Source organism: Ranitomeya variabilis, chromosome 4, assembly GCF_051348905.1.
Source record: "Ranitomeya variabilis isolate aRanVar5 chromosome 4, aRanVar5.hap1, whole genome shotgun sequence".
NCBI lineage: Eukaryota > Metazoa > Chordata > Amphibia > Anura > Dendrobatidae > Ranitomeya > Ranitomeya variabilis.
The window spans coordinates 723,948,272-724,020,360 of record NC_135235.1 but is presented as its reverse complement, the minus strand read 5'-3'; the positions used below and the strand labels follow the sequence as shown (position 1 = coordinate 724,020,360).

The 72,089-nt window shown below is 45.4% G+C and overlaps 1 protein-coding gene across 1 annotated transcript; it reads right to left on the bottom strand.

Moving 5' to 3' along the window:
* Positions 1-28,138: 28,138 nt before the first annotated feature.
* Positions 28,139-61,824, bottom strand: LOC143766672 (gastrula zinc finger protein XlCGF66.1-like). The gene is made up of 8 exons (XM_077254524.1): positions 61,792-61,824; positions 61,584-61,701; positions 51,361-51,511; positions 51,050-51,229; positions 50,843-50,966; positions 50,666-50,763; positions 50,389-50,479; positions 28,139-33,937 (listed from the first exon to the last, which is right to left on the bottom strand). The coding sequence occupies exons 3-8, from the start codon at positions 51,436-51,438 to the stop codon at positions 33,009-33,011; spliced, it is 1,500 nt and encodes a 499-aa protein (XP_077110639.1). The 5' UTR covers positions 51,439-51,511; positions 61,584-61,701; positions 61,792-61,824; the 3' UTR covers positions 28,139-33,008.
* Between the last annotated feature and the right edge of the window lie 10,265 nt (positions 61,825-72,089).

Here is a 72,089-nt window from a genome sequence, read left to right as displayed (position 1 = left end):
CTTCCTAATCTACTATATAATTGTCTAAGGGGTACTTCCGCCTGTCTGTCTGTCTGTCACGGATATTCATTGGTCACGGCCTCTGTCTGTCATGGAAATCCAAGTTGCTTATTGGTCGCGAGACCGCTACGTCATCATCTCGCGAGACCGCAGCATGGACTGGTTACCGGAGCGTCGCGAGCGGGAAAGGCCTGTTGTGGATCCGAGGGGCCGACGGATTGTGAGTATATAACGATTTTTCATTTTAATTCTTTTTTTTAACAGGGATATGATGCCCACATTGCTATATACTACGTGGGCTGGGCAATATACTACATGGGCTGGGCAATATAATACGTGGCTGGGCAATATAATACGTGTCTGGGTAATATACTACATGGCTCTGTGCTGTATACTACGTGGCTGGGCAATATACTATGTGACTGGGCAATATACTACATGGCTGGGCAATATAGTACGTGGCTGGGCAATATAATACGTGTCTGGGTAATATACTACATGGCTCTGTGCTGTATACTTTGTGGCTGGGCAATATACTATGTGACTGGACAATATACTACGTGGCTGTGCTATATACTACGTGGACATGCATATTCTAGAATACCCGATGCGTTAGAATCGGGCCACCATCTAATGGTTTATAAAGGCCTATATATACTATATATATCTCCTTTTTTTCACCTTTTGCATTCAGTGTATTATTAATATTGTAAAATGTTTTCTCAGACCCTCCTCTGCATGTCTTCCAGGGTGTGTTGCAGTCCCTCCTTCTAATTTTTGCTGAATAGGAGGATTTATGGGTTATGTTCCGCGCTGCCAGCTAATCCCAAACCAGACCAATTGTATAGTTGAAAAGTGGTTTATTCTACGCGTTTTGGAGTACACATGACTCCTTCAGGAAATACCACAAAGACTCAGAAAAGCGTGGAATAAACCTGTAATGTTTAGTACACAGTCTATTTAGAGTCTTGTGCTTGGATGCGAGGAAGACACAGGAGACACAGGTTTAGTTAGGACTTGCTTGTATTACTTCATACAAGTATGCCACAGAGAAACAGGTTTTACATAATTGCAGGTACAGAGGTACAGAGGCAGGAGACACGGTGGGCGACACAGCAGACCAGAGTAAACTTTAAAGAAGTTGTCCACTACTATAACCTTTTTTTTTTATTTTCATAAATCTTGCTATTATGTGCCACTGAAAACATCTACTGTGTTTATTTTAGCAATATTACCTTTTATCTTTAGTGCTGGATCCAGCTCTCATGGGGTTAATCGACAACTTCCTTTCTCCTGACTTACTGTGCTCTAATACTACAAGTTCCATGATGCATTGCACTCGCCTGTAACTCTGCACCTGGCACACCCACTCCAAAACACACCCCATCCCCTCCCTCCTCTCACTCCTCTATCTTCAAAAAGATGTGTGATGTCATTTCTGTCCAACCCACACTCCATTACACATAGATAGATAGATAGATAGATAGATAGATAGATAGATAGATAGATAGATAGATAGATCGATCTGGGATGGATAGATAGATACATACAGATATATCTATATATCTATGTCTATTTCCATATATATGTCCATATCCATGTTTCTAAACCCCTTCACCCCTGGAGCTTTTTTGTTTTCATTTATCGCTCCCCTTCTTTCCAGAGCCATAATTTTTCCATCAATATGGCCATGTGGGGGCTTATTTTTTTGCAGGACAAGTTCTACTTTTGAACGACACCATTGGTTTTACCTTGTCGTGTAACAGAAAATGTGAAAAAAAATCAAAGTGCAATGAAATTGCAAATAAAGTGCAACCCCACACTTTTTTTTTGCTTGGCTTTTTTGCTAGGTTCACTAAATGCTAAGGCTGTGTGCACACGTTGCGGATTTGATTGCAGATCCGCAGCGTTTTTTGCCGCACAGAATTGCATCAAATCCGCAGTGTAGTGCACAACCAATGTAAGTCTATGGGAGCCGCAGACTTGTGCACATGCTGCGGAAAAAGCCGCACCGAAACACAGCTTTTTTTCTCGCAGCATATCACTCCTTTTGTGCGGATCTGCAGCGTTTCTGCACCTTTAGACTTTCATTGATTTGGGCACATCCGCAGCAAAACCGCAGATGTAAAAAAGATCTGCAGTTTTGCTGCGGATGTGGGTCCGAGAAACGCTGCAGTTCGGGAGGAGGGAAGTGTGTGGGCGGAATGTGGGCAGTGACTATGTGCGTGTATGTGTGTGCTGGGTGTGCGGGCTGTTCGGATGTTTGCGAGACTGTTCGTGTGTGTGCAGGGCTGTTCAGGTGTGTGCGGGGCTGTTCAGGTGTGTGCGGGACTGTTCGGGTGTGTGCGGGGCTTTTCGGGTGGGTGCCTGGCTGTTCGGGTGTGTGCGGGACTGTTCGGGTGTGTGTGGGGCTGTGCGCGGAGTCTTTTGGGGTGTGTGTGCAGTCATCATTCGATGGGACTACAAGTACGCAGCATCCAATCTGCAGCTCAGTGGACAGTGGACATGCACCCTACGCTATCCATACATCTATCAATAGATATATCTATCCAGATATATTTATAGATAGATGTATGCATCTATAGATCTATCTATATGTAGATCTGTCAATCCATTTCATCTATCATCTATCTATCTGTGTGTAATGGAATGTGGGTTGGACAAATGTAAAAGAGGAGGTTGGACAATGACATCACAAATCTTTTTTTTTTTGTTCAATAATACATCTTTATTGAGCTTTCAAAAACGCACCAAAAGCATAAAAACCGCACCAAAAGCGAATTAAAAAAATGCATTAAAACCGTGCAAAAAACTGCATAAAAATGCATCAAAACTGCACCAAAAACTACATCAAAACCGCACCAAAATTGCATGAACACTGCACCAAAACCGCACCAAAAACTGCATAAAGACCGCACCAAAAACTGCATCAAAACCGCACCAAAAACTGCATCAAAACCGCACCAAAAACTGCATCAAAACCGCACCAAAAACGCACCAAAAACTGCATCAAAACTGCAAAACTGCACCAGGTTTTGATGCAGTTTTTGGTGCAGTTTTGATGCTGTTTTTGGTGCAGTTTTTGCGTGGTTTTGATGCAGTTTTTGGAAATAAATAAATAAACGGAAAATGTGCATGATTTGAAAGGAAACATGCATGAAAAAACGGATTCGGAGGCCGTATTCATCATTTCACATCTCAGTTTCATATATTTTTTTGCCGTATCCGTCGCTGTGCGTTTTTTCGCCGGACAGAAAAACCGTTCCTCTGTATGTGTTTTCCGTCCAACGGAAACAGCTTTTTTGACCGATCTGGCGAAAAAGGGATGAAACGTGTGGCCATCAGGCGCAATCCGGCGCTAATACAACTCTATGAGAAAAAACGGATCCGGTGGAAAAAAATTGATCCGTTTTTTTCAAAACTCGCAGGAGTGTGCCTGACGGCAAAAACCTGATGTGTGAAAGCAGCCAGATATATGGATAGACACATCTATGTATCTATAGCTATATCTATCTATAAATATATCTATAGATAGATATAACCATAAATATATGATAGAAAGGCCGATGTTTCTAAGGCTACTTTCACACTTGCGTTTTTAGCAATCTGTCTTTTTGGGAAAAAAACGGATCCTGCAAATGTGCTCGCAGGATGCGTTCTTTACCCATAGACTTGTATTACTAACGGATCGCGACGGATGGCCACACGTTGCATCCGTCGTGCAACGGATGCGTCGTGTTTTGGCGGACCGTTGGCACGAAAAAACGTTCAAGTGAACGTTTTTTTGTCCGTCGCGACCGCCATTTTCTACCACGCATGCGCAGCCAAAACTCCGCTCCCTCCTCCCCGGACTTCAGAATGGGCAGTGGATGCATTGAAAAACTGCATCCGCTGTCCACATGCACAAATTTAACAACGTGCGTCAGTACGTCGGCCCGACGCATAGCGACAGACCCGTACTAACGCAAGTATGAAAGAGGCCTTAATGAGCGTTTAATTTAATTAAAAAAACGGCGTGGGCTCCCGCGCAATTTTCTGCGCCAGAGGGGGAAAGCCGACGGCCAGGGGCCAATATTTGTAGCCTGCTATTAATATCAGCCCGCAGCTGTCTGCGTAGCCTTTACTGGCTATTAAAATAGGGGGACCCCCCCAAAAAATGACGTGGGGTCCCCCTATATTTTATAGCCAGAAAGGCTGCGCAGACAGCTGCCGGCTGATATTCATAGCCTAGAGAGGGGCCATGGATATTTGTCCCCCCCGGCTAAAAATACCAGTCAGCAGCTGCCCCGGAAATGGCGCATCTGTAAGATGCGCCAATTCCAGCACTTAGCCCCTCTCTTCCCACTCCCGTGTAGCGGTGGGATATGGGGTAATAAGGGGTTAATGTCAACTTGCTATTGTAAGGTGACATTAAGCCGGGTTAATAAAGGAGAGGCGTCAATAAGACGCCTATTCATTAGTAATCCAATACTAATAGTTAATAAAACACACACACATTAGGAAAAATGTATTTTAATATTCTTCATTTCACCATACTTACCATATTTCAGAGCCTGCAAAAAACGTAAAATAATAAACCGTATACTACCTGTCCGCCGTAGTCCAATTAATAACGAGTTTCCCACGACGATCTCCCCTATAGAACAGTGACATCGGGTGATGTCACTGCTCTATAGGACCCTCAGTGACAAACTGACAGGAGACAATGGCTCCTGCAGTGCTTCACTGAGAGGTTACCTTAGGACAAAGTCTCACTTTATGGCAATTGCTGCCTGGGAAAATTTCTCAACAGCAATGGCATAAAGTGAGACTAGGGACTATTTTCTCACAGGGGCGTAGGAATACATTGTGAGGAATACATTGTGGAAGGATACCTTCCATCATTGTATTCCTGGAGCCCCTGGAGAGCAGTCGCATCAGTAGATGCTCCTGCTCTCCACGGGAGATCGTCGAGGGACACTCGATTTAATTGGATTTCTGCGGATCAGGGAGTATATTGTTGTTTATTATTTTAATATTTTTTTACAGATGACAATGGCTTTGGGGAACAAAGTGATAAGTGATGGTAAGTATATACTCTACATTATATGTACTGTATGTCTGTATGTATGTTGTATGTATGTACTGTATGTATGTTGTATGTATGTACGTACTGTATGTGGCATGGTGCATGTCGCATGTCGTCGCATGGTGCATGTTGCATGTCGTCGCATGGTGCATGTCGTCGCATGGTACATGTCGCATGTCGTCGCATGGTGCATGTCACCGCACGTCGCATGGTGCATGTCGTCGCATGGTGCATGTCGCATGTTGTCGCATGGTACATGTCGCATGTTGTATGTCGTCGCATGTTGCATGTCGTCGCATGGTGCATGTCGCATGCTGTCGCATGTTGCATGTCGTCGCATGGTGCATGTCGCATGTCGTCGCATGGTGCATGTCGTCGCATGGTGCATGTTGTCACATGTCGCATGTTGTTACATGTCACATGGTGTGTGTTGTATGTATGTACTGTATATGTGCATTTTTTTTTTTTTACATTCAACACATTAGCCGGATGATGGGACTACTACTGTCCCATCATTGGCTAATGTGTCACTCACTGTCACTGTAGCAGGCTTGAACGCCTCGCCCTTTACCATGCTGTGATTTTAATTACATCCATACACAGTTGGTTCTGAGCTTCCTATAAAAGCAGGCTTTACCATGTTATTAGCCATACGTAAGTGTTCACACTAGGCAGTCAGCTCAGTTACCCATCCGATCTGAGATCACCTTGACGTTTGGTGGATGGGCTCACAACGTTTGGCCAAATATTGTGCTAAGAATCTCATGTGTTTTTTCATATATTTCCCTAGCCATTATGCTATTCACATTTCATGTATTGCACATTTTCCTTGTCTTAGCACAGTAAATTTTGTGTGCAGCCATTGATCTATTTGCTATATGACTTTTTTTGGCTATGCACCAGTTCATATTATATTGTTGTTCGGTCAGTTTTCTTATATTTAGTATATACTATTTTTCTGGCTTGAACGCCTCGCCCTTCACCATGCTGTGATTTTAATTACATCCATACACAGTTGGTTCTGAGCTTCCTATAAAAGCAGGCTTTACCGTGTTATTAGCCATAGGTAAGTGTTCACACTAGGCAGTCAGCTCAGTTACCCATCCGATCTGAGATCACCTTGACGTTTGGTGGATGGGCTCACAACGTTTGGCCAAATATTGTGCTAAGAATCTCATGTGTTTTTTCATATATTTCCCTAGCCATTATGCTATTCACATTTCATGTATTGCACATTTTCCTTGTCTCAGCACAGTAAATTTTGAGTGCAGCCATTGATCTATTTGCTATATGACTTTTTTTGGCTATGCACCAGTTCATCTTATATTGTTGTTCGGTCACTTTTCTTATATTTAGTATATACTATTTTTCTGGCTTGAACGCCTCGCCCTTCACCATGCTGTGATTTTAATTACATCTACACAGTTGGTTCTGAGCTTCCTATAAAAGCAGGCTTTACCATGTTATTAGCCATAGGTAAGTGTTCACACTAGGCAGTCAGCTCAGTTACCCATCCGATCTGAGATCACCTTGACGTTTGGTGGATGGGCTCACAACGTTTGGCCAAATATTGTGCTAAGAATCTCATGTGTTTTTTCATATATTTCCCTAGCCATTATGCTATTCACATTTCATGTATTGCACATTTTCCTTGTCTCAGCACAGTAAATTTTGAGTGCAGCCATTGATCTATTTGCTATCCTCCAGAACCGAGACAGAGGGACCCGGTTCCGAGTACCCCATTGCCCTGCACGTGTGGGGGCGCAACAACTTTTTGGCGTCACGAACAGGATCTACTTAAGCCTGAGAATCAGGTCATGTGTGCCTTGGAACTGTGTCTGAATTGTGCTTGAACTGTGATTTATTGCAAAGACTGTGTATTGCTATTTGCCGCCAAATATTCCCGCCAAAACCGCCACCACTACAGTGAAGCGATGGCCGGGGGACCACCACAGTGCAGGAAGACTACTGTACACAAGATGAGGTGCAAACAACAAAGGGTAGATTTATTGGGAGGCAAGGAATGAAGGGAATGAGGAAGATGCAAACAGGGGTTAACAATAGCAAAAGTAATCTTGTCCATAAAATAGCACAGTGCTCCAACAATTACAGACTCAGAATTTGTCTCACAAGCAACTTTAAACAGTAAAACCAATAACGAAGCTACTCTACGTATAACCTCCCTGGCCTTTACTAAGCAGGCCACACGGCTCCCGTGTTCTGACTACTGAAGCCTGCACTAGGTCCTAACTGGTGCACCATACAGGAACAGACTCACGGTGATGTTGGGGACTCAGGTCCAGTCCCAAGGGGGCCCCCAGCAGTCTATACGGTGGTGCGCACGGCTTTCTGTCAGCTCTGTGAAGAGTGGTCTTCTCCTTGATTCTGGATCCTAGGGGTGCTCCTGGAAACTGCAAGTCCCTTTCTCAGTATCTTTGTGGCTTCACAAACTAGCACAGAACAGCCACCTTTGCTGCAACCTGGAACAGTCTTGCAAATTTCAGAAGTAAACTCTGTCCCAGACTGGGATCTTTCTTGTAGCAAACAGAATGCAGTTCTCTCTCTCCAGCAGCTTCTGCACACACACGCAGTCCAGGCTCAACTCCTCCCCTAAAGCTAGGGCAGTTCATCTTCACAGCCCAAAGCAGGGGAAAAGCAGAACATTCCATCTCACACCAGACAAGGGGGTGCAGTCTCTTAAAGTGACAGCATGTTCCTTACTGTCCATAACAGCACCACCCTCTTACATGCCTCCCTTCTTACTGATGGTCGTCCTCGGCCATCACAGCATCAGGGTCAAAGTGCAATGGAGGAATGTCTAATACGGAAACAGCACTTATAGGGGAGGCAACAAAGGTGTACAAACAGACAGAGCACACTGTTCTACATATCGGACTGGTGGAACCCCTGCATTAGACCTCTGGGATCTCCGAAGCTCTTGGCTGTCAGGCAAGGCTTGACTATCTTCCAGAGGAACACTTGTTGCAGGGGACATTGTGAGCTCTTGTCTGGTCTCTTCCTCGCATGGCGGTACTGGTACATCCATGGGATTATCGTCTCTGGGCGGCTGAGGACCCCCTACTGTGTCAGGGACGGTCCACCACTCCTCATCGATTTGGCCATCAGGCATGACAGATTCAGGAAGTGGAGTGGCGCCTTCAGGCGACAATGGTGTAGAACAGACCTCAGACCGGCAAGGCCGCAGCATATTTCTGTGAAGTACTCTAGGGGCGGATGCCCCATTCTCAGTCTGTACCTTGTAGACAGGGCCGTTAGCATACACTTGCTCGATAACCTTGTACGGCTGTACTTCCTGTTATGATCCTAGTGGCAAGGATCGCAGGTCGGACTAGCTAAGTAACTGAACAGACTACTACCTCTGGGGAAGTGGTAACTAGATTGACCGCAACCTGATCCTATCCACAAACAACTATAGGCAGCCGTGGAACGTTACCTAAAAAATCCTAGACGTCTCGTCACGGCCTGAGAAACTGACTATTCCTGGAGGGAAAGTAAGTCCTCACTTGCCTCAGTGGAAGACCCCAAAGATATAGAATAGCCCCCCACAAATATTAATGGTGAGTTAAGGGGAAAGCACAAACGCAGAGATGAAATCAGATTTAGCAAATGAGGCCCGCTAATACTAGATAGCAGAAAATAGGAAGGAAACTGTGCGGTCAATAAAAAACCCTATTCAAAATATCCACGCAGAGATTGCTCGAGCCCCCGCACCAACTAACGGTGCGGGGGAAGCAACTCCGTACCCCAGAGCTTACCAGCAAAAAGAAATCACATGTTAGCAAGCTGGACTAGACTCATCATACACAGAAATCATATTGCAGGCAGATGAGCAAAAAATATTCAAACAGAACTTAGCTTATCCTGAAGAGGCAGAAAACGAGATAATCAGGAGTAATCAGAATAGCACTGAATACATTGACAGCCGGCAAAAAGTGGAAGTGAAGCAGAGCTAAATAGGAGCCTCCCTGGTGAATAACGAGGCAGCTGATCCAGCAGACCCGCAGGATAATAAACCAAACCACCAGGGGGAGCCAAAAAACCAAAGTCACACAATACCATCTGTGACCACAAGAGGGAGCCTGAAAACGGAGTTCACAACAGTACCCCCCCCTTGAGGAGGGGTCACCGAATCCTCATCAAAACCCCCAGGGCGATCAGGGTGAGCCACATGGAAGGCACGAACCAAATCGGCCGCATGAACATCAGAGGCGACAACCCAGGAAATATCCTCCTGACCATAGCCTTTCCACTTATCCAAATACTGAAGCCTCCGTCTAGAAATACGAGAATCCAAGATCTTCTCCACCACGTATTCCAATTCTCCCTCAACCAGCACAGGGGCAGGAGGCTCAACCGAAGGAACCACAGGCACCACATACCTCCGCAACAACGACCGATGGAACACATTATGAATAGCAAACGATGCCGGGAGGTCCAAACGAAATGACACAGGGTTAAGGACTTCCAAAATCTTATAAGGACCGATAAACCGAGGCTTAAACTTAGGAGAGGAGACGTTCATAGGAACAAAGCGAGAAGACAACCACACCAAATCCCCAACGCGAAGTCGGGGACCCACACAGCGACGGTGGTTGGCAAAGCGCTGAGCCTTCTCTTGTGACAGCTTCAAATTGTCCACCACATGATTCCAAATCTGATGCAACCTATCCACCACAACATCCACTCCAGGACAGTCAGAAGACTCCACCTGACCCGAGGAAAAACGAGGATGAAACCCTGAATTACAAAAAAAGGCGAAACCAAAGTAGCAGAACTAGCCCGATTATTAAGGGCAAACTCGGCCAATGGCAAAAAAGTCACCCAGTTGTCCTGATCAGCAGAAACAAAACATCTTAAATAGGTTTCCAAAGTCTGATTAGTGCGCTCGGTTTGGCTATTCGTCTGAGGATGGAAGGCCGATGAAAAAGACAAATTAATGCCCATCTTAGCACAAAAGGTCCGCCAAAATCTAGACACAAACTGGGATCCTCTGTCGGAAACAATATTTTCAGGGATCCCGTGCAAACGAACCACATTTTGAAAAAACAGAGGAACCAACTCGGAGGAGGAAAGCAACTTAGGCAAGGGCACCAAATGGACCATTTTAGAAAAACGATCACACACCACCCAAATGACCGACATTCTCTGAGAGACAGGGAGATCTGAAATAAAATCCATGGAAATGTGCGTCCAAGGCCTCTTCGGGACAGGCAAAGGCAACAACAAGCCACTGGCACGAGAACAGCAAGGCTTAGCCCGAGCACAAATTCCACAAGACTGCACAAAGGAACGCACATCCCGCGACAAGGAAGGCCACCAGAAGGACCTAGCCACCAAATCTCTGGTACCAAAAATCCCAGGATGGCCTGCCAACACCGAAGAATGAACCTCGGAAATAACTCTGCTGGTCCATCTATCCGGGACAAACAGTCTCTCCGGTGGACAACGGTCAGGTCTATCCGCCTGAAACTTCTGCAGCACTCGTCGCAAATCTGGGGAGATGGCAGACTAATTTACCCCTTCTCTGAGGATACCAGCTGGCTCTGAATCACCAGGAGAGTCAGGCACAAAACTCCTAGAAAGAGCATCAGCCTTCACATTCTTCGAACCAGGCAGGTATGAGACCACGAAATCAAAACGAAAGAAAAACAACGACCAACGAGCCTGTCTAGGATTCAGCCGCTTGGCCGACTCGAGATAAATCAAATTCTTGTGATCAGTCAAGACCACCACACGATGCTTAGCTCCCTCGAGCCAATGTCGCCACTCCTCAAATGCCCACTTCATAGCCAACAACTCCCGATTACCAACATCATAATTCCGCTCGGCAGGCGAAAACTTTCTTGAAAAGAAAGCACATGGCTTCATCACAGAGCCATCAGAGCTTCTCTGCGACAAAACAGCCCCCGCTCCAATCTCAGAAGCATCAACCTCGACCTGGAAAGGAAGGGAGACGTCTGGCTGACATAAGACCGGAGCCGAAGAAAACCGGCGCTTCAGCTCCCGAAAGGCCTCCACAGCCGCAGGAGACCAATTAGTAACATCAGAACCCTTCTTGGTCAAATCCGTCAATGGCTTAACAACACCAGAAAAATTAGCGATGAAGCGACGGTAAAAATTAGCAAAACCCAAGAACTTCTGAAGACTCTTAACAGATGTAGGCTGAGTCCAGTCATGAATAGCCTGAACCTTGACTGGGTCCATCTCAATAGCAGAAGGAGAAAAAATGAAACCCAAAAAAGAGACCTTCTGGACTCCAAAAAGACATTTTGAGCCCTTCACAAATAAAGCATTGGCACGCAGGACCTGAAACACCATCCTGACCTGCTTAACATGGGACTCCCAATCATCCGAAAAAAACAGAATATCATCCAGATACACAATCATAAATTTATCCAGATATTCGAGGAAGATGTCGTGCATAAAGGACTGAAAGACAGAAGGAGCGTTAGAAAGTCCAAAAGGCATCACCAAGTACTCAAAATGGCCTTCGGGCGTATTAAATGCAGTTTTCCATTCATCACCCTGCTTAATACGCACAAGGTTATACGCACCACGAAGATCTATCTTGGTGAACCAACTAGACCCCTTAATGCGAGCAAACAGATCAGATAACAATGGCAAAGGATACTGAAATTTGACCGTGATTTTGTTTAGAAGGCGATAATCAATACAAGGTCTCAAGGAACCATCCTTCTTAGCCACAAAAAAGAACCCTGCACCAAGAGGGGAGGAGGAGGGGCGAATAAGTCCTTTCTCCAAAGACTCCTTTATATAACTCCGCATAGCAGCATGCTCCGGCACTGACAAATTGAAAAGTCGTCCCTTAGGAAACTTACTACCAGGAATCAAATTTATAGCACAATCACAATCCCTATGAGGAGGTAGAGAACTGAGTTTGGGCTCATCAAATACATCCTGGTAATCTGACAAAAACGCAGGGACCTCAGAAGGAGTGGATGAAGCAATTGACACCACAGGAGCGTCGCCATGAATTCCCTGACAACCCCAACTTGACACAGACATTGCTTTCCAATCCAGGACTGGATTATGAGTCTGCAACCATGGCAGGCCCAACACGACAACATCATGCAAATTATGCAATACAAGAAAGCGAATCACCTCCTGATGAACAGGAGTCATGCACATGGTCACTTGTGTCCAGTACTGAGGTTTATTCGTAGCCAATGGTGTAGCATCAATTCCCCTTAGTGGAATAGGGAATTTTAAAGGCTCCAAAACAAAACCACAGTGCCTGGCAAATGACAAATCCATCAGACTCAGGGCAGCACCTGAATCCACAAAAGCCATAACCGGGTAAGATGACAGGGAACAAATCAGGGTAACAGACAAAATAAACTTAGGCTGTAAAGTACCGATGGTGACAGATTTATCAATCTTTTTTGTGCGCTTAGAGCATGCTGAGATAACATGAGCTGAGTCACCACAGTAAAAGCACAACCCATTTTGCCATCTATAATTTTGCCGTTCACTTCTGGTCAGAATTCTATCACATTGCATAGACTCAGGTGTCTGTTCAGAAGACACCGCCAAATGGTGCGCAGGTTTGCGCTCCCGCAAACACCGATCAATCTGAATGGCCAGAGTCATTGACTCATTCAGACCTGCAGGTGTAGGGAACCCCACCATGACATTCCTAATGGCTTCAGAAAGACCTTTTCTGAAATTTGCAGCCAGGGCACACTCATTCCATTGAGTAAGCACCGACCATTTCCGAAATTTCTGGCAGTACACCTCTGCATCATCTTGCCCCTGAGAGAGGGCCAACAACGCTTTTTCAGCCTGGTTCTCAAGATTAGGTTCCTCATAGAGCAATCCAAGGGCCAGAAAAAACGCATCCACACTGAGCAACGCAGGATCCCCTGAAGCCAATGCGAAAGCCCAATCTTGAGGATCGCCACGCAAGAAAGAAATAATAATCTTAACTTTCTGAACAGAATCCCCAGAGGAACGAGGTTTCAAAGAAAGAAACAACTTGCAATTGTTCTTAAAATTCAGGAACCTAGATCTATCTCCAGAAAACAACTCCGGAATAGGTATTCTAGGCTCTGACATAGGACTGTGCACAACAAAATCCTGAATACTTTGTACCCTTGCAGCAAGATGATCTACACTGGAGGCTAAACTCTGGATATCCATATCAGCAGCTGAACTCAGAGCCACACCAAGATTAAGAGGAGGAGAGAAGCCAGACACACAGCAGCTAGACACACGGCAGCAAAAAAAAAAAAAAAAAAAAATCTCCAAGCTTCTTTTCTCCTGCTTCTGCCATGCAATTAACACTTTATAGGCCGGCTGTACTGTTATGATCCTAGTGGCAAGGATCGCAGGTCGGACTAGCTAAGTAACTGAACAGACTACTAGCTCTGGGGAAGTGGTAACTAGATTGACCGCAACCTGATCCTATCCGCAAACAACTATAGGTAGCCGTGGAACGTTACCTAAAAAATCCTAGACGTCTCGTCACGGCCTGAGAAACTGACTATTCCTGGAGGGAAAGTAAGTCCTCACTTGCCTCAGTGGAAGACCCCAAAGATATAGAATAGCCCCCCACAAATATTAACGGTGAGTTAAGGGGAAAGCACAAACGCAGAGAAGAAATCAGATTTAGCAAATGAGGCCCGCTAATACTAGATAGCAGAAAATAGGAAGGAAACTGTGCGGTCAATAAAAAACCCTATTCAAAATATCCACGCAGAGATTGCTCGAGCCCCCGCACCAACTAACGGTGCGGGGGAAGCAACTCCGTACCCCAGAGCTTACCAGCAAAAACAAATCACATGTTAGCAAGCTGGACTAGACTCATCATACACAGAAATCATATTGCAGGCAGATGAGCAAAAAATATTCAAACAGAACTTAGCTTATCCTGAAGAGGCAGAAAACGAGATAATCAGGAGTAATCAGAATAGCACTGAATACATTGACAGCCGGCAACAAGTGGAAGTGAAGCAGAGCTAAATAGGAGCCTCCCTGGTGAATAACGAGGCAGCTGATCCAGCAGACCCGCAGGATAATAAACCAAACCACCAGGGGGAGGCAAAAAAACAAAGTCACACAATACCATCTGTGACCACAAGAGGGAGCCTGAAAACGGAGTTCACAACAACTTCCCATCTCTCACTTAGTTTTCCCTTAGGGCGTTTCTCTCTGACCAATACTCGGTCTCCAGGTTGGAGCGGTAACTCTTGAGTCGGTTTGCGGGCCGTATGTTCTTTTTCTTGCAGTTGCTGACCCGCCAACCGCCGTATCGTTTGCAATTGTTGCCGATGCTCTTTCACCCATGAGGTGACAGTTCGCTCCATCAGCTCCTCTGGCTGTTCCAAATTCAGCTCAATAATCTCTCGTCCAGCTCTTCCAAACAACAGTAGATAGGGGGTATAACCCGTGGTGGAGTGGACCCAATTGTTGTAGGTCCAGACCAATTCTGGCAGATAGTCTGGCCAACACGCCTTCTTATCCTCCTCCAACGTTCTCAGCATCTGAAGCAAGGTTCTGTTGAAGCGTTCACAAGCTCCATTGCCTCGAGGGTGGTAAGGGGTGATCCGGGACCGCTCGATGCCATACATGCGATACAATTCTTCCATCACCTTGCCTTGAAAACATGCGCCTTGGTCAGAGTGGATGCGCTTTGGGCACCCATACACCCGGATGAAGTCTTGACAGATGGCTCGCGCCGCCGATTCCGCAGTCTGGTCTCTAGTCAGAGTGACTACTGCGAACTTAGAGAAATGATCGGTCATCACCAAACAGTATTGCAGCCCCCGGGCCGAGTGTCCCACGAGGAGATAGTCGATCATCAAGACTTCTAGCGGTTCCTTAGTTTGTATGGTCTGGATGGGTGCCCTCTGTTCAGTACTCTTAATGAGGTCACATACACGACATTGCCAGCAAACCTCTTCCACCACAAGCTCCAACCGGGGGCAATACACATACCGCTGCAACCATTGGTAGGTCTTTGCGGGGCCGAAGTGCGCTCCGAATTCGTGGGCTTCTTTAGCTATTTCTTGAGCCATTCTTCCTGGGATGACCACTTGCCACCTTACTTCCATATCTTTTGGCTGTTGCCTCTTACGATATAGCACTGACTCTCACACTTCCAGTCTATCCCACTGGTGCAACACACTCCTCATTTCAGAGTCCAGATCATCTCTCTTGTTTGCCAGGCTTCCGCTTTTGCGTTACCCACCATTTCATCTGTCTCAGTCCTTCGTCGTCGTCCTGAATGTGTCCCCATTCCTCATTGGTTCTCCCCAGGGACTGGGGTAATGCGCAGGCCTCCCTTCTTGACTGGGCCACAACCATTGGGGACTTAAACTTATTAAAGTCTGGGGTTTCCTCCTCTTCGAGTTGCTCATCAAGATCCCCCACTGGAGTCTCCACAGGCACTCTTGACAGCCCATCGGCATTTGCGTTTTCGGTAGCAGAGCGATAACGGATGGTAAAGTCGAACTTGGCTAGGCGAGCCATCCACCGTTGTTCTAAGGCCCCCAATTTAGCATTCTCAAGGTGGTCCAGGGGATTATTGTCTGTTCGAACTTGAATCTTGGTACCTGTCAGGAAGCCTGCAAACTTTTCTGTCATGGCCCACACCAGGGCCAGGAGCTCTAACCGAAAGGAGCTGTAATTGTGAGGGTTTCTTTTGCTGTCTCGCAGGGACCTGCTAGCATACCCGATGACTCTCTCATGTCCATCCTGTATCTGAGAAAGTACTGCACCGAGTCCATGAAGGCTACCATCGGTGTACAACAGGAGCGGTTGATCGAAGTCTGCGTAGGCCAAAATCGGGGCCGAATTAAGGGCACTCTTTATAGCCTGGAAGGCCTCGTGTTGTCCCTGTGCCCAGGGGATGCGCTGGGTCTTCGGCACTCCAGCGGTCCCCCTCAGTAACTCATTGAGAGGACCTGCCACCTTCGCGAAGTCTTTAACAAACCAGCGGTAGTACCCAGCGAGTCCCAGGAAGGCCTGGAGTTCTTTCACTGTTTGAGGGACTGGCCACTTCTGGATAGCAGCCACTTTTTCTGGTGAGGGTAGAACTCCATCTTGTGACACTATGTGGCCTAGGTACTCGATCTCTCTCTTGAAGAGGTGGCACTTCTTTGGCTTCACCTTCAGGTTATGGGCCCGCAGTCTTCCGAGTACCTGTCCAAGCCGGGCAAGGTGTTCTTCGAATGAGGCTGAAAACACAATGATGTCATCCAGATAGATCAGGGTAGTCTCAAAATTTAAATCTCCCAAACACTTTTCCATCAGCCGTTGAAAGGTGCCTGGGGCATTGGAGAGCCCGAAGGGCATCCGGTTAAACTCGAACAGCCCCATAGGGAGGATGAAGGCGGTTTTCTCTCTGTCTTTCTCTGCCACGTCTACTTGCCAGTATCCGCTTGCTAGGTCCAGGGTGGAGAAGTACTTGGCTTTCCCCAATGCTGTCAAGGATTCCTCAATGCGGGGCAACGGATACGAGTCTCGAACAGTGCAGGCATTGAGTTTCCTGTAATCTACACAGAACCGGATGGTCACATCCTTTTTCTTGACGAGCACCACCGGGGCTGCCCAAGGGCTCTGACTACTCTGCACCACTCCTGAATCCAGCATCTGCCTCAGTAATGTCTTCACCTCTTTATACATCTTGGGCGGGATCTGCCGGTATCGTTCTTGAATTGGACGAGCTTCCCCAGTCGGTATCTCATGCGTGATGGCTTCAGTACAGCCGAAATCTTCGGCGTGACGGGCAAATGCGGCCTGATTTTCCCACAGCATAGCTTCTATTGCTTGTACACGCTCAGGGCCCATAGCCTTCACATCCACTTCCATTTGATCAAGGATGACCCGTCACTGCACTCCGGGGATGGTGTCTCTTCGTCTCCTGCAGCAACTGCTAGGGTCCACCCCACGCCTTTCGGTGATAAAGACATCTCCTTCTGACTCACCACTTCACCCTTATGTAGGTACACCAGGGCCAGATCTGTCCCTCGTGGCAAGGTGACCTCCATGGGGCTCACATTCAAAGCTCTTATGGGGACATGTCCTCGCTGGACCACAGCTATCGTACGAGCTATCATGACTTCTTGGTCCACTCCTCCGCCTACCACAGGCTGAACAACCACTTCCAACCCATCAAGGTTGCGGTGAGTCCCCACTGGAAGGTATACTATAGTTTCTCGCTCGGGAGGTAGGTTTACAGGTCCTTTACCAGGAGCCCTGATGACCCCTACCATCTGATAAGATGGCACACTCTTCTGCGTCCCACAGACGCGGATCAGTCGTTGAAGGGCTTTCTGAGTAGGCTTATGTGGAGTAGCCTTCTTCCAATATCCAGGTCCCTGTTTGGTAAACATAATCTGATTGAGTTCACGTAGGATATTCATTCCCAGTACTACAGGCACATCTTCCTTGATAGGCTCAGGGACTAGCAGGATCCCTTTTCTCCCAACTTCTTGCCCACAGATTCGAATATTCATCCACATGACTCCTGTGACCGGGATCGGTTGTTGGTTGGCAGCAAACAACCGGATCAATGTCTCTTTTTCTGGCTTGGCCAGGTCCTGGAAATGCTGCTTGAAGTACGCTTCTGGCATCGTTGTCACTTGTGACCCGGTATCTACCAGGCAATCCACTAGAACTCCCTCAAATTCAGCACGTAGGATGGGACTCCCAGCAATCAAGTGTTCGTTATGATATGGGGCTAGCCTCTCTCCTCGCCTCCCCCGCAGAGTGCCGCACTACTGCGGGGGTTGGTAGTTTAACGGCGGCTTCCGCTGGCCTTGAGTATAATTCCGACAGTCTCTAGCAAGGTGCCCCCATCCTCCACATTCCCAGCATTGGATGCCTCCTCCTCGCCGGGGGGCACCTCAAGCCTGTCCTCGTGCCTCCAATGCCTGACGGGAGGGGGCTTGTTCCCACTGATCCCTTGTCGATCGGGTTGAAGAATGGTTGCATGAGTATGGTGGGTCAGGCTCTCGTAGTTCCCCCACTCTTCGCTCCATATGGGTCAGTTTCTCTTGCACGTTAACCAGGGACCGCTGCAAGTCTTGCACTACCTGGACCAGCACCTCTTGATGGTTTGGGTCCCCTCTGGAATTGGCACCCTGGACACGCATCACCCCAGACACATAGCTCTCTTCTTTACTGCGGGCCACTGTTTCCGCCAGGATTTGATGAAACGTAAGGGCCGGATCTGCCCGGACCCGTTCTGACAGTGCTTGCCTCAAGGATGTGCTGTGTAGTCCCAGAATGAATTGCTCCCGGAGTATCCGGTCTTTAGAGCCCATGCCGCCAAATCCGTCTGCCTCCTTTCTCTGCACCTCTGCGAACACTTCTTGCAGTGCTGTTGCATACTGAGAAATTCCTTCTTTCCGCTGCAGCCTAGAGAAAAATTTGGCGCGAAGATGTCCCACGCTAGCAGTCTCGCCGTAGATCTCCTCCAGGAACTTCACTAGCTCCTTTAGGGTACTGCGGGTGAGTTCTGGTTGTAAGCAGACATTTCTGCGGGCTTCTCCCTCTAGGGCAGTTAAAGCGATGTCCGCTTCAAGGTCTGAGCTGATGTTATAAATCTTCAGGGTGCTTTGAAGCCGGGACACCCAGTCGGACAGTGGCATATTCTTGCCATCAAACTTTGGTAGCACACTAAATATGGTGCCCATAGGGAGTGTCCTTGCAGGGGTTCCACCAATGCCCACAGCATCTCCATTAACATTAGCATTCCCGCCATTACTGTCTGCTGCCTCCATCTTGGTGACAGTACCCTGCTCGCAGCGCCACTTGAAGCGATGGCCGGGGGACCACCACAGTGCAGGAAGACTACTGTACACAAGATGAGGTGCAAACAACAAAGGGTAGATTTATTGGGGGCAAGGAATGAAGGGAATGAGGAAGATGCAAACAGGGGTTAACAATAGCAAAAGACAGTATAAATGAGTAATCTTGTCCGTAAAATAGCATGGTGCTCCAACAATTACAGACTCAGAATTTGTCTCACAAGCAACTTTAAACAGTAAAACCAATAACGAAGCTACTCTATGTATAACCTCCCTGGCCTTTACTAAGCAGGCCACACGGCTCCCGTGTTCTGATTACTGAAGCCTGCACTAGGCCCTAACTGGTGCACCATACAGGAACAGACTCACGGTGATGTTGGGGACTCAGGTCCAGTCCCAAGGGGGCCCCCAGCAGTCTATACGGTGGTGCGCACGGCTTTCTGTCAGCTCTGTGAAGAGTGGTCTTCTCCTTGATTCTGGATCCTAGGGGTGCTCCTGGAAACTGCAAGTCCCTTTCTCAGTATCTTCGTGGCTTCAGAAACTAGCACAGAACAGCCACCTTTGCTGCAACCTGGAACAGTCTTGCAAATTTCAGAAGTAAACTCTGTCCCAGACTGGGATCTTTCTTGTAGCAAACAGAACGCAGTTCTCTCTCTCCAGCAGCTTCTGCACACACACGCAGTCCAGGCTCAACTCCTCCCCTAAAGCTAGGGCAGTTCATCTTCACAGCCCAAAGCAGGGGAAAAGCAGAACATTCCATCTCACACCAGACAAGGGGGTGCAGTCTCTTAAAGTGACAGCATGTTCCTTACTGTCCATAACAGCACCACCCTCTTACAACAGCGCCACGAGGAGCGCAGGAGAAGGGCGTGCCATGGGCAGAGGCTACCAAAGCGGCGCCAAAAGTGACGACTGCCCCCTCTAACTACTGCTGCAAGATGACGACGTACCTCGAAACACAGGAGAACCGCCCCCTTATTTGCAACGGCGGGAAAGAAGTGGAGAAGGAGCTCCACTCCCAGGAAATGGAGGTGCAGCGTGTGTGTGCCACCGAAGATCCCGGAGTGGGGATGGCGACCAGCGAGTACGTGAATGACGAAGAAGGGATCCGGGACTGCCTCAGCCAACCGGGGGCAGACCCAAACCCGCCGAAGATGGAGAGTCCGGACTCCTCAGATCCGCCGCTGGAAGAGCCGAACCAATCAATCCCGAACGCGGAGCCAGCCACTGTGAAGACACGGAAGTTGGAGCTATGCGAGAGGGTCACATTGGAAGAACCGTGGCCCGAGCCGCCGCCGACTCTAGTACCCTCATCAGCGGAGCGGATCGACATCGGTGGAATCACATCAGGCGCAGGTATTGAAAACGCCCCTGCTCTACCGACCGATCCTGCTCCCGTGACCGCTCCCCGTCTCGACAGTGACCGATTCCCTGCCGCTGAGCTCGTCTTGGTAGCCCCTGACACTCTGGGAAAGATAGTGCCTCTGTTACCGACAACTATGGGAGAACCACTAGACGTGAGCTCCGAGGGGGTGATCTTCAGATGGGATGCTCCAAAGATTAGATCGGATGGGTCCCGACAAGAAGGAACCTATATTGCTGTACTCACTTGGGAACAGTATAAACAATGCTTAATTTCGCACTGGAAAAACCAGAAAGAAACCAAGCAAAATGACCCACCAATAGTATCGAAACCAAGGACCGAATGCGGTAATAGGAACTGGGTAAAACAAGGGACTGTACTAGACTTTCACCCGAAAAGGGGTTGGGGCTTTATACAGGAACCAGGGGTACCGACTGAAGTCTACTTTACCAGTTACAACGTGAAGCCCCAGTCCCGCGACTGGTATGATAACCGAATCCTACGCAGAGGAGACCAGGTGACTTACACTCGCCATCGGAGTGCACAAGGTTGGTGCGCTCGGAACGTTAAGCGGTGCGGGCCTGCTGTAGCGCCACCTGCTGCCCTGATCATGACTGACTTTGAATTGACAAATCCTAATACTACCGCTACTGTGTGCATTATTGTTGCCGCTACTGAACTTGCTACCAAAACTGACATTCGAATTCAGACCCCTGGTGACCTGACCGCACCTGAGAGACGAACCAATGACATTGACACAGCATCAGACGAGAACACGGAACCGACGCTTCCCCGGTCAGGAAGTGTTCGCTACCAACTGATGCCTTGCAACCTACTTTGAGAATAAACCTCGGAAACCTGAAACTGTACATAGTTTGTTAAAACTGTTTGCTTCCTGTTTTTGCTGCTTAAAACCCGTTCAAGGTTGTTGACCCGGGATCCCTATTGTTTTCAAGTTTTGCACTGGTTTATCAGTTTCCCAACGGACATTGGAATCATGAACTGTGCATGATTACAAACTGCTGCTTGTATATAGTTTGCACTTTCTTAAAGGTGCTCCCTACTGGTTTTACAAAAAGAAGAGCTTTTTGAAGAGAATGTTCCTGATTACAGCGCAGAAGTTCTTGCTTTTTAAACTGACTTGCAAATTGATAGTTTGCACTACCTCAGAAGAGACTTGGTTTCCTCTTAAAGGGAATGTTCATTTGTTGCACTTAGTCTAAATATGATAATGTTGCTTTAAGAAAGTTAACTAGTGATAATGTTTTACATAGCTATAGTATGTAGTTAGCCAGCTAGAAGTAGAAATGTTAATAATGTTCCTTGAATAAAATCGAAGTTAAAGTGATTATTAGAACTGATGATAGAGAGCCAAAGAAAGATGCAGTAGGCCCGTAGGGGTAGACAAGATAGTCCTGCATATGAGAAAGAGAGCTAAAGAAAAATGTTGATTTGCACTTTTAGTTTTATAGAATACCTTTAGTGGGTACACGCCCTTAAAGGAAATGTTAAATTACTGTTGAAAGATAGCACTTAGTAGATAATAAGTTAGAATACCTGTATGGGTAATAGCATTTTATAGACAGATAGTAACTGTTTGCAAATTTGCCTGTTGCACAATGTAAATATGTTCTTGTTTGTAACGTTCAAGTGTTCTCACCTCCCATAAAGGGAAGCACTGTTATATTAAATTGTTAACAGCATTTCAAAAATGTTGTATGTCTTTTGCTAACATGTATTGTTGTTCTGCTTTTCCCAGTCCGGGAGTACTGGATTTAACGGGGGGGGTGCAGCGCCCCACAGTCCTGGTTGTGCAGTATTGTCGCTCTCCCACCAGGGGGAGTGATGGTACGTCTGATTGTACTAAAAGAGTTCACCTGACCAGGTATCACAGTCACACACTACACTTCACACTCCGGCCACCAGGGGGAGCAAAAGGTTCTATCTATTAGGCCACTCCTCACACTCGGGTAAAACTGGGGGTTAGATAGGAAGTTAGACAAAAAGCTGACTGGGGAGACCCAGGGAGGACCTGTCAGGAGTGGGATCCTGACAGCGGCCTAGCACGAGATTGAGCGTTACGGAGCTGCACCTGCACCTCATTGAGGCAGCATCCTAAGAAAGGACAAGAAGTGAAGTATATTGTGGAGAAGTGAGAAATGAGATCACAGCACTAGGAGATAACACTAGGAGGAGTCCTGCCGTAAGATCGAGGCAACATCCTTCTGAGGTGCGTAGCCGGTGGCCGGAACACCGAGGGAGTAATAGGCTCTACGCATTACTTCAATCCACGGCAGGGTAGTTAATTCCAAGTTGGCTGTCCAACCTTTACACCTAATGAAGACAACGGAGGCAATTGTGGGAGAGGGGCATCACTAGGGTCCCTATAAAATAGCTCCAGGCCTACCCCGTCATACGGGTGCGTCCTATCCATACCATCTGGGGGACGGAGAGAGATCAGAAACAGATACGAAAGTTGTGAGGACTATCCCGTGGTGCTCAGCAGGGAGGTATTACAACACACAGGCGCTAGTAGGAAGGCTACTGATTTCCACCTGCAAAGGGAACTCTGGACGTGCCTTCAAACCGGCCGGACTCAGCCAGCCCTGTGAACGGTACTCTGGACTGTGAACCTCGAAGTCTTCAGTAAAACGTAAAGAGACTGCAACTGGGGACATACTTCACCTGTGGGAAGGTATACCATCTGGCTGCCATTCCATCACCCCAGCGGACCCTTAGCAGCGTCGGTAACCCTGACCGAACACCACAGGTGGCGTCACGAACACTTGAAAAACTTCCATCACCATTAATTGGGCGCCCCTTAGCAGGGCCATGGACCGGGTCGGGCCACCATGACATCACCCAGAACCGAGACAGAGGGACCCGATGCCGAGTACCCCATTGCCCTGCGTGCCTGGGGGCACTACAAAAACACTATCTGCGCTCCTTGTTCCTACAAGTTATTTTAATAGTCCTTCTAATTTTTGCCAGCTCTTGCACTTAGTGTTTAGGCTTTATGGGGAGGCTATATTATTGTAGGGCAAGCTGCTGGATAAGGGATAGTTTAGCATTAGAGGCATATAGGCAGGGTTTATTGCCTTACAGTCCTTGCAGCTGTAAGTTAAAACCAAAAGTCCTTTTTTCAGGCTACATCTATTCTTTTCCATGTTAATACTGCCGTTACCTGCACTGATTATAGGGAGGGTTGCTCTAGGAGGGATAGTATAGTAATAGAGGCATATAGGAAGGGTTTATGGGCTTACACTCCTTTCATAGGTCTACTGCTGAGGCAAGCTTAAAACCAAAAGTACTTTTCAAGACTACATATTTTATTTTATCAAATAATACTGTAAAGTTTGCAGGTATTTATTATCTAACGACTTTAAAATGTGTAAGGCGTGAGGTAAGGGAAGGGGAAATGGCTGTAGGCCGTGCCTGCAGGCCAGGATAAACTGTGCTTGCTGCGGGAGAGCATTCTTTTTAAAACTGTCAAAAAAATTATTCTAAGGCCCTCCTCTACATCTTTTCCAGGGTATATTGCAGTCCCTCCCTCTATTTTTTGGCAGCCCTTGTACATAGTTCATAGGCTTCAGCAGTCTAGGAGTCCCACTGTTTTGAAAATTCTTTCTTTCATTCAAGTTAAGTTCTTGCTTTTTCCCATCTTGTTCTTTCTATTTCTCATTGTCTCATGTCAGTATCATCTAATGGAAATGAGTATTCCTTCTGGTCACAAATCTCTTCCACAGTCATGACAGCTGGTTTCCATGAATTCTTGGACAAATGTAGGCTGTTTGTGGTCATCTGTAGACAGATATTCACAATGCAGCAAAATGTAACGTGGCCCAAGGAGGTAGTCATGGGAGAGGGCTTCATCACAATCTTTATAAACTTGTCAAAAAAATTATCCCAACGTCATCCTCTAAGTGTCTTTGTGAGGGATCTCACAGGGGAAGGGGCGGGTTGACTTCGCTCACCTCGGGGGAGGGGAGAGAAGGACCCAGCAGGGATCGGCTCTCTGGCACCACCACCTGCTTCAGGTCAGTCAGGGAACTGAACCGAAGGCAAATAGTCGCTGAAAAGGCTTCCATTATAGATACGAGTTAGGGTACTGTCACACAGTGCAATTTTCGTCGCTACGACGGCACGATCCGTGACGTCGCAGCGTCGCATGATTATCGCTCCAGCGTCGTAGACTGCGGTCACACTTTGCAATCACGGCGCTGGAGCGATGCCGAAGTCCCCGGGTAACCAGGGTAAACATCGGGTTACTAAGCGCAGGGCCGCGCTTAGTAACCCGATGTTTACCCTGGTTACCAGCGTAAACGTTAAAAAAACAAACAGTACATACTTACATTCCGGTGTCTGTCCCCAGCGTCTCAGCTTCTCTGCACTGTGTAAGCACAGCGGCCGGAAAGCAGAGCGGTGACGTCACCGCTGTGCTCGCTTTCCGGCCGGCAGGCGCTCACAGTGCAGAGAAGCTGAGACGCCGAAGGACAGACACCGGAATGTAAGTATGTACTGTTTGTTTTTTTAACGTTTATGCTGGTAACCAGGGTAAACATCGGGTTACTAAGCGCGGCCCTGCGCTTAGTTACCCGATGTTTACCCTGGTTACAAGCGAACACATCGCTGGATCGCTGTCACACACAACGATCCAGCGATGTCAGCGGGTGATCAAGCGACGAAAGAAAGTTCCAAACGATCTGCTACGACGTACGATTCTCAGCGTGATGTCTGATCGCAGTAGCGTGTCAGACACAGCGATATCGTAACGATATCGCTAGAACGTCACGAATCGTGCCGTCGTAGCGATCAAAATTGCACTGTGTGACAGTACCCTTAGTGAGGCGCTCCCAGAGAGGGAGAAAATATATCACCAGTCCAGGCTGGGGAGATATATTTAAACCTCCCAGACGTCGCTGCCAGAGTTCCTCACTAAAACAGTACAACAGTATGGTATTCTGCCACCAGTTCTTCATTTGAAATCAGCCCCTTCCGACAGCAGGCTTATATCGGGTCAGGAACCAACCATGGGGTAGCGTATAATATATCCAACTGAGCGTGAGGACATGGAGATTCGTGGATAGAGATAAAAGAGCAGCCCAAGATTAATTTTATATTTAATCGCTGAGGAGGAGCACTAGAAAGTTATATATACAAGAGCAAATATATACAGTGAGGAGTGTAGCACAAAGATAGGGTATAGATAGGTTGCAATTACCGTGTAGCACGTGTAGCATGTGACCACAGGAAGGCGCTGATGGATCACAGGTCCAAATCTTAGTAACAGGCTTTCCGGGCTACGTCAGCTAATGTATCCTCCGGCCATCAGAAAAACTAAGTCCAAAATGAGGGACTGCCTTATATCTCCTAGGCTGCTACCTCACACATCTGCTCCCACCCCTGGGTGGTGCAGCCTCTCTCCTCCCATCTCTGAGAACATGATTTTCTGTCCAGAACCGTGGCTGTCTCATAACTTTGCGGCTCTGAATGGGTTGGTTGTACTGCCACTAGATTCCGCTGGATGTTATATGCGCATAGAGACTAAATTTGCCAACCGTATGTAATTCCTGGTAGCTATGCTTTATAACTCCATAATCCAGAGTGCTACATGTGGCTAATAATAATAATTTTTATTTATATAGTGCCAACATATTCCGCAGCACTTTACAATTAAGGCTACTTTCACACTAGCGTCGTGCACTGCACGGTGCTATGCGACGCTGCAGCGCACCGACGCATAGTGTGGAAGCGCCGCACAACGGGGGCAGCGGATGCTGTTTTTCAACGCATCTACTGCCCCATTGTGAGTTGTGGGGAGGCGGGGGCGGAGTTCCGGCCGCGCATGCGCGGTCGGAATTGCTGCAGACGCACCAAAAAACGTTACATGTAACGTTTTTTGGTGGCGACGGTCCGACGCAACCATTGCACGACAGTTGCGACGCGTGGCAATGCATCGCACTGCGTCGTTAATAAAAGTCTATGGAGAAAGAACGCATCCAGCAAGCACTTTTGCAGGATGCGTTTTTTCTCCAAAACGATGCATAGCGACGTGCAGTGCACGACGCTATTGTGAAAGTAGCCTAAGCGGGGACATGTACAGACAAATTCAATACAAGTTAAGACAATTTAAACAGTGACATTAGGAGTGAGGTCCCTGCTCGCAAGCTTACAATCTACAAGGAAATGGTGGGACACAATAGGTGAAAAGTGCTTGTTATTTCAGGTCTGGCAATTATAATAAATAGGGATTTTCATATAAAGCTGCATGATCCGGTCATCAGCCCGTGTGTTTAAGGCTAGGTTCACATTGCGTTAGGGCAATCCGTTTAGTGCATACGCTAGCAGATTGTGCTAACGCAATGTCCCAAAAGGGATCGCGTTTGGCGATCCCGCTAGCGCAGATACCCAGGAACGGACCTCAGACGCTTCAAGCAGCGTTCGAGGTCCGTCCGAAACTAACGGGACATCGCTAGCGCGTGCCAAAAATGGCATGCGCTAGCGATGCGCTAGAGATCCGTTAGCACATTGCATTCAATGGGTGAGCTAACGGACCCATTACATGGCGTTAATTGCGACAATTGCGCCATGTAACGGAGTCCGCTAGCGGACACCCATTAACGCAATGTGAACCTAGCCTAAGTGCAATAGTCAAGTATCAAGTGCAGTTATCATGTGCATGGAGGGTGTAAATAATATGGGCGCGTGGGGAAAGGAATGCCGATTTGGATTATGTGCTTGGATAGTCTCAGAGATATTGCATTCTGCTATTATAAATCATTTTCCAGATTCAATACCTCAGAGCTTGCTGCGACTTGTTGTACCATGTGCTTAGTCACACAAAGGGGCCAGCTGGCTTGCAGCTGCAGAAGATTTCACACCATTGTGTCAAGAGCTTCAAAAGGTACCGTCACATTAAACGACGCTGCAGCGATATTGACAACGATGCCGATCGCTGCAGCGTCGCTGTGTGGTCGCTGGAGAGCTGTCACACAGACAGCTCTCCAGCGACCAACGATGCCAAAGTCCCCTGGTAACCAGGGTAAACATCGGGTTACTAAGCGCAGGGCCGCACTTAGTAACCCGATGTTTACCCTGGTTACCAGTGTAAATGTAAAAAAAAACAAACACTACATACTTACATTCCGGTGCCTGTCGCATCTGCTTCCCTTCCCTGCACTGTGTGAGCGCCGGCCCTAAAGCACAGCGGTGATGTCACCGCTGTGCTTTGCCTTTCGGCCGGCACTGACACATTCAGTGCAGGAAGCTCTGAGCAGCAGCGCGGATGCCGGGGGACGTGACAGACATCAGATGGTGAGTATGTAGTGTTTTTTTTTTACTTTTACAATGGTAACCAGGGTAAATATCGGGTTACTAAGCGCAGGGCCGCGCTTAGTAACCCGATATTTACCCTGGTTACCATTGTAAAACATTGCTGGCATCGTTGCTTTTGCTGTCAAACACGACGATACATGCCGATCTGACGACCAAATAAAGTTCTGGACTTTCAGCAACGACCAGCGATATCACAGCAGGATCCAGATCGCTGCTGCGTGTCAAACACAACGATATCGCTATCCAGGACGCTGCAACGTCACGGATCGCTATCGTTATCGTTGCAAAGTCGCTTAGTGTGAAGGTACCTAAAGAGCTTGAGTTAATTAAAGGTAAACAATGATCCTGAAGAATGAATGCCAAGGGTGGGGGCACATTTCAGGAGCGGAGAGATATTTACTTTGTCCCTCACAGTCTTCCAGAGTATATTGCAGTCCCTCTGTGGAGACATTGGGGTCAGCGTGTGCTCTAGTCCGCTAGCCGAAATCGCACGGACCAGAGCTCATCCCACTGAATGCCCGCTCTTTTTACCATGTGCATAACACTACTCAGACAACACAGGATGAGGATAAAACAATGTGGCAATTCTTTATTGAACCACAAAACAGGCAAATAACACATAGATAAGTATTATGAATATTCGCGCTGATACACCTAGGTAAAATAGAAAAATGACTGGTGAACAGTGTGAGCTAGCTTTGGGCCTTGTAGAGCTAGCTTTGGGCCTTGTACCTGTTCACACCAGTCAGTACAAAGAGGACCCATAAGATAGTATAACATATAGAATGATCTGTGGGCAGTGTGAATAAAAGGGGGGAAGTGAACAGGATTAAAATACTGTAGACCTTGTGCCTATTCACACTAGTTTAATTGTGAAAGATGCCCAGTTAGTTGTTCATGCATATAAATACTGGTAGGTACTGTTAGATAAAAGGGCTGTATTCATTAACCCCTATTTCCACAAGAAAAAGTTATGCAATTATACACAATAAAGAACAATACATATTCATTATAATGCACGGGGTCTATTAAAGGTAGATGTTTCAAGTCACCATATGCTGTGTCAGACCCCCATGTTTTTCAACAAAATGTTTAGAGAAAGGGTGGCCTGTTTTCCGAAATGCATTGGTTTGAATGGTCATTACTACGTTACGTACCTCTTTCAAGTCACGCGGATATCACCTGGTCTAACACATCACACAGGCCCTGCTCCAGCCGCAGCAATTGCCTTACAGGCACGTGGAGTACACAGGAACTGAGAAGCGTCATCGGAACCTGCACTAGCCACAACGATCGCAGTATCGAGGCGCAGCACCGAGGCACTGTGACAGGACCCACCGCTGATCTTAGAAGATACTGAACAGAGATTTGCTGGCACTGGCCGAGGCAGCTCTCCGCTATTTCTTTTGTGCAATTGCCTGCAGGCAACAATCCAAGGAAGACATTTGACCCTTCAGTGCTGAGACTGAGCCATATTCTATACGGTAGCAGTCAGACTACTGCTTTTACCGTACCAACATCTACCTTTTATACACTGTGCAGCATAATGAACATGCATTGTTCTTTACTGTGAAATTCGAAAAATATGGAGTCAAAACTACTGTGTACAAAATACAAAAAAGCATTTATTAAAATAGCAATGTCACATAATAAAGTAAAAGTTACAAAAGTACAATTAGATACATATAACCATCACATGGGTATCAAAAGCAAGAAGGACACAGGTAAAGAGTCCAGAAAACCACACTGATAAAGTAAAGGCCGACCACAGGGTTCAAGTTCTTAAGGCTAGTAAGCCTTATAATGAAGTATATGTATGTCTTAAAAAATGCTAGTCAGATAAATGAGCCTAAGATTGATCCTCAACCATAATGGTCGCAGTCTGGAAGTGGACTGCCAGCCCCTCTTCCACACTGCGACCAATATGGGTGAGGATCAATCTTGGGCTAATTGATCTGACTAGAGGTTTTTTAAGACATACATATACTTCATTATACAGCGTATTAGCCTTAAGAACTTGAATCCTCTGGTCGGACTTTACTTTATCGGTGTTATTTATTTATTAAATGCTTTTTTGTATTTTGTAGACAGTAGTTTTTCAAATTTTGCATGTAATTAGGAGTTCCTGTCAATATTTCCAGATTTTGTACGACACTTTTATTGCTCTGGTCTATATATTTACATTGTTCTTTATTGTGTATTTGTGGAAATAGGGGTTAATGAATACAGCCCTTTTATCTAACAGTACCTACCAGTATTTATATGCACAACTAACTTTTACAATTAAACTAGTGTGAATAGGCACAAGGTCTACAGTATTTTAATCCTTGTCCCTACCCACCATTATCCACACTGCCCACAGATCATTCTATATGTTATACTATCTTATGGGTCCTCTTTGTACTGACTGGTGTGAACAGGTACAAGGCCCAAAGCTAGCTCACACTGTTCACCAGCCAATTTTACCAAGGTGTATCAGCGCAAATATTCATAATACTTTAGTTTTCCGGTAATTGTCTTATTCGCTGCAGATAAAACCTTAACACTTGCACCGCTATTTTCATTTTATACTTCTAAATAACACATAGAACAGTACCAGCAAAATACCCAAGATGGTGCAAATTACAGTCTCACCCACTGACTCGCTGAGATAAGAGCAGCTGTGGCATCAGAGCTTCCAGTGCCAACTACCTCGACCTCTCCTTCGGACAGAGAGGAGGTAACGACAAGCTGAGGAAGCCGACAGTCCATTGAGGTACAAGGCCAGGTGCCGGGAAGGTCACAACCTGGCTTCTCCGAACAAATCCATGGAGCCAGGTGACCGGTGAGTCCCATTCCTGGCTTTCACAAATGTATCCACGGGCCTCCGGTGACCGGTGGGTCCAAATCCTGACTACCCCAAATGCATTCACGGGTTCAGTGATTGTCAATGAAGCAGATGTATATTCTTTCAGCCGAGGCCTGGCTGGCATCCAGTAGAATGTCAGATCTGTGTCACTCGTGATAGAGCCACGATCTGGCAGCTATCCTGTAAAGTGTTCCTAGCTGTGGTTATGTAAAGAGTCTCTGGTTCTTTGGATCTCTTGGCTGTCTGGATGTATATTATTATAGGCAGTATCCCACTAATATAGCTCACAACTGTTGTCTTTCAAGCCAGCATCCAGAGGTCAAGAGGAAGACGTGATGAGGTTAACTGGTTTCATTTGACCATTTAATCTACTTGCATAGTTCTTATTCCTTTGTTTTGTAAGTCAACAAGCCACAGGACCCACACAAAGGTCATTCAATAAATAAAGCAAACATCCATTGTTCAATGACCCTGCATCAGTGTCTTGCAAAGAAAGCAGACAATAAGTTGTAGGTGCTGATGTAAGAGGCAAACATTAGCCATTTAAAATGATCAAAAATCAACGTTTAAGACTCATGACAACAGCGTATGGTTTTTGACCAACTGAAGAACAATTGCAAAAATTCAAAAGTCGTCATATAGATAACAGTCTATTCCTCCTGGCTTACTGAAAATAGACATCTGGTTAATTAAAATAAAATGTGTCATCATACCCTCATTTAAATTTTTGCTAGACCTTGCACTTAGTGCATAGACTTTATGAGTCTAGAAGTCCCACTTCCTAACAATTTTAAAAGAATGTTTATGAGACCCTCCTTTATGTCTAATACAGGGAGTATCAGAGTCCTTCTTCCTTCTACTTTTTGGAATTTCTTGCACTGTCCGCATGGGATTTGTGATTTTCAGAGTCCCTTCATAAATTAAACAGGATGTGTCTCACTATGTCACACACCACATGTCCAGATAAGGTATTAAAATAGTAAAATTACATTTACAGTGAATGCTTTTTTCACCATTGAAATCAATGAGAAAATGGAAAAATGCAGCAAAGAGGCTACATGTAAACACAAACTAAGGGGTGAAGGAAGCTTATTTTTTCTCTTTTTTTAAATTGCCTTATATACTGTACAAGAACGAATGTTTTTATTTGGAAAAAAAGTGGCGTAATACTCCGACAACATTGATCCCAAAAGTGACCTGAGAGTCAGAGATGCATCCAGCCATCTTCCCCATGCTGTTCTCATTCCAATTTAGCGCAGTTTTCATCCATTTCAGCAATTCTCCTGCCCCCTCAGTCTTCCTGGAAAAGTCTGCTGAGCATGCGACCTGTTGACTCAAATATCGAGCACTGAAGTATTTTAGTGCTCTCTCATCGCTAATAATGACTGCTATCTGTGTGGGATTTTTGATGTTTAAAAGGGTTGTCCACTACTAGGGCAACCCCTTCTTATTCCTCATGATTTTTTACTTGTTTAACCCCTTAAGAACCAGGGTTATTTCCGTTTTTGTGTTTCCATTTTTTGCTCCCCTTCTTCACACAGCCATAGCTTTTTTATTTTTCCGTCAGTATGGCCATGTGAGGACTTGTTTTTTGTAGGACAAATTGTACTTTTGAAAGGCATCATTGATTTTACCATACCATGTAAGGGAAAATGGGAAAAAAATCCAAATGCGGTGAAATTTTAAGAAAAGTGCAATTCCACAACAGTTTTTTTAATTTTTATCTTACCATGTTCACTAAATTCTAAAACTGACCTGACATTATGATTCTCCAGGTCATTACAAGCTCACAGACACTAAACTTTTTTATTTAAGTGGTGAAAAAAAATCCAAAGTTTGTAAAAAAGAAAAAAAAAATGTTGCCATTTTCCGAGACCCATAGCGTCTCCATTTCTCGGGACCTGGGGCTGGATGAGGGCTTATTTTTGTGCACCGGTCTGATGTTTTTATTTATACCATTTTGGTGTAGATACGATCTTTTGATTGCCAGTTAATGCATTTTTTTGCATTTGATTGCAATGTTGCAGCGACCAAAAAAACATAATTCTGGCGTTTCAATTTTTTTTCTCGCCAGACCGTTTACTGATTGGATAATTTCTTTTTATATATTGACAGAGCGGGCGATTCTGAATGCAGTGATCCCAAATATGTGTATATTTGTTTTTTTATTTTTTTTTTTTTAATGGGGCGAGAGGGGGTGATTTAAACTTTTATATTTTTGTATTTTTTAGTATTTTCAAAAACATTTTTTTTTACTATCTATCTGCTCCAATAGTCCCCATGGGAGACTAGAAGCTGCACTTGTCTGATTGCTTCTGCTACATAGAGCAGGGCTGCAGCCCTGCTCTATGCAGCAGATATGCTCACTTGCCATGAGCCTGGGCGATGCTCATAGCTATACAGCTATGACAACCACAGGAGTCTCCTGCTGACCCCGGGTTGTTATGCCAACCCATTAGCGACCAGCGGTCATGTGGGAGGATTCTATCCATCATTGGATGTTAAGGGGTTAAAATAAAAATATTTATTGTCACCTCCCATGCTGGAGGGGCTTCTCCCCTGTGTGGATTCTATGATGTTTAACAAGTTGTGATTTCTTCACAAAACGTTTTCCACATTCTGAACAGGAAAAGGCTTCTCCCCTGTGTGAATTCTCTGGTGCCTAACCAAATCTGATTTCTGGTTAAAATATTTTCCACATTCTGAACAGGAAAAAGGCGTCTGCCCTGTGTGAATTCTCTGGTGCTTAACCAAATCTGATTTCCGGATAAAACATTTCCCACACTCTGAACAGGAAAAAGGCTTCTCCCCTGTGTGAATTCTATGGTGCTTAACCAAAGCTGTTTTCTGGTTAAAATATTTTCCACATTCTGAACAGGAAAAAGGTTTCTCCCCTGTGTGGGTTCTCTGGTGTCTAACAAGATGTGATTTCGTCACAAAACATTTTCCACATTCTGAACAGAAAAAAGGCTTCTCCCCTGTGTGGAGTCTCTGATGTTCGATAAGTTGTGATTTGTGTGCAAAACATTTTCCACATTCTAAACATGAAAAAGGCTTCTCCCCTGTGTGAGTTCTATGGTGGTCATCAAGAGTCCCTTTCTTATTAAAACATTTCCCACATTCTGAACATGAAAAAGGCATATCCCCTGTGTGGTTTCTCAGGTGGATATCAAGATTAAATTTCTGGATAAAACATTTCCCACATTCTGAACAGGAAAAAGGCTTTTCTCCTGTGTGGATTCTTTGGTGTCGATCAAGATGATGTTTAAAGTTAAAACATTTCCCACATTCTGAACATGAAAAGGACTTCCTTGCTTTAGGAGCAGTTTGTTTTTTAATGCCTCTTTTGGGTCTTGGATTTTCCTTAGTAGTCGGTAGTGAATCAGATGACAGATCTTTGCTGCGAAGGGATGATGGTATATCTGGAGTAATGGCATTCACTTCAATTGTATCCTGTGAGATCTCAAGATCATCTGATTTTAAAATTGAAGATGTCAGCTGTCCCTCTGATCTCCAGGTACAGTCATCTGTCAAGAATAAAACCAATTATTTTTCAATAAAATGTCCTTGAACTTTATATTTTTGAACATTTCTCCTAAAACTGTCTGTAAAAATGGTAAGTTGATGTACGGTATATACTCGAGTATAAGTAGAGGTTTTCAGCACATTTTTTTTGTGCTGAAATCACCCCCCTCAGCTTATACTCGAGTGAGGTGTCCAGAACATGGAGGGGGAGAGGCAGCGGCGGAGCCTGGTGGTTGACGCTGTGTGCTAATTAATACTCACTGCCCCACACACATAGTTCTGGCATTGGGAGCGGTGAGTATTGCAGAAGCTGTGCTCTGCTTGTGAGCAGCGCATGATGTCCCGGCCATGCGATGCTTACAAGCATAAAGCAGCTGCTGGCATCGAGACAAGACACTGCGAGGGAGCGAAGGAAGGTAAGTGTAATGGTTTATTTGTTTTATGTTTTTTGATGGGGGCCAATCATACAAGGATAGGGATGGGGCGATGCATACAAGGATAGGGATGGGGCCGTGCATACAAGGATAGGGATGGAGCCGTGCATACAAGGATAGGGATGGGGCCGTGCATACAAGGATAGGGATGGGGCCGTGCATACAAGGATAGTGATGGGGACATGTATACAAGGATAGGGATGGGGCCATGCATACAAGGATAGGGATGGGGCCATGCATACAAGGATAGGGATGAGGCCTTGCATACAAGGATAGGGATGGGGCCGTGCATACAAGGATACGGGTGGAGCCATGCATACTAGGATAGGGATGAGGGCATGCATACAAGGATAGGAATGGAGACATGCATACAAGAATAGGGACGGAGCCGTGCATACAAGGATAGGGATGGGGCCGCGCACACAAGGATAGGGATGGGGCCGCGCACACAAGGATAGGGATGGGGCCGTGCATACAAAAATAGTGATGGGACCATGCATACAAGCATAGGGATGGGGCCATGCATACAATCATAGGGATGGAGCCGTGCATACAAGGATAGGGGTGAGGAAACAATGCATACCCGGCTTATACTAGAGTCAATACGTTTCCCAGTTTTATTAGGTAAAATTAGGTGACTCGGCTTATACTCGAGTATATACGGTATGTATATGAGTATTGCGGAAGCTGTGCTCTGCTTGTGAGCAGCGCATGACGTCGCTGCCATGCAATGCTTACAAGCATAAAGCAACTGCTGGCATCGAGACAAGACGCTGCAAGGGAGCAAAGGAAGGTAAGTGTAATGTTTTTTTTTTGTTTTTTTTGATGGGGGCCAATCATACAAGGATAGGGATGAGGCCATGCATACTAGGATAGGAATGGGGACATGCATACAAGGATAGAGATGGGGCCATGCATACAAGGATAGGGATGAGGCCATGCATACAAGGATAGGGGTGGAGCCATGCCTACAAGAATAGGGATGGTGCCACGCATACAAGGATAGGGATGGGGCCATGCATACTAGGATAGGAATGGGGACATGAATACAAGGATAGAGATGGGGCCACGCATACAAAAATAGTGATGGGACCATGCATACAAGGATAGGGATGGGGGCCAATCATACCAGGATAGGGATAAGGAGCCTTGCATACAAGAATAGGGATGAGGAGCCTTGCATACAAGGATAGGGATGAGGAGCCACGCATACAAGGATAGGGATGAGGGGACAATGCTTATGCAGCGCCCCAGAGTCCTGGTCGTTGCAGTACTGTGGCTCCGCCGCTAAGGGGGGCTATGGTACGTCTGATGGCACTGAAGGAGTTCATCTGACCAGGTATCACATACACCAATACATTTCACAGTCGGGCCTCCAGGGGGAGCTAAGGGTGCTATTTATTAGGCCACTCCTCACCGTGTGGGTAAACTGGGGGTCAGGCAGGAAGTTAGACAGAAAGCTGACTGGGTTGGAACCAAGCAACACCTGGTGGCAGAGGGTGTTGTGGGGGGAAGATTCGGTAGGGTCCCTGTCAGGTTTGGGACCCTAACAGAGGACTGGCAACAAGAAAGAACGTCACGGGACCGTGCCTGCTCAGCATAGCGGCGGTGCCCTAAGAAAGGATCAGAAGCGAGATATATTGTGCTGAGTGAGAAACGAGATCAAAGCAAGAAGGAGAATACCAGTAGGGGTCGTGCTGTAAGACCGAGGCAACATCCTACTGAGGCACACAACCGGCGGCCGGAACGCCGAGGAAGTATTCATATATCTAGCTCCAAGCAATACTTCAAACCAACGGCAGGACAGTCAGTCACAGGCGGGCTGTCTCACCTAAATCACCTATGCAGACATAGGGGACAACCTGTGGAGAGGGGCGACTCTAGGGTCCCGGAAGAGCTCCGAGCTTACCCGTCATATGGGTGCGTCCCAACCATAACACCGGGAGGGACGGAGGATTAGCAGAACATCATCTAATCGAGTTGTTGTGAGGGAACACGAGAAACAGACAACAGTTGTGGGGACTATCCCGTAAGCACAGCAGGGGAGGACCACAACACATAGCGCTAGCAGGAAGGCACAGATTTCCACCTGCAAAGGGAACTCTGGAGGTGCCATCGGACCGGCCGGACTTGCGCAGCCTGGTGAACCGTATTCCGGACTGAGGACCCAGAGACCTTCAGTAAAGAGGTAAAGAGACTGCAACCTGGTGTCCTCGTTATTTACTGCACTGCACCACCACCACTATCCACTTCTATTACTGTACGCCCCTCAGCAGGGTCACGGACCGGGTCTAGCCACCGTGACAACCCCAGAGCAGAGACTCAGAGGCCCGGTACCGGGTACCCCTCGGCCCTGCGGCAGTGGGGGCGCTACAACTACCCAGCTAATACTCGAGTCAATAAGTTTCCCACTTTTTTTAGGTAAAATTAGGTGACTCGGCTTATACTCGGGTCGGCTTATACTCGAGTATATACGGTATGTAAAAAAAGCTTTATTGATTTATTCTCATTTGCACAAGGAAAGACTAGAAGCAATGGGATGAAACTGAAGTGGAGGAGACACAGATTGGATGTTAGAAAAAAAAAACTTTTGACAGTGAGGGTGATCAATGAGTGGAACAGGCTGCCATGAGAGGTGGTGAGTTCTTCTCCAATGGAAATGTTCAAATAGCAATATGACTTTTATAAAAAAAAATCCATCTATATCCACTTTCACAAAGCAAATCTTCCCGTCGCTTCTGAGCCTTTCAGTGTGCCCAAATCAAAATTAGGACCCATGTAGTTGTCATTATTATTGTGAGAAGAACCCACTTAATTTATGGTGTGTGAGTAATAAAATGGTATATTCGCAGTTTTCACTCTCCAACATCCACTGCGCGCTAATTTTTGGAAAGTGGCTGTGGAGTCAAAATAGTCACTACTATAGATTAATTCACTGAAGGATAATGTAGCACCCCAGGAAACCGGTTGCTACAGTGATGTTGCTTTTCCTTCGGGGAAGGTAATGTCATGATCAGAGGCAAGGGAGTTCTCTTCACCAGGTAAGGCACCTACATGCAACACATTCTGAATCCAGGCCAGTAGGAGGAGCTCAAGACCCCGATTCCGGGGAGCGTCCCCCAGCTAGATGTATCCTGACCTGGAGGAGGAGTTAGGTTAGTTGGAGAGGAACACTGAAGTGGAAGGACGTCTAGGAGAGCTGCAGAGCAGGAGAGAGGTCTGACAGCCACGAGGGAGCTGCAGCCTCTGGGAAAGGAGAAAGAACCTGGAGGGTTGGATGTGGAGTACCTGGAGAGGAAAGGAGCAAAGGAGAGGAACAGGGCTCAGAGGGGAACTGTGACCGGGCACCCTCAAAGCCGAAGCGCAGGAACAAGGTACCAGGAGCCCGAGGCTTTTGTGGAACTCTAGGACACAGAGCAGAACCGGAGGGCCAGGAAGTGTATGTAATTGGCCCACACCTCGCCTGAGACGCAGCAGCACCTAAGGAGCCTGGGGCATGATAAAGACCCTGTAAAACAGCTCGAGTTGCCCGTCGGGCAGGTACCTGTCCCAGGACTGGGGGAAAGTGGAGGACCCTGTAGGAAACTTCAGGCAGCAGGGACTTCGTCTTTAAGAGGCGCTAGAGGAAAGGCTCACGGACCTCACCTGGAGAAGGGGACCCTCCATTGCCTCTGAGCTGGCCGGGCCATACCACCACCCGTGCCTGGTACCCTGGACTGTGGTCAGCCAACTGCAGTAAACCAGGTAAAGACTTACAACTTGTGTCCTATCTTTATTCACTGGCACATACCATCCACGCCTTAAATCTTAGTACCCTGCTTCACCTGTGGGAAGTGTAACATCAGTGCTGCCACAACATCCCCCAGAGGCAGGGCCAGTTTTAGACAAAGTGGGGCCCTAGGCAAAAATTTAAAGTGGGGCCCCAAATGATAACATTGTAAAATCACACAAACATTTAGGTTACATTACATGAGCAGGATGCGGACACAGTTGGTGGAGGGGCCTTATATCGGCCAACAGGTCTGCCACTATTAGCTGTATGCAGGGGTGTTGCTAGGGTCAGAAAAGATTGGGGGCCCCAAGACAAAAAGTTACCCCCAACCCCCTCTTAATTTTTTTTTAACACCACAGATAATACAGTGATAACTCTCTGAGTACAGATAATGTATTAGATGTCACCTGCAGTCCTATGCAACACCAGAGATAGCAGTGATAACTCTCTGAGTACAGATAATTTAGCATATATCACATGCAGTCCTATGTAACACCACAGACAGCCATAGCGCTTCAGAGTAGGACTATGTTCACATGCAGCATTTTTTTCAGTAGCCAAAACCTTTTCTATTAGCAGTAAAAATGTTGTGTTCAAAGCACCTGTTTTTCCGCTTGTTTTGTGGTGTTCTTCACACTTTTTTCAGCTTTTTTTTGGAGTGAGGATGTTTGCTTTGTCTACAGTATGTTTAAGACCACATTCATACGATCAGTATTTGGTTAGTATTTCACATCAGTATGTGTAAGCCAAAACCAGGAGGGTGAGAAATACAGAAGTGGTGACGTGTTTCTCAGGGTATGTGCACACGCTGCGGATTTTGCTGACGATCTGCAGCAGTTTTCCATGCGTTGTACAGCACCATGTAAACGTATGGAAAACAAAATCCGCCATACACATGCTACGGAAAATACCACGCGGAAACATGGAAAAACAAACATGGAAAACAAAATCCGCCATACACATGCTACAGACAATACCACGCGGAAACACGGAAAAACAAACATGGAAAACAAAATCCGCCATACACATGCTACGGAAAATACCACGCGGAAACGCTGCGTGGTATTTTCTGCAGCATGTCCATTATTTGTGCAGATTCCGCGTTTTACACCTGCTCCATAATAGAAATCCGCAGGTGTAAAAACGCAGGTGAAATCCGCGGTAATTCTGCGTTTTACCTGCAGATTTTTAGGAATCTGTGTGGAAATATCCGCAGCAGATTCCACAATGTGTGCACATAGCCTCCTTGTTCCACTGCTGTTTCTGCATTACAAATACTGAATATGTGAATGAGACCTAATAGTTTAATTCACCAAAACCACTTACAAAATTGCAGTGAAAAATGCCGTTGCAATATCTGCAGCTTTTTTATTCTTTCATTGCTTTATACGAGTGAGAACACACTGAAAGAACTGACACGCTACAGATTTAAAAAGCGCTACAGTTCTGAAATCCAGTCAGAAAACAAACAAGCGCCTGCAGGAGATTTCGGAAATCTCCTATGTTTTGCTGGCACTTTATAAAGCAGCTTTTCGCCATGTTCATATGCAGAATTTTTGCATCTCTTTCTTCTGCAAATAAGAAGTTTACAGCATTTTACAGCACAAGCAAAAACTGAGATTTTCAGAAATCTCCTGCACACCCTTTCATTTTCTCCTGACTGAATTTCACAACTGCAGCCTTTTTTAAATCTGCAGCGTGTCGCTTTCAGCAATTTTTTTCACCCGTAGAAAGCAATGAAAAAGTTTAAAAAAACTGCTGCAACGTTGTTTTTCACCGCGTTTTTGGTGAATAAACCTAACTTTATTAAACATGTACTGTAGACAAAATGCATACTGTAAAAAACAAACAGCAAAAGCTCTAAGGGTGTGTGTCCACAGTCAGTAAATGCTGCAAGTTGGCTGCTGTGTACTTGTGCAGCGTCCAAACCGCAGCGGCCAGATGTTACAGTATAGTGGATGGGATTCCAAGAAATTCCATCTCTACTGTGTGTACACTGACACCCGCACCTCACCTGCGGAGATGGACATGGGGCGCGTCTGTCCAGGCTGCAGCATGCCAATTTATATGGCGTAGGCGCGAGTCTCTACAAGAGAAATCTCTCCAGTGCAATGTATAGGACGCGGTGATTCCGCACAGATCAATGAACACACGCGGAATCACCTGTGTTCAAAACATGGCAGCATTTGGACGCAGCACATGTCCGCTGCATCCAAGGGGCTTGTTATGGACCTGGTGGTTAGGAGCACCCGGAAAGACCTGATGGTTAAACTATAACACAGGACAAGCTCTGGGAAGTGGGAGCTCTGCTGACCGCAACCCCTAATCCTATCAACACACACTAGAAATAGCCGTGGAGCGTACCTAACTCTGCCTAGACGCCTCTTCACAGCCTAAGAGCTAACTACCCCTAAAGATAGAAAATAAAGCCTACCTTGCCTCAGAGAAATTCCCCAAAGGAAAAGGCAGCCCCCCACAAATATTGACTGTGAGTTAAGATGAAAGTCACAAACACAGGAATGAAACAGGTTTCAGCAAAGGAGGCCAGACTTCACTAAACAGACTAAGGATAGAAAAGGTATCTTTGCGGTCAGCACAAAAAACTACAAAAAAAACACGCAGAGTGTGCAAAAGAGACCCCCGCACCGACTCACGGTGCGGAGGTGCCACTCTGCATCCCAGAGCTTCCAGCTAGCAAGGCAATATCATGATAGCAAGCTGGACAAGAAAACAATGATAAACAAATAAACTAGCAGGGACTTAGCTTCTGCTGGAGTAGACAGGTCATCAGAAAGATCCAAGAGAGATCTGAACCAGTACTACGACCTTGACAGCTGGCATCAAGTAACGATCTGAGTGAAGTTAAATAGAGTAGCCAGCCTAGGACTAAACGAGGTCAGCTGAGGAAGGAACCTCAGAACCAGCAGCTCCACTCACAGCCACCAGAGGGAGTCCATGGACAGAACTCGCCGAAGTACCATTCATGACCACAGGAGGGAGTTCAAGAACAGAATTCACAACAGTACCCCCCCCCTTGAGGAGGGGTCACCGAACCCTCACCAGAGCCCCCAGGCCGATCAGGACGGGCCAAATGAAAGGCACGAACTAGATCGGCAGCATGAACATCAGAGGCAACAACCCAGGAATTATCTTCCTGACTTAACCCTTCCACTTGACCAGGTACTGAAGTTTCCGTCTCGAAATACGAGAATCTAAAATCTTCTCCACCACATACTCCAACTCCCCCTCAACCAACACCGGGGCAGGAGGGTCAACGGAGGGAACCATAGGCGCCACATATCTCCGCAATAACGACCTATGGAACACATTATGGATGGCAAAAGAAGCTGGAAGGGCCAAACGAAATGACACAGGATTGAGAATTTCAGAAATCTTATAAGGACCAATGAAAAGAGGCTTAAACTTAGGAGAAGAAACCTTCATAGGAACATAACGAGAGGACAACCAAACCAAATCCCCAACACGAAGTCGGGGACCAACACAGCGACGGCGGTTAGCGAAACGTTGAGCCTTCTCCTGGGACAATGTCAAATTGTCCAATACGTGAGTCCAAATTTGCTGCAACCTGTCCACCACAGAATCTACACCAGGGCAGTCCGAAGGCTCAACCTGCCCTGAAGAAAAACGAGGATGGAAACCAGAATTACAGAAAAAAGGCGAAACCAAAGTAGCCGAGCTGGCCCGATTATTAAGGGCGAACTCAGCCAAAGGCAAGAAGGACACCCAGTCATCCTGATCAGCAGAAACAAAGCATCTCAGATATGTTTCCAAAGTCTGATTGGTTCGTTCGGTTTGGCCATTTGTCTGAGGATGGAAAGCTGAAGAAAAAGACAAATCAATGCCCATCTTAGCACAAAAGGACCGCCAAAACCTTGAAACAAACTGGGAACCTCTGTCCGACACGATGTTCTCCGGAATGCCATGCAAACGAACCACATGCTGGAAAAATAATGGAACCAAATCAGAGGAGGAAGGCAATTTATGCAAGGGTACCAAATGGACCATCTTAGAGAAGCGATCACAAACCACCCAGATGACCGACATCCTTTGAGAGACAGGGAGATCTGAAATAAAATCCATGGAAATATGCATCCAGGGCCTTTTCGGGACCGGCAAGGGCAAAAGCAACCCACTGGCATGAGAACAGCAGGGCTTAGCCCGAGCACAAGTCCCACAGGACTGCACAAAAGAACGCACATCCCGTGACAAGGAAGGCCACCAAAAGGATCTAGCCACCAAATCTCTGGTACCAAAGATTCCAGGATGACCAGCCAACACCGAACAATGAACCTCAGAGATAACTCTACTAGTCCATCTATCAGGGACAAACAGTGTCTCCGCTGGACAACGGTCAGGTCTATCAGCCTGAAACTCCTGCAGCACCCACCGCAAATCAGGGGAGATGGCAGACAAAATTACCCCCTCTTTGAGAATACCAGCCGGCTCAGGAACTCCCGGAGAATCAGGCACAAAACTCCTTGAAAGGGCATCAGCCTTCACATTCTTAGAACCCGGAAGGTATGAAACCACAAAATCGAAACGGGAGAAAAACAGCGACCATCGAGCCTGTCTAGGATTCAACCGCTTGGCAGACTCGAGATAAGTCAGATTCTTGTCATCCGTTAAGACCACCACGCGATGCTTGGCTCCTTCAAGCCAATGTCGCCACTCCTCGAATGCCCACTTCATAGCCAACAACTCTCGATTGCCCACATCATAATTGCGCTCAGCAGGCAAAAACTTTCTAGAAAAGAAAGCACATGGTTTCATCACCGAGCCATCAGAACTTCTTTGAGATAAAACAGCCCCTGCTCCAATCTCAGAAGCATCCACCTCGACCTGAAACGGGAGCGAAACATCTGGCTGACACAACACAGGGGCAGAAGAAAAAGGACGCTTCAACTCCTGAAAAGCCTCAATGGCCGCAGAGGACCAATTGACCACATCCGCACCTTTCTTGGTCAAATCAGTCAATGGTTTAACAACACTAGAAAAATTAGCGATGAAGCGACGGTAAAAATTAGCAAAGCCCAGGAATTTCTGAAGGCTCTTCACAGAAGTAGGCTGAGTCCAATCATAAATGGCCTGAACTTTAACAGGGTCCATCTCGATAGTAGAAGGGGAAAAAATGAAGCCCAAAAATGAAACCTTCTGAACTCCAAAGAGACATTTAGACCCCTTCACAAACAAGGAATTAGCACGAAGGACCTGGAACACCATTCTGACCTGCTTCACATGAGACTCCCAATCGTCCGAAAAGACCAAAATATCATCCAAATATACAATCATGAATCTATCCAGGTACTTTCGGAAGATGTCATGCATAAAGGACTGAAACACAGATGGAGCATTAGAAAGCCCGAATGGCATCACCAGATACTCAAAATGGCCCTCGGGCGTATTAAATGCTGTTTTCCATTCATCGTCCTGTTTAATACGCACAAGATTATACGCCCCTCGAAGATCTATCTTGGTGAACCAACTAGCCCCCTTAATCCGAGCAAACAAATCAGACAGTAACGGCAAAGGGTACTGAAATTTGATCGTGATTTTATTGAGAAGGCGGTAATCTATACAAGGTCTCAGAGAACCATCCTTCTTGGCCACAAAAAAGAACCCTGCTCCCAACGGTGACGACGACGGGCGAATATGCCCTTTCTCCAAGGACTCCTTTATATAACTCCGCATAGTGGCGTGTTCTGGCACAGACAAATTGAACAGTCGGCCCTTCGGAAACTTACTACCAGGAGTCAAATTAATAGCACAATCGCAATCCCTATGAGGAGGTAGGGCACTGGATTTGGGCTCATCAAATACATCCCGGTAATCCGACAAAAACTCAGGGACTTCAGAAGGATGGGAAGACGAAATTGACAACAGTGGGACATCACCATGTACCCCTTGACAACCCCAACTGGATACAGACATTGATTTCCAATCCAATACTGGATTATGGACCTGTAGCCATGGCAAACCCAAAACGACCACATCATGCAGATTATGCAACACCAAAAAGCGAATATCCTCCTGATGTGCAGGAGCCATGCACATGGTCAATTGAGTCCAGTACTGAGGCTTATTCTTGGCCAAAGGCGTAGCATCAATTCCTCTCAATGGAATAGGATACTGCAAGGGCTCCAAGAAAAAACCACAGCGCCTTACAAACTCCAAGTCTATCAAATTCAGGGCAGCGCCTGAATCCACAAATGCCATAACAGAATAGGACGACAAAGAGCAAATCAGAGTAACGGACAAAAGAAATTTAGGCTGTACCGTACCAATGGTGGCAGACCTAGCGAACCGCTTAGTGCGCTTAGGACAATCAGAGATAGCATGAGTGGAGTCACCACAGTAAAAACACAGCCCATTCTGACGTCTGTGTTCTTGCCGTTCAGCTCTGGTCAAGGTCCTATCACATTGCATAGGCTCAGGCCTCTGCTCAGAAGATACCGCCAAATGGTGCACAGTTTTGCGCTCACGCAAGCGTCGATCGATCTGAATGGCCAAGGATATAGACTCATTCAGACCAGCAGGCGTGGGGAATCCCACCATAACATCCTTAAGGGTTTCAGAAAGACCCTTTCTGAAAATTGCCGCCAGGGCACACTCATTCCACTGAGTAAGCACAGACCACTTTCTAAACTTCTGACGCAAGGGAAAATGCCCAGTCTTGAGGGTCTCCACGTAACAAAGAAATAATGATTTTTACTTGCTGAATGGGGTCACCAGAGGAGCGGGGTTTCAAAGCAAGAAACAGTCTACAATTATTTTTGAAATTCAGGAACTTAGATCTATCCCCAGAAAACAAATCAGGAATTGGAATTCTAGGTTCTAACATCGGATTCTGAACTACATAATCTTGAATGCCTTGTACCCTTGCAGTGAGTTGATCCACACAAGAGGACAGACCTTGAATGTCCATATCTACACCTGTGACCTGAACCACCCAGAGATTTAAGGGAAAAGAAAGACAAAACACACTGCAGAGAAAAAAAAATGGTCTCAGAACTTCTCTTATCCCTCTATTGAGATGCATTAACACTTTACTGGCCAGCTGTACTGTTATGGACCTGGTGGTTAGGAGCACCCGGAAAGACCTGATGGTTAAACTATAACACAGGACAAGCTCTGGGAAGTGGGAGCTCTGCTGACCGCAACCCCTAATCCTATCAACACACACTAGAAATAGCCGTGGAGCGTACCTAACTCTGCCTAGACGCCTCTTCACAGCCTAAGAGCTAACTACCCCTAAAGATAGAAAATAAAGCCTACCTTGCCTCAGAGAAATTCCCCAAAGGAAAAGGCAGCCCCCCACAAATATTGACTGTGAGTTAAGATGAAAGTCACAAACACAGGAATGAAACAGGTTTCAGCAAAGGAGGCCAGACTTCACTAAACAGACTAAGGATAGAAAAGGTATCTTTGCGGTCAGCACAAAAAACTACAAAAAAAACACGCAGAGTGTGCAAAAGAGACCCCCGCACCGACTCACGGTGCGGAGGTGCCACTCTGCATCCCAGAGCTTCCAGCTAGCAAGGCAATATCATGATAGCAAGCTGGACAAGAAAACAATGATAAACAAATAAACTAGCAGGGACTTAGCTTCTGCTGGAGTAGACAGGTCATCAGAAAGATCCAAGAGAGATCTGAACCAGTACTAGGACATTGACAGCTGGCATCAAGTAACGATCTGAGTGGAGTTAAATAGAGCAGCCAGCCTAGGACTAAACGAGGTCAGCTGAGGAAGGAACCTCAGAACCAGCAGCTCCACTCACAGCCACCATTGGGAGTCCATGGACAGAACTCGCCGAAGTACCATTCATGACCACAGGAGGGAGTTCGAGAACAGAATTCACAACAGGGGCTGCCATTTCCGGATCCTCTGCACATACCCTAAAAAATGGGTGTTTTGAAAGCAGTGTTTTTACTGCCAAGAGAGCAGGCTTTGGCTGCAAAAAAATGCACCAAAAAAGCTGATTCCTATGCACACCTGTACTATATATGTGTATGGTTTACCCTTCATTTATTTCTATATAATAAATGCCCTGATTCAGCAGACAATATTCCTGTCTTGTGTCATCCAGACAGTAGTGACAGCAGGTCGCCCTGTCAGATTACCAGCAGTGATTTAGTGATTGGTCAGAGCCTATGCTGATCCCTGCTGTATGTGACTGTGAAACCTGATCCTACAGCAATCAGCACAGAGACCACAGTGAGTAAATCACTGCACTGAGGGGGTCTCAAGGGGGGTTTGAGAGAGACGCTCTGAGACTACAAAGCAATGCACAGCATTATTCACTGCTGAACACTCTCTGGGGATTTCATACAGGGGTTGCAGATGCAGGGCCCCCCTTTTAGGTGGGGGCCCCATGGGTCTGCCTGGTCTGCCTGTGCCAAACGCCGGCCCTGCCCAGAGGACTCCTTAAGGGTATGTGCACACGCTGCAGATTTTGCTGCGGATCCGCAGCATTTACGCAGCTGCGGATCCGCAGCGGTTTCCCATGCATTTACAGTACCATGTAAAGCTATGGGAAATGAAATCCGCAGTGCACATGCTGCGGAAAAAAACACACGGAAATGCAGCGGTTTATTTTCCGCAGCATGTCAATTCTTTGTGCGGAATCCGCAGCGGTTTTTCACCTGCTCCAATAGAAAGCTGCAGGTGAAATCCGCAATAAAAACCACGATAAATCCGCAGGAAAAACCACAGCGGTTTTGCACTGCGGATTTATCAAAACCACTGCGGAAAATTCCGTAATGGAATCCGCAGCGTGTGCACATGGCCTTAATGCAGCGTCAGTCCCACTATTGACCGAACTCCACAGGTGGCATCACGACAGACTTTAAACACTTTTCCCTTAAAACACCGTTCCCCTTTAACATTGAGGCCCAGGGCCACGGACCGGGTCGCAGCCACTGTGACATTCCACCTCAAGACCGGACCCGATACAGAGTGCCCCACTGCCCTGGGGGCGACTCATTATCATTTCCATAATGGAGTTACTTTATGAGGTTTTAAACTGCTCTGGTTTTCTGCATTTTGTCATAGTAAGGCTTGTGAAAATGGTGTGTAGCATCTCGCCTGGGATCCGCACCTGCCACCTCTACTTCTGTCACCAGGCATGGCGTCATTCATTCTGCAGGCAGCACTGGGGATGGAAGAGATATCGGAACCTGAAGCTCTGGATGGTGCAGGCTCTGCTCAGCCACTAAGATTAGGGTTGCTGTGAACTGTAGTGCCATCCAGTCAGGCATTATGGTTGTGTGTGCTGTCCATCTGGAGTAATCTGCTTCCTGCTTTCGCCAATTGGAAAGCACCCCACCCTACTAAAGCTCAAAGCTAATTGCAGGAATATGCCAGATACAGCCTTGTTCTCCTCTGGTTCAGTCATCTGTGCTAAGCTAACGTGACCCCTTAATCTTGCTTCTTATGATTTTGTATTTTCTCTGCCCTCGTGGATCTGACCCAACTACTTGACTATTAATCATCCCACCTCACTCCACAGAACAGCAGGTAACACCATGGCCCAAGCCTCGGGATCTCTGTGTAAGAACAGATCCATGTAAAGAATGTTGAGCAAGGCAATCCTTGGGATCTGCAAAGCTGAGTAGATAGTGCCAAACCTGATTGTGGTAGCCATATTTTGAGCTGCCAGGTAACCAATACATCGTGTCTGGAATCTATTCCAACAAGATATGCATTCAAATAGCTAAATGGCGCTCCTTCCCTTCTTAACCCTGCCATGTGCTCAGACAGTAGTGTATAACCGTATACAGGGTATTGTTGGATTCAAGAGATGTTGGAAAATAATTTGTGAGGTCCATTTGTTTCCTATTATCCTTTGTGAAGAATTCCAAAGTTATTACCACAAAAAGCGACATGTCAGATGCGAAAAATGGGAGTATTTTGGGCAGTAACTACTGTAGTCACAAACTGACTATGGACAATAACACATCTATCAAAATGTTCAAACTCAACAGTCTTCATCAGTAAAATATGAGTAGTGGTATAAACTCTCTGGAGTAATTAGAGTATGGGGCTCGGTGGCTCTTGGCAATCTAAACTATCGTAAGGGCCAAGATGGATGAGTCTCAAGAAAAAATATTAGACATTTAAAGAGAAGTTTTTATAATACTGCAGAGCTGGGGCATCTTCAAATTTAGATCTCCCACATTTGGAAGAGGTAATGGAGACTTTAAAAAAAATTAATAAATACCAGAGAGTTCCAAACTTACAAACTCACCTAACTGAGGCAGGCTGATCCTACCACAATCAAACTATCAACCAGAATGAACATGTTAAAAAAAAACCAAACAAACAAAAAAAAACATAGAACTAAAAATATGTTACATCTCCCCATAAAAAGCATGTACGAGGGGAGAACTCCAACACTAAACTGGAGTTGTACCCATTTATGGTGGACCATTGGAGATACTATGAGTCCTGACCAGAAGAGTAGAGAAAGTATTAGTGCCCCCATTTCAGGAGAGATTGTGCAGTAATCTGAATTCCTTATGATTGAAAACATATCGGAATTTATGATGTGGGGTGAATCTATGAACCAGGACTCGAGCCATGCCAACACATCTCCTGCAGGCGTGAATAAATGTATATTCCAGCCATCAGCCACACACAACTTTAGAGATATATCATGGCACAGGTGTAATGCTTTTTATGTAGTTTATCACAATCCTCCTTGAAATTAGTTAGTTTTTAATACAAACTGAAAAGTCAGGAGAAAGGGAAACTCTGTTGATATTGTACAGAAATTCACACTTGGCCTCACTGCACATTTAATGCTGTTGATCATAAAAGCGAAGTTTGGCCAGAAAGACTGGACCTGGTCTTGTAGGGACCATATGAGCACATTCAGCAGCACAGAAGGGAGAGAAGTTAGATTTATCCAATAAGATATCAGGGTTCTAGGAAGCCAACAGCATCATTACCCTCCGCTTTCTCTTACAGGCCCATCATAATATCTTGTCAGCACATTCTACGTACGTTGTTATTTGGATTTGAAGTCTACAGACCTGGGCAGGTAACGGTCAGCGTGATATAATCCCTGGGGTTAGGTGGATTCTGTGTAAGAAGGTGGCGGGACCCTCGTGTGCCTTCTCTCTCCTGGACTCTGTTCGCACGTTCACATGTGGCACCTCACTGTGTATTACTGTTCATATATTGCAATGTGATGTAACGTTTATATACCATAATGTGAATGTACTCAATGGGTACTGTTTATAGGATTGGGGCTAGAATAGAGGGGGGCACAATAGTGATAGATGATATCATAGAATAGAGACGGAGGTAGGCAGCACGGGGGTTAACTAAAGGGGAGGTACAGCAAGGAGCAGGGAAGTATAATCAGGATACTTCCTGATTAGAGAAAGACACCCGGGCAGCCTTGCCAAGGGCAGGGTGCATGCAGTGTATGAGACAGCTAGAGGTCATGGGGGTAAAGCTGTGGATGGCAATAAGGGGCTGGACAATAGTACAGTCGGGCATCAGCTCAATAGAATCATCCTTAGGGCGGTTCTGGGGTCTACAACTGGGGCGGAAGTCAGTAAGATCGAACTCCCGGCACCTTTGCAAGATGGAATCGGACAAGGGGCTGACAAGGAGCTGGTGATGCAGGAAGTACGGAAGGTACACGGATTGTCCACAGAAATGGCATGGATTGCTGGGAGAGAAGGAGAGGTTATAGAGGAAATGGAGTCTGCCCAGAAGGAAGGGAAAGTGCAAGATATGATGGTTTGTGTGAAATGTGCTGCAAAAGCGATGGGTGCCCATGTTATCAGTAAAGTTGAACTGTTTGAAAAGGACTGTGACACTGCAGTGTTTTATGGAACCTGGAATCCTGAAGCTGGAGTGAAAGAAACCGAGGGATCTGAAATGTGTACTCTGCTGCACACATCACACGCACACACCCAACAGAAAGAACTCTGTATTTCATCTGTGGGGTGCCAGGGTGTGGAAACACTACAGCTCGTTGCCACGACTACCACCCTGGCCGCCTTACACCTGCAGGTTGTAAGCGCTATACAAAAGGGTTTTCACAGTTTCACAAAGCCATTTAAACATTTTCGGATGGAGGAGAATGTTATGCTCTACCGGCAAAATGGGGATCACATGATTGTGCCACGTCCGAACTACACCATTGATAAAGCAGCCACAGCCTGTGACTGAGAAGAATCTGTGACTTCTCTGTAGTTAGTGGTCACTACTCACCTGGGTATTCATATGTAGGAGTCTCCTCTTTATACCGCTCATCACCCCTCACATATGTCTCTGTAGTATTAATATGGGTCAGATCTTCACCCTGAAACAAATATTGTAAAAGTCACAGACAGATGGAGAAGTCACATCTATGATCAGTTCTAATCCTGCGATCTCCACCGTTCTCATGACACCAGTATGAAACATGTAATACTGGTGGATAAAACAAGACTGAGCACAAGGTCTACACATCATAGGAGAGATCTCATGACACCTTCTCTCCATCTACCTGATGATTCTGAGAGACATTGGGATCTTCTTGTTTACAGTCCTGTGGAAGAAGAGGACGGGGACATCTCTCGGGTGTTGTCCTCTTACTGGATAGATCTGGAGGAAACATGCACAGGGACTGAATTCATTCCTTACATACAGATAATTATAGGCTGTGTGTATTTAATCCTATTACCTGGTGATGTGAGAGGCTGGGGAACCTCCATCATGACATCCTCATACAGATTATTGTGTAATTCTAAATACTCCCACTCCTCCATGGAGAAATAGACAGCGACATCCTGGCACCTTATAGGAACCTGACACATACAATGATACCGTCATCACTCCGATCCCTTCATAGTTTTACTGTATAATGTCCCTGCATTTCCAGCAGTGTCACCTCTCCAGTAAGCAGCTCAATCATCTTGTAGGTGAGTTCTAGGATCTTTTGTTCATTGATGTCCTCATGTATCAGTGTGTGAGGTGGAGGCTTTGTGATTGGGCTCAGGGGTTTTTCCCATCCCTCAGACACAGGGGTCTGACAGCACTCATTAGAATTTTTTTTCATTACTGTGTAATCCTGATTAAGGAGAGACACATTAATAAATGTCACTACAGACATTTCCAGATCCCTCACCTCTTGAGTTCTGTCCAACAGTTTTATTGACATAAATAAGAATTATGTAATGTGACGCTATCAAAATCTCTCACCTCTCCAGTAAGACGGAAGAGGATCTCTAGAGTGAGGTGTAATATCCTCTCGGCCATCTTGTCCCTCTTCATATCCATTCTTGATGGGTAGTTAAGAAAAATTATCTTAATATAGAAGATGTCTACTGAAAGGATCGGATATTGTAGGGACCTGAATAGGAAGACGATGAGAGGATGAATCATTACAAAGAATTCTAATAATAAAATTACTGGAGATAACAAGGGAAACATTTCAGAAGACAGAACCTGTAGATGTTGTATTCTCTAGTCTTGTATGGACTGGAACATAAGCTGAGTTACTGAGTAAGAAATCTCCTCCATGCAACCAATCACTGGCTATGTCACTCACTGCTTCGGCAATTAATTTGCTGTAGGAATCACAAGTTCGTTGGGAAAGAACAGAAGATACAGAGACTGGCGGGGTCCCAAGCAGCAATTACCGTATTTTTCGAACTACAGAATGCACTTTTTACCCCAAAAATTTTTGGTGGAAAATGGGGTGCGTCTTCTAGTCGAAATATACTTACAATTAGTGTGATGGCAGTAGGAGTCGGGTGATTCTACGGTGGTCCGACACTGCAGGGAGATCCTACTCCCTTTCTAGGCTGGTGCGGCAGTATTCGGCGGCGTGCAGTGGTGAGGGGCTCCGCCAACATTTTTGGAAAGCCCGGTGCACTGCACATCCACACTGCTGCCATGTGGTAGCCCCTGGTAAAATGTCCACTGGGTTGGCACATGCACACATTGAGATCTCGGGAGATGAGATCTTGGAGCCGAGATCTCAATTTGCAGCGGCATTTTCCCAGAGGCCATTTTACCGAAGGCCACCGCATCGCAGCAGTGGGGGTGTGCAGGGCTCGAGGGCTTTCACAAAATGACAGCGTAGCCCCTGCAACCCTTAGCATCGATGAACCTGCCGCATCAGCCTGGGATGGGATATCCCAGAGGCCACTGCTTCACAGCAAGGGATGTGCGGGTGCTCCGGGCTTTCAGAAAATGTTGGAGGAGCCACCGCACCACGAGAACCACAGAACCTACCGCATCAGTCTGCGATAGGAGTCATATCACTGCCAAACCACTGAACACCCTCTGTGACCACCCTCCACCAGCGCTACTGATTTCCCACGGTAAGCTGAATTCAGACTGTATGACGGACCACAATTTGACACATTTTTATTTCCCTATTTTCCTTCTGTAAATTTGGGGTGCGTCTTATGGTCCGGTGTATCTTATAGTCCGAAAAATATGGTATATTTTTATTATTTTACAACATTGTTTTTTGTCTGACATCTACTAATAAAACCTATAAAGTTTAGGCCACAGACAACCAATAGTTTGTTCCTCGGAGTCGGCAGCTGAATACGTTTCTCATAGACTCATCTTCCATAACGCTAATTCTCGTCTCACTTACAGACGCTGGAATCGGCATTAACAATACTGCAGGAGATATATTTATTACACGTGACAGGAGAAATAACGACTTCATGATGAGGACGACATCTTCTACTATGGCTCTAGAAACATATTTGTCCAGAGTCCATCACTGACTCCATCACCACCAGCCGTCTATATGAAGGTTTCCAGTCTTCCCTGCACTGTAATCTTCTATCACGTCAGATCTCATGTCTGATTCACACACATGTTTGAGGCTTTTATAAAAGCTTTTTTGTTTTCAAAAACACCATGCAAAGCTAAAAATGAGACGCATCAGAGAAGATTACCTTACTCCAGTCCTCTATGGTCCAATCCTTAGGGTTTTTGGCAAACTTCAGCCCGGTTCTCCTTTGCTTCTGATTGATGAAAGGCTATTTTCTAGCTTTACATGACTTAAGGCCTGCCTCTAGGAGTCTGCTATGAACTGTTCTTGCCGTACACTTCACCCCAACTGCCATTCATTTTGTAGGTCACTTGATGTCATCTTGGGGTTGCTGAGTGACATTCGAATAAGATGACGGTCATCCCGATCAGTGGAGAGTCACTTTTACCCTCTGCCGGTCTGTAGCTCTGTTGTCCCCAATGTCTGCTGCTTGACCTTGTTGTAATGGATTACATTCTGTCTATTAGTAAAACCAGAATTGACCCATTCTTTTCCTCACTCAAGAGTTTTCTTTTCAACTCCTTTGACATGGTTAAAAATTATTTTTTAATTCAAATTATTTTTGGACTATTTCTAGCACTTGTTTGGTCATCCAGCTTGTCCTATTGCAAGAGGATTGTGAAGACCACAAGTGTTTTTTATACTTTCCCTCGTTAAATAAGACTTGGTTCAGCTGATCACCTAATCCGAATCACATTAAGTAGAATGAGGTGTACTTTGGTTGGAATTGACCTGACCCTGGAATGGAATGGCTGTCAGACATGTAGAGATGGTGATTTTTAGAAAACATCACATGACCCGGTCACATGACTGGTGGGGCCCACAGTGTCTAAACAGCCCAGGGCCCTGGCTACCCTTAATCCACCCCTGGTTCCAAGGCGTAATGGAGTGCATATGACTATGCAGCAGGGCTGGCCTGGCTGCCAATGTGTTAAAAAAAGGGGAGTATGGGAGAGGAAAATTAATATTGTGAAGTGAATTTGCATGGGCCCATCCAGTATGTGGGTTCAAAGGCATATTGGGGTGGATATAAATTGATAGCAGGGCAGGCCTTGAATTCAATGCAACATTTTTTCAGGAGGCCCTCCTTGACATCTTATGTCGGGTATTGTGGTGCGTTGTAATTCTTGGCAGCCCATCCACTCACAGCGTAGGCTACAACAGTTTAGGAGACCCACTGTTTAATAATGGCCCTTTTAGAAGATTAATGCCGCCTGATGTACCAGTAAAAACAGGCTCTGTGACTTTAAGGCTAAGTGCGCACTTTGCAGATATGCCGCGGAAATTTCCGCAGCAATTCTGCAACTCCTGCCGCGGGTATATTGCATGCGGAATTGGCATGCGTTTTCCTGCTAAACACTAGCGTTTTGCAAGTGTAATTAGCTTGCAGAATGCTAGCGTTTTCCAAGCGATCTGTAGCATTGCTTGGAAAACTGACTGACAGGCTGGTCACACCTTGTCAAACATAGTGTTTGACAAGTGTGACCAACTTTTTACTATTGATGCTGCCTATGCAACATCAATAGTAAAAAGATCTAATGTTAAAAATAATAATAATAAAAAAAAAAATTGTGATATTCTCACCTTCTGGCGTCCCCGAAAGCCTTTCCCACTCCTTGCGATGCTCCGGTCCCAGTAATGCTTTGCGGCATGACCCCAGATGATGTAGCGGTCTCGCGAGACCATACGTCATCACAGGTCATTTTCGCAATGCATTACTGGGACCGGAGCATCGCGAGGAGCGGGAAGCATGCCGGGGGATGCTGGAAGGTGAGAATATCATCATTTTTTATTTTAATTATTTTTTATAACAATTATATGGTACCTAGGGCCTGAAGGAGAGTCTCCTGTCCTCCACCCTGGGTACCAACTGCACATGATCCGCTTACTTCCCACATGGTGGGCATAGCCACATGTGGAAAGTAAGCGGATCAATGCATTCCAATGTGTGCGGAATCCCCACGATTCCGCACAAGGAATGAACATGCTGCATTTTTTTCTGGAATGTGACTCCACAGCGGAAAAAAACGCAGCATGTGCTCAAAAAATGCGGAATGAATTCTAATAATAGGATGCTTAATGTATGCGTTTTTTTCAAGGTTTTATCGCATTTTTATAGCGAAAAAATACGAAAATTCCTAAATGTGTGCACACAGCCTAAGAGTCCCTCCTTCATAAATGAAACAAGATGGGTCTGCTTATGTGTCACACACCACATGGCCAGCTAGGGTTATTACGTTACAATGACATTTTCTAGTGAATGTATTTGTAGTGGTTGAAAGCAAAGTTAAAGTTGAAAAACGCTTCAAAAACACTGCGTCTGAACTAAGCCCAAGTGGGGGAGGAAATTTTCGGTCTGGGGTTCATTATTTGGCCTTACAGGCAAGTCATTAACCTGCAAAGGATGTACCTTGACATATTTCCCAGCAAAATCCGTTTTGGTTTCGTTTTAGTGTGTTTTTTGTGGCACCAGTAAAAATAGCATGAATCTCAGAAAAAATTGTTTAAAGCTTCTTCCAGGGGCGATCCCCATGATGTTCCTGTGTCATCTGAGCAGTGTTTCCATCATTTTCAAATGTTTTTAGACCTTAAAAGGACCCCCGGGGGGGAATAGCGGTAAAAATACTTGGGCCTCCTATAGACTTACATTGGGCTCGTTGCTCCGGTCGAGTATCCGAGTAGTCCAATTTACTCAACCCGACCAACGAGCACCCGAGCATTTTAGTCATCACTAATAATGTGCCGTCAGTAAATAGAATGGCAAGGGAATGGATAATGGGTGCTGGGCCTAATATGTATGGAGATAAACACGAAAAAGGACACATTATACATATAGAGGGGGGAGTGGTGAAGAAAGTGTTTCCTCTATGAGCTGCCTATTAATGTGTGTGAATATTAGCGGTGAGCTGTAAAGTGTTACTGTGTGGATAAACACTTAAGAAAAATGAAGATATGGCGGGGTGGCTTGAGCTCTGGCTATGTAGGAGGCAGAAGGTCTGAGCTCCCACCATGACATCTTAAAAGCGACTCACAAAGCCTACAAGAATATTATCTAACTGAACCTTCCTGTTCCAGAACAGTTTCTTATCGTGCCTGGACCATTTTGATACCAAAATCGGGGTTTTTGGACAAAGAAATCAGAAGACACAGCGTTTTAAAAACCGAGGACAACAGCGGTGCAGGAGAGGTGGAGGGATCCTCTCTTTCATCATTTAATCTTTGTGGAGCACTTCTGCGCCATAGTTCCAGCGTTACCCACACAGAGGACACACAAGACGGACTTCCCCAGCGCTTGAAAGACCTTAGGTGACGTCACTGCTTTGTGATTGGTCGCGTAGCGGTCACGCGACCGCTACGCGACCAATCAGAAGCTGCGGACGTCTTCTAAGGTATTTCAAGCGCTTGAAAGACCTTAGGTGACGTCACTGCTTTGTGATTGGTCGCGTAGCGGTCACGCGACCGCTACTGACCAATCAGAGCGCCGTGACGTCACCTAAGGCCCTTCAAGCGCGCATTCTTAGGTACAACGGCTCCCGGTTATGGCGGTAAAGTCCAGGCTGCGTCGGAGAGGTGAGTATATCCCTATTTTTTATTTTAATTCTTTCTTTTACACATTGATATGGATCCCAGGGCCTGAAGGAGAGTTTCCTCTCCTTCAGACCCTGGGAACCATACAGGATACCGTCCGATACTTGAGTCCCATTGACTTGTATTGGTATCGGGTATCGGTATCGGATTAGATCCAATACTTTGCTGGTATCGGCCGATACTTTCCGATACTGATACTTTCAAGTATCGGACGGTAACGCTCAACACTACTCCTCGCTTCTAGCTGCAGCACGACACAGAAGAGACTGCAGAGTCTGCCGGTGAGCCTCTTGTGAGGAGCCCTGTGGTCAGTGACTTATCCAATGTTGCCCACCGCAACCCATCAAGGAGCGGTGCAAAGAATCCGGCAGCGGCAGACTCTAAAGTACAAGGGAACCCTCCCAGCAGGACTAACCGAGGGACGGAGTAGGGGAGGCCCCAAGCATAACAGAATAAAGAGGGACTCGGTGCTGCTCAGTGCTGACAGGGACGATAAACCTGAAAACCAATAGGCCTGCATTTCCTCCTATAAGAATCACACAACACCCTGTTTGGGATGACAGTCAGATAATCACTGAAGCAATTTAACCTATATACCGGAGGCAACAGTACTGTATTGAGCGCCTAGGTTAAAGACCCGAGATATAACTAACTCTGCAAGTCCTAATATAAATAAACCAGAGCAGATACTCTACTTTGTCTATATTTCCTTAACCTTGCAGTCTACTTAAAGGCATATTCCTTATAAATCTTATCCTGTGGCACCACATGGCTTGAGGAGTAAAGTCTACCTGGCATTGAACTACACCAGAGTTCGACTCTCTTACACCTGAGACCCTTATAAATAAGACATATAAGCCTGTATCAATGAGAAGATTGGTTGTCTATCTTCACACAACATACTGTTTCTCCTTATTGGGAAACAGCCATCTACATCATCACAACCTCTCTATCTACTTAAAGGGATCACTCACCTGACCTACTTGCCTACCTACCATCTTGGCCAATACTGTATGGTCATAGTGTACCCACTTGTCTATTTGTCAACTTTAATTCTATTACAAGTATATTGAAATCTCGTTTGTATTATTCTATATTGCAGGTTAAAAACTCTACATATATACTCTGAACTGTACTATCATATACAGCTCTTGTGAAAATTACTGGTTGAAGGCTTGTTGGGGGCAGTGAACTTAAAATGGAGCCAGCTGGAGGGAAGTTCAAAAACAAATCTAAAAAAAAACAGACAGACCTCACTGGGAGCTCTCTCAAAATCATATGAGGACTTCCCAAACCTATTAAGTCCTATTAAATCTAGGTCTCCACTAAAAGGAGATGAATCAAAACCTTCCTATCCAAAACAATCATATATCCCGACATATAATAAGACAATAAAAGAAGGGGTTGGTCCAAAAAAAACAACAACTAAAACAAATCCCAGCTCACTTTCTTTCAAAAGTGACACTAAAGGAGACACCAAACCACTGACGCCATCTGTGATACCTACAGAGGAAATGGACACCTCTAAATCGTATAAAAGAAAGGGTCTTAGTGACCAAGAGAATAAAGCTTAAGGTACCTTCACACTGAACGATATCGCTAGCGATCTGTGACGTTGCAGCGTCCTGGCTAGCGATATCTTTGAGTTTGACACGCAGCAGCGATCAGGATCCTGCTGTGGCATCGTTGGTCGGAGCAGAAAGTCCAGAACTTTATTTCATCGCTGGACTCCCGCAGACATCGCTGAATCAGTGTGTGTGACGCCGATTCAGCGATGTCTTCACTGGTAACCAGGGTAAACATCGGGTTACTAAGCGCAGGGCCGCGCTTAGTAACCTGATGTTTACCCTGGTTACCAGTGTAAATGTAAAAAACCCAAACACTACATACTTACATTCCGGTGTCTGTCCCCCGGTGACGTCACCGCTGTGCTTTCCGGCTGGCGCTCACAGTCAGTGCAGGAAAGTACAGCGCCGGGGGACAGACACCGGAATGTAAGTATGTAGTGTTTGTTTGTTTTTTACAAGGGTTAAAAGGGTTAAAATGACCAGCAATTTTTCATTTTTACAACGAAATTTACAAAACCATTATTTTAGGGACCACCTCACATTTGAAGTCAGTTTGAGGGGTCTATATGGCTGAAAATACCCAAAAGGGACACCATTCTAAAAACTGCACCCCTCAAGGTACTCAAAACCACATTCAAGAAGTTTATTAACCCTTCAGGTGCTTCACAGCAGCAGAAGCAACATGGAAGGAAAAAATGAACATTTAACTTTTTAGTCACAAAAACGATTTTTTAGCAACAATTTTTTTATTTTCCCAAGGGTAAAAAGAGAAACTGGACCACGAAAGTTATTGTACAGTTTGTCCTGAGTACGCCGATACCCCATATGTGGGGGGGAACCACTGTTTAGGCACACGGCAGGGCTCGGAAGGGAAGGAGCGCCATTTGACTTTTTCAATGAAAAATTAGCTCCAATCGTTAGCGGACACCATGTCGCGTTTGGAGAGCCCCTGTGTGCCTAAACATTGGAGCTCCCCCACATGTGACCCCATTTTTGGAAACTAGACCTCCCAAGGAACTAATCTAGATGTGCGGTGACCACTTTAAACCCCCAAGTGCTTCACAGAAGTTTACAAAGCAGAGCCGTGGAAATAAAAAATAATTTTTCTTTCCTCAAAAATGATGTTTAGCAAGCAATTTTTTATTTTCACAAGGGTAACAGGAAAAATTGGACCCCAAAATTTGTTGCCCAGTTTGTCCTGAGTACACTGATACCCCATATGTGGGGGTAAACCACTGTTTGGGCACATGTTGGGGCTCGGAAGGGAAGTAGTGACTTTTGAAATGCAGACTTTGATAGAATGGTCTGCGGGCGTCACGTTGCGTTGATAATTGTTGCCCAGTTTGTCCTGAGTACGCTGTTACCCCATATGTGGGGGTAAACCACTGATTGGGTGCACGTCGGGGCTCGGAAGGGAGGGAGCACCATTTGACTTTTTGAACGCGAGATTGGCTGGAATCAATGGTGGCGCCATGTTGCGTTTGGAGACCCCTGATGTGCCTAAAAAGAGGAAGCCCCTCAATTCTAACTCCAACACTCACCCCTACACACCCCTAACCCTAATCCCAACTCTAGCCATGACCCTAATCACAACCCTAACCCCAACACACCCCTAACCACAACCCTAACCTCGACACACCCATAACCCTAATCCCAACTCTAACCCTGACCCTAATCCCAACCCTAACCCTAATCCCAACCCTAACCACAACCCTAACCCCAACACACCCCTAACCATAACCCTAACCACAGGCCTAATCTTAACCCTATTTCCAATCCTAGCCCTAATTCCAACCCTAACTCTAATTCCAACCCTAACCCTAAGGCTATGTGCCCACGTTGCGGATTCGTGTGAGATTTTTCTGCACCATTTTTGAAAAATCCGCAGGTAAAGGGCACTGCATTTTACCTGCGGATTTGCCGTGGATTTCCAGTGTTTTTTGTGAGGATTTCAGCTGCGGATTCCTATTGAAGAACAGGTGTAAAACGCTGCGGAATCTGCACAAAGAATTGACATGCTGCGGAAAATACAACACAGCGTTTCCGCGCGGTATATTCCGCACCATGGGCACAGCGGATTTGGTTATCCATAGGTTTACATGGTACTGTAAACCTGATGGAAAACTGCTACGAATCCGCAGCGGCCAATCCGCTGCGGATCCGCAGCCAAATCCGCACCGTGTGCACATAGCCTAATTCTAACCCTAACCCTAGTTCTAACCCTAACCCTAATGCTAACCCTAGCCCTAACCCTAACCATAGTGAAGAAAAAAAAAATATTTTCTTTATTTTATTATTGTCCCTACCTATGGGGGTGATAAAGGGGGGTTTCATTTACTATTTTTTTTTATTTTGATCACTGTGATAAGTTTTATCACAGTCATCAAAATGCACCTGTAACGAATCTGCCGGCCGGCAGATTCGGCGGGCGCACTGCGCATGCGGCCGCCATTTTGGAAGATGGCGGCGCCCATGGAACAGACGGATGGACTCCGGGAGGCTCGGTAAGTATGAGGGGGGGATCGGAGCACGGGGGGGTGGATCGGAGCACGGGGGGAGCGGGCAGGAGGACGGGGGAGCGGACAGGTGGACGGAGGGGACTACAGGACAGAACGGAGGACTGGGGAGGCGATCGGTGGCGGGGCACATCAGGGTTTCCAGCCATGGCCGATGGTATTGCAGCATCGGCCATGGCTGGATTGTAATATTTCACCACTGTTTACAGGTGAAATATTACGAATTTCTCTGATTAGCTGTTGCACTTTCAACAGCCAATCAGAGCGATCGTAGCCACGAGGGGGTGAAGTACCACTCCCCCTGTCCCTGCAGAACGAGTGAAATTGGAGTTAACCCTTTCACCCGATCTGCAGGGACGCGATCCCTCCATGACGCCACATAGGCATCACAGGTCGGATTGGCACCGACTTTCATGACGCCTACGTGGCGTCAAAGATCGGGAAGGGGTTAAGGTTTAAAATTGCTATTTTGTGCCTCTTTTCCTTGGAATTGTATACATTTAAGTATGACATAAACATACAACATTCTTCAAATTGCAAATCAGTATTTGGTTGTTAGAGACTGTTATTAGGGTTCTCTAATTTTATTGATCCCTTCCTCTGTCCACTGTTAACCCTTCCCTTCCCCTCTCTCATTTCCCTAATCCGTTTTTAATACAAAAACCTAATAAAAATATTTTTTTTTTAAAAAATGAAAATATGGGACTAGTGTATGCAATGTTACTGTGCAAAAAGGGAAATAATAAAAGTGCAGATGTGCTGCTAAGTGCTAAACTGATAATTATCCCAACTGTAAAGGATGTTTTTTGCTGTTATTGTGAACAGTTAAGCAAATTAAAGATTAAATGACGTCTAATAGGCCTAAAGTTATAGATGACACATGTCCTTTGTATTTTAGGTATATATATATATAAGCAAATTTCCCAGCTTTGTAAAAACCCGGCCTCCTCTAACCTTGTGCAGCCATGGGTTCTAAGCAGCTGCCGAGCTCTCTGACAATGGTGGAGGCCACGAAGCAGGAGAAGGATATAAGAAGATAACAAAGCGTTCTCAAGTTGCCCTTTCCTCAGTTCTAAATGTTATTAAGAAATAGCAGTTACCAGGAAGACAAAGCAATATATTTCTAATATTAATGCGCCAGTAATGGGGAATCTCCACATACCTTCACCTGCAGAGCCGCACACCACATATATGGCTGCTCTGTGCGCACAGGACCTGTGATGAGGTCACAGGGGGGAGGAGTCAGGGGTCACATGATCAGGGCCCTCAGTGTATGCAGGACTCTGCTGTGCTGGTTGTCATGGTGCTGGATGAGGGGAAGTTTATGTGGGGTCAGGAGGGGTTTACAGTGTGGATGTAGCTGAGCTGTGTGTGTACGGGGTGTACGGAGCGGAGCCGTGTGTGTACGAGGTGTACGGAGCGGAGCCGTGTGTATGAGGTGTACGGAGCGGAGCCGTGTCTATGAGGTGTACGAAGCGGAGCCGTGTGTGTACGAGGTGTACGGAGCGGAGCCGTGTGTATGAGGTGTACGGAGCGGAGCCGTGTCTATGAGGTGTACGAAGCGGAGCCGTGTGTGTACGAGGTGTACGGAGCGGAGCCGTGTGTGTATGAGGTGTACGGAGCGGAGCCGTGTGTGTGCGAGGTGTACGGAGCGGAGCCGTGTGTGTATGAGGTGTACGGAGCGGAGCCGTGTGTGTATGAGGTGTACGGAGCGGAGCCGTGTGTACGAGGTGTACGGAGCGGAGCCGTGTGTATATGAGGTGTACGGAGCGGAGCCGTGTGTGTATGAGGTGTATGGAGCTGAGCTTTCTTTGTTTAATGAGTAGATCCATCTCAATATTACATGTATTGTTCTCCAATATTTCCTCTCTATTATTCCTATCTGTGTATTATCGTCTTGCGTCTTTTTCCTCCTTCCTAATATTATTCTGTGTTCCGCAGCTGCAGGAGAAAATGGTGAAAGTGATGACTATCATGAAGGAGAATCTTCTCCAGGCACAGGCAAGGGTCTATGACCAAACAGCGAGACTGAGGCAGTTCCAGCCCGGGAACCCCATGCTAGTGCTTTCACATGTAAAGCGCCATGGAATTAATTTTCGCTATAAAAATACATAATAATAATAAAATACTTATAGTGCTTATCTGTATGGTGGAGAGCAAGTTCCTAGCAAAGTGGAAAGGCCCATATGAGGTGGTGGAAAACTGGGTGAAGTTAATTACAAGGTACACAGCTGGGCTGAAGGCAGCCGCACCAAGTCTTATCATGTGAACTTGCTAAATCTTTGGCGAGACCGATAATTGCTGGACGTCCCTTGCCTGGGAGCCAGTCCCAAAGCCACAGTGGACAATGTCACTGTTGCGGAGACTCTAACTCCCGCCCAGAGGCAATGGTGTCGGGAGCTGTTGCAGCAGAACCATGTCCTGTTCTCGGAGCTGTCAGGGCATACTCAGGTGGTAGAGCATGACATGTTAACAGAACCGCATGTCAGGGAGAACCTCAAGCCCTATAGAATTCCGGAAGCACGTCAGGAGGTGATTTCAAATGAGGTGAAGAGGATGCTAGATCTCGGGGAGATAGAGGACTCGAAAAGTGGATGATCGAGTCCAGTCTTCCTGGTGCCAAAGCCTGATGATGAGTGGCGGTTCTGCAACGACTACAGCAAGCTGAATGAAGTCTAAAGATTTGATGCATACCCGATGTCTTATGTGGACGAGCTCATTGAGAGACTTGGTCCCGCCAGGTACATTACAACCCTAGACCTGATGAAGGGCTATTGGTAAATCCCCATGTCCCATAGTGTCAAGGAGAAGATGGCCTTCTCGATGCCTGATGGGGGTTTTCAATACACCAGAATGTCCTTCGGTCTTCAGTCGGCCACGGTAACCTTCCAGAGGGCGATGGATCGGATCCTGACTCTGCATAAGAAGTATGCCGCAGCGTACCTCGATGACATTGTGGTCTTTAGGCCTGACTGGGCTAGTCATCTGCCAAAGGTACAGACAGTTAAGGATGCTTTAAGAAATGCGGGGTTCACCATAATTCCAAAAAAATATGCCACGTACCTAGGCTATGTCATTAGGAGGGGCGAAATTAAGCTACAAATAAACAAGATCGAGGCGATTCAAGAGTGGCTGCAACCACTTTCCAAGAAGCTCGTGAGGGCGTTTCTTGGAATTGTGGGGTACTATCGGCTATTCAGTCTGAGTTTCGCTATAACAGCCGCGCCATTGATAGATCTTCTTAAAGGCACCTGTTATTTTCTCTAACACTTTCTTACTTTTTAGAGGATAGAAATGAAAACAATATTGAATTGTGCGGATAAAACAAATCTTGTTTAAAGTTCATTCAAAAAATTGATTATAAAAATGAAAAGTAAGTTCATAGCACACAACAATATGTATTAGATTATAGAAGAGAAAACAAGCATTCATTGGTTCTTACATATGGTCTTTAGGTATGATGTGGTCCAGGTTGGAGATTCTCAAGGTATGAGAGCTCTGTCTGAACAGGAGTTAGGTCGGCTTATATACTCTTTTGACCCATAGACTTACATTGGTTGCTCTTTTTCCTGTCTCATAACCACATATGGCGATTTGCCGCTATATTCATAGCCTCTACCATATTAGAACAACACTAGTAACTTATGGAATATGATTTTTAGTTATTTGCACATTACCTCATTTTGAACTACTTAAGCCTATAGCCTGTGACCTTTTAGGAACCATTTACTATCTCCAAATAGCCACATATTGACAGTTCTGACAAAAGCCCTATAGTCCTGACAGAGAACAGCTGTATCTACCAAAGTCCTCAGAATAACTCAGTCACCCACTAACCAGAGTTAGACTTAACTGCATATGTTAAGTAATCTATATTTTTCATTCGTAAGAAGATGGCAGGCCCCGGACCACGACGCCCATCGGACCGGACCACAGCGGGACCGCCCCTGGGTGAGTATAATCTAACCTCTTTTTCTTATCTTTCAGGTTAAATTGGGGGCTTATCTGCAGCATTACAGAATGCATTACAGAATGCTGTAGATAAGCCCCTGATGCCGGTGGCCTTAGCTCACCTTCGATTTTGGGGGTGACAGGTTCCCTTTAACAAACCCTTGTCTTTCTTTATCTCATTTGTCCACATATACCAAGGAAAATTATTTATTTGTGACAAACTGAACTGTATCGGGAGGATTTTCAGATTTCTTGTGCCTGTTGATGTAATATTTATACTTCCTTCCTTTTTTGAGAGTTTTCACATTTTCCCCAATACAATATAAACCGATTTTCAGACTTTCAGCATGTACACAAGATGCAGAAACAACTTCTTTTTCTGACATAACTTGGAAACAAATCTTGTCAGCGCTTACTGGTGTCACCAAGTCATGGATCGTGTGTACATTCTCCACTCTGGCATGTGATGAGGTATGATTATGGAAACATGAATAATTAATGACTGTATCCTGTCCAGGTAGACACATTACCTTAGAAACAACATTTAAGCCTGAGGAAATGTCTAATTGTTCAGGGTTTGTGCCATCAAATGCAAAATCTGTGTCCTGTAATTGATAATATAGCAATTGTGTTTGACTAACAGGAATTCCCAGAACAGTTATAGGAACCAGGGTTTCTTCTCTTCCCGACAACCATTGTTCTATTCCCATTTCCATGTTAATGAGATGTGATTGACACTGGGGATATCTAGAAGATATTCTCCAGTTAGACATGTTAAAAGTCCATATCATAGTCATAAACACTCCATCTCGTAATAAAGGTTTAGACTGGAACTGATTGATTTGGAGAGCAGTAGATGGTTGAAACCTTGTCTACTGCTGACCATCCATTTCACATTCACATCTTTACATTGTTTGAAAACGCAACACTGGTAAAGTCCAGAATCCTAAGGAGATGGATTCTCTACAGAGAAAATACAATTCTTATTCAACCAACTCACATTACCGGATTCACCTCTGTGTATAACATTTATTGGACCATTTGAAAAACTTCCCAAAAATAATCTATTTATGGTCCATGTTAGTGGAGATTCTCAAGGTAATTCTCACCTTGTGTTGCATTTTAATAATAAAGGAGACATATTTTCTTGACTATGTACTGCTTGTGGTGTAACCCTTACTTCTGGAGCTATAGTATTTGTTACTGTAAAAACTACAGCTACCTGTACTTGTACTGGTTCTCTGTAAGTTCCATGTTTTTAACCTATCTTCATCTCCTTCTGTAACAGAAAGTAATGAAGGATCCAACATTTTCCCAAAAAGTTGTGTCGTTAACCAAATATCTGTTTTGGATCTTCCATCTTTCCGTTTTGTGATCACATCATTTGTAATATCACCTGAGCACACAGCTTTTTCTTCACCTCTTACCTCTATATTCCAGTATAACAGATCTGTAGGATTACATTCCCATGTGCCCGTCTTATTATTGTGTACATAATCCCCTTGTAACTGTATAAACCCAGTCTTAGGTCCTGTGGTAGCATGTAATATTATGTCAGTGTCATGTATGAAGTGTAGCTCAATACAGCATTTTACACCATAGCCCATGCAAATGTTTCCGGTAATATCTACTGAATCGCCCAGTATTTCTCTATCTATTAGGTTTTGTAGACTAGATCCTCTTGGTTTCTGTGAATGTAGAGTTCTTTTGAAAGGTTCATTCATTTCACTAGTATTCGTTCCATGATGTAAAATATCTTCTGCATAGATCACAGTTGAAATAGTAGCTTTTCCTGGGAAATGTCTTCTTCTCCTGAAGGATTGATGTTGAATCCCTTCCATCAAGGCATGGTGTTTCATATTCCAGTTCTTATTGGAATCCATTTCTTCCTAAAAGAAAAGCAGTATCATTATTTTGCAACATACAATTTGCATTGATCGACATGTACCCACACTCTTTGTTGTCTGCGGGTATTTTTAACCACATTAGATGATTGTTGAACAAGAATCATACCTTGTCCCATGGTTCTGATTATCTCAAAGGGACCTTCCCAGTTACTTTCCCATGGTCCACTCTTCCTGAAAGTTTTAATCATCACTAGAGCCCCTTTCTTGAATTTGGATTCATATGGTGGCTCCATTCTCTACATTCTTGATGCAACATGTGGAAGAATAGTTTTCCGGCAATAATTGCAACCATTTGTACCTTGCAACAGCATCTTTTTGAGGTGTGAACAAAAATGGTTCATGTGGAAAAATCAATGGCATTTTTCTTCCTGTCATTAGTTCAAAAGGAGTAAATTGAGTTGTGGAAGAAGTTGTTCCTCTCACACTCAACAGTACAAAAGGTACGGCATTGACCCAAGTATTGCCTTTGTCCAATAACATTTTGGCAATTCTGGATTTTATTGTTCTATTCATCCTTTCCACAATACCAGCAGACTGTGGATAATAAGGTACATGGAATTGTTGTTGTACCCCTAGAATAGTACATACTTGCATGATTTTTCCTGTAAAGTGACTTCCTCGATCAGAGATCATCATTCTTGGGATCCCCAAGTACAAAAGACATGATTAACTAATGCTCTAGCTGTAGACAAAGCATCATCTTTCCTGACAGGTAATATTTCTATCCATTTAGAGAAAACATCTACTACAACCGATGCATACCTGAGACCATTTTTACCTGATGGTAACGGACCAATGTAGTCGATTTGTAATGTGGACCATGGACCATCTGCAGGTGCGGTTCGGAGTAGTGGCAGTTTCTGTCCTTTTGGTCTTGGATAAATTTGGGCACAAATGAGACATAATTGAACAATACTTTATACAGTCTCTTCCATCTTTTCCCAGTAAAATATCTCTCTGAGAATGCCTAACAATTTTTGTTGACCCATGATTATATTTTGTGAACTCAACCTATAGATGTTTTGGTACAACAGGACGCAACTCCCCATTTAAGTCATGGCACAAAACCCCATTTTCACAAACAAAGGGAGGTTTTGGATCAACCCGGGAAGCAACAAGAGATGTGTCTTTTTCTTGTTCTTCCACAAAAGAAGGGATATGCGTGTCTGTTCTTTGAACTGCTAAAATCTCAAAAGTTTCAGGGTGAAACACTTCTTCTCCTGTCAGGGCTGCCTCTTTGGCTAACACATCTGTGGTTGCATTTCCAACAGATAATTCATCAGATTTTTTATGGGCAGGGACTTTGACAATAGCAAAACCATTGGGGTTTTTTATGCCATTTCAAAAATTGTTTTCAGTGAGTCACTATGTACAAGTCTTATTAGAAGAATCTACATAACCCAAACTGGCAAATAATCTGTCAGTAATCTAACAACATAGGAGCTCTCACTGTAGATTACAATGGGACACTGATCATCAGCTTTGTTCAGCTGTAGTACCATTTTTATCACTTCTAGCTCTGCCCTTTGAGCTGAAAAATGACTCGGTAATTTGTGTTTTACAACCTGTCCTCTTTTGGGATAAATAATGTCATATCCTGAATAGTAGTGCCCATCTGAATAAAATCTGGAACCATCTACAAAAATTGGTTCATCTGTTGCCTCTGGCTTCCGTCTGAAAAGCGATAGACTAGGATCCTGAAAGACTAAACAATCATGAGTTTGCCCTTCATATTGCATCAACTGAGGAAGAACATATTTGGCCTTATAATTTACCTCAATTTGTTTGGGACGCAATGACAATAACCAATGAGCAAAGCTCTGTGACACACCTGGGATATTATTCTCAAAGAGAAGTTTTAGTGTAGAATGAGGAGTTTGCAAAGTGATTTTGTTGAACCCAACAATGAGTTCCGGTGCTTTGACGGGAAACTACACCTCTACCAAGTGTCTTGCACAGGTCTCAAAACCTCTTTCAACAGGTGAGAGAAGCTTAGAAAAATAGCCCAAAATTCTCCACTCTTCTCCCTACAACTGTAGCAGCACAGCAGACACAGAAATGTGTGTGTGATGTGTGTACTTGGAAAGCAAATGGAGCCAAAGGATCTACTGTGGACAAAGTATGTGACTTTTGTAAATTCATTTTCAATTGTTCAAATTAAGTTTGTTGTTCATCACCCCAAGGACCAAAGTAATCACTATTTTCACCTTTTAAAATATCATACAAGGGTCTGGCCTTGTCTGCAAAATTGTCAATAAAGTCCCTTGAATAGTTCTAACCCTAAGACCCAAGAAGTGTCACAATGCCTTCTAGGATGTTGGAATTGGTAGAGAAGCAATTGCCTCTATTCTTTCCTGCAGTAGCTGTCTTTTTCCTGGACTCAACAACACTCCTAAAAACCTGACCTCGGTTTGCATCAATTTGACCTTTTTGGTGTTCAATTTCAACCCTGCATCATGCAGCAGCTCAAACAATTCTGTCAGAAGAGAAACAGGTGATTCTTTATCCTCAGTAGACAACAGAATATCATCAACATATTGCAAAATACAATCTGGCCTAGAAAATCTAGATAATACCTTTTGCAACGCCTGATGGAAAACACTAGGTGACAAATGTGCTCTTTGAAGTAACCTACAAAACAGATATTGTTCATCCAAGAAAGTAAATGCAAACTTGTACTGACAACTCTTTTCAAGAGGTCAGTGCTCAGTCAGAAGGCTAATGAATACAGATTTCAAAAAACTGACCGTCACATCCAAACATAGACTTAGTGTGAACAGGTGCTGAACCTAGAGTCACCAACTCATATACAGTCAAGTAAATAAGGCAGCACACTGCAGTGCTAAAACATGCAAACATGAAAATGAACTGCATTACTGCACTAGAAATATGAGAAAAATGAGAGCGTTTAGCGCATAAATTGGCCAATTCATGTGTACCTGGTAGCCACATTAGGGTATCCCTCTACAGAGAGAGAAATTTAGTCTAAGAAGAGGTTTCACAGGTACCCATTCAGATGAAGACGTTTATTTTCAGCGAGGAAAGGAAAGTTTAGGAACTGCTATACGAGACATGCCCTAATGTGGCTACCAGGTACCCATGAATTGGCCAATTTATGCGCTAAACGCTCTCATTTTTTCATATTTCTAGTGCAGTAATGCAGTTCACTTTTCATGTTTCATGTTTGCATGTTTTAGCGCTGCAGTGTGCTGCCTTATTTATTTGATAGAATCAATTGATTCTGGAGGCAATTTATACCGACGTTGTAGTGGAAGATCTCGCACTTCCACATTTACAACAACATCCTTCATTGTACCAACCTCATTCCTGAACAGAGCCCAAAGAAAAGGAAAAAGCTGTACAATTTCTGTCAATACCTCATCACCACCAGTTTCAGGCCACAAATGATCTGTTGACACAACATCATTTAAGCAAATACTTCCAACATGGCTATAATCACTAGGGTCAATGACTTCAGGTTTACAACCATTAGAATCTTTCCAGATCACTTGATTTCCTAGATCGACTACCCAACCGAATTTCTGCACAAAATCTGTGCCAAGTATATTTTCAGAATCACGACAATAGCAAATGTCAATTCCTGTTTTGAAAGAACTAGGTATTTCCAACGTCACATTGATAACCAAGGTTGCTTTAGTTCCACCTTTCCACTAAAACCAACAATAGTACAAACTGGTGAATCTGGTTGTAGCTTCAAATCAAGATTTGTAACACTTAATTGAGCTCATGTATCAATAAGAAATACAACATTCTGTCCTGCTAAATTTCCATTGAAAAATGGTCTTCCACAGTCATCCAATGTAACCAGTCACAAATTCCAAAGGATGGGGTGTAGGAGTAGTCGGTGATTGTCAGAAGATGGAGGAGATGGAAGAAGACCAATGTCCTTATTAAAAGCACTTGGAATTCTGTCCCTGGACTCTGTCTCCTTCACGGTCATCTCTCTGATCTGTCTGATTCATGGTGCATACGGTGACTGCGTTTGTCTGTTGTCAGTCTGAGTGAGTGCAGAAGAATGTAATGGAGGTGCAGAAGGTTTGGTGGATGATTTTGGCATGAGTCCATTTTCCCTTCCAAGCTTACCTGTTCCTTGTGTACCTGTCTCTGATTCTGCTCAAGAATTTTCTGCACTGCCATTTAATTTGTCCAGGTATACCACAAAAATAACAATTTATATTGTTCTTTTCTGTAGTATTTTTACCTCTATGATCAATGTAATCTCTGTTCTTGGATGTTCCTGTGGGCCTAGGTTGCAGCTGACTTCTTTCTCAGGAACTACAGCTATTTTAGTTAATAAAAACTGTTGCTTCTTCCAATGATGGCTGAGCACTAGCCGATTGCTCTGAGGCAGGATCTAAATATTTGAACTTTTTAACAAAAAATCTGATCATGGATGTTGGCTCCGGATGAGGCCTAAGATCCATCACCATCCTAAAGTCCTGTTCAAATTTTATCAAAAATGCAAATGGGTCATCATTAATATTAGTTCGTACATTTTCCAGAACATCAATTATAAAATGGCTTCGCCGGTTGTAAACAATATTAATTGTCTAAAGGTACCGTCACACTAAATGATATTGCTAGCGATCCGTGACGTTGCAGTGTCCTGGATAGCGATATCGTTGTGTTTGACAGGCAGCAGCGATCAGGATCCTGCTGTGATATCGCTGGTCGTTGAACAAAGTTCAGAACTTTATTTGGTCGTCAGGCCGGCGTGTATCGTCATGTTTGACACCAAAAGCAACAATGCCAGCAATGTTTTACACTGGTAACCAGGGTAAACATCGGGTTACTAAGCGCAGGGCCGTGCTTAGTAACCCGATGTTTACCCTGGTTACCAGTGTAAAATGTAAAAAAACAAACAGTATATACTCACCTTCGCGTCCCCCGGCGTCCGCTTCCCACACTGACTGAGCGCCGTAAAGTGAAAGTGAAAGTACAGCACAGCGGTGACGTCACCGCTCTGCTGTTAGGGCCGGCACTCAGTTAGTGCAGGAAGCGGACGCCGGGGGACGCGAATGTAAGTATGTACGGTTTGGTTTTTTTACATTTTACGCTGGTAACCAGGGTAAACATCGGGTTACTAAGCGCGGCCCTGCGCTTAGTAACCCAATGTTTACCCTGGTTACCCGGGGACTTCGGCATCGTTGGTCGCTGGTCTGTGTGACAGCTCTCCAGCGACCAAACAGCGATGCTGCAGCGATCAGCATCGTTGTCTGTATCGCTGCAGCGTCGCTTAGTGTGACGGTATCTTAAGTCTGTCTTCTTTTGTGCTATGTGTCAATTCATTATCATTTAATCTGGGTGTGGTCTGTAACCTTTTTCCCATATGTGAGGGTAACCGTACTTTGAATATCTTGTTTTTTTGTTCATCTTTAAGATTGAACTTATCTGTGTTTGATTCAATAATGTAGGCGTTATATAAGGCATCCATCTTGTCATTGAAGTTTGGAATGTCTTTTACAATTTTCATTAACTGATCGTGTATTTTCAGATTAATTTGTGCTGCTCTGTCATGGAAATTTTTCGGTTGTAGTTCATCTGCCTGTAAATCTTCTACTGAAACATCTGGATTTTGTGT

Excerpts from the sequence above, each read along its gene's own strand:
- LOC143766672 (XM_077254524.1), bottom strand. The coding sequence starts at position 51,438 with ATGGATATGAAGAGGGACAAGATGGCCGAGAGGATATTACACCTCACT. Across the intron at positions 51,230-51,360 it reads TCTTCCGTCTTACTGGAGAG|GATTACACAGTAATGAAAAA; the intron begins GTGAGAGATTTT and ends CTCCTTAATCAG. Across the intron at positions 33,938-50,388 it reads TCCTACATATGAATACCCAG|ATGACTGTACCTGGAGATCA; the intron begins GTGAGTAGTGAC and ends TATTCTTGACAG.